General features: G+C 54.5%; 1 protein-coding gene across 2 annotated transcripts; it reads right to left on the bottom strand.

Annotated features, from left to right (window-relative positions):
• Nucleotides 1–15,894: 15,894 nt before the first annotated feature.
• SRC (SRC proto-oncogene, non-receptor tyrosine kinase) lies at nt 15,895–49,296 on the bottom strand (the record flags this gene model as incomplete). 2 transcript variants are annotated; one of them, XM_079719563.1, is made up of 13 exons in its annotated part: nt 15,895–16,103; nt 16,400–16,531; nt 16,692–16,845; nt 17,574–17,650; nt 18,570–18,749; nt 20,845–21,000; nt 22,527–22,676; nt 24,711–24,814; nt 24,989–25,087; nt 32,765–32,864; nt 34,610–34,887; nt 37,170–37,305; nt 49,263–49,296. In XM_079719563.1, the coding sequence occupies 11 exons, from the start codon at nt 34,881–34,883 to the stop codon at nt 15,895–15,897; spliced, it is 1,635 nt and encodes a 544-aa protein (XP_079575689.1). The 2 variants fall into 2 exon arrangements, with proteins under 2 accessions (XP_079575689.1, XP_079575688.1); XM_079719562.1 differs by lacking the exons at nt 37,170–37,305; nt 49,263–49,296 and adding an exon at nt 31,717–31,734 and having other exon boundaries at nt 34,610–34,883.
• Nucleotides 49,297–71,357: the final 22,061 nt, after the last annotated feature.

Below are 71,357 nucleotides of genomic sequence, written 5' to 3'. Positions count from 1 at the left end.
ACAGGAGGGCTTTTGAGACTCAAAAAGAGGCAAAGTGGACAAAGTGTGGTCTCTGCTTACAATTGAATATTATTCACCCATAAAAAGGAACAAAGTCCTGACACACGCGACTACGTGGATAAACCTCAAAAACATTATGCTAAGTGCAAGAAATCAGACTCAAAAGGTCACATATGGTAGGACTCTGTTTTCTGAAATGTCTGGAATAGACAAATCCACGGAGACAGAAAGCAGGTTGGTGGTTGCCAGGGACAGGAAGGGGGGAGGGGAAATGGGGAATAACTGCTTAACGGGTAGGGGGTTTTATTTGGGGTGATAAAAAAAAGTCTTGGGGGCTTCCCTGGTGGCGCAGTGGTTGAGAGTCCGCCTGCCGACGCAGGGGACACGGGTTCGTGCCCCGGTCCGGGAAGATCCCACATTCCGCGGAGCGGCTGGGCCCGTGAGCCATGGCCGCTGAGCCTGCGTGTCCGGAGCCTGTGCTCTGCAACGGGAGAGGCCACAGCAGTGAGAGGCCCACGTACCGCAAAAAAAAAAAAAAAAAAAAAAAGTCTTGGAACTAGAGGTCATACAACATTGTGAATGTACTAAATGCCACTAAATTGTTCACTTTGAAATGGTTAATTTTATATGCATTTCACCTCAATAAAAAATTTTTGTTTTATTAAAAACATAAAACCTAGTTCACCAAGCAGGCACGTGAGGAAAGGGATTTCCAGGTGGAGGGACCAGCACCTGCAGAGGCGGTAGCGACATGCAGGCACGTGGGCGGGTGGGAAGGGGTGTGGCAGGGGGAGGGGCTTGGAAGCATGAGGAGAGGAGATGGGAGGGGGTGTGCTTGAATACGTCTTGGAGGTGGGAGCCTTGAGGACCTATGAGGTGGGAGAGCTGTGACTGGTCCCCAAGTGGTGAAGGGGTCCCTAGGGTGAGATCAGAGACCGGAGACCGGAGAGGAGGCAGGTATCAGCCACTCAAGTGGGGGCTGGTGAGGTGTGAGCAGCGGGCGCTGGGGTTGAGGGGTGATGCAGCCAAGGTCTCGGGACTTCGGAACCAGTTAGGCACAGGCGAGAGCAGATTGAGCAGCGAGGCGGGAGCTGGGGATTGCCTCCCTGGGGACTGGGTGGGCAAGAAGAGGCACGTCCCTGCATCCTGGCCAGGCAGCGTTTAGAAATTAGGTTGTTCAGTCAGTCAGAGAACATGTACTGAGTACCTTCCACGGGCCGGGCAGTGTTCTTGGAGCTGGAGACACAGCACTGAACAGACACTCCACGCCCTCCTGGGGCCCACAGCACAGTGGCAGAGAGGATAGTGTGAGAGATGGAAAATAAACCAAGAAATCCACATATAAGATGATAGCTGGGGCACTTCCCTGGTGGCGCAGTGGTTAAGAATCCGCCTGCCAATGCAGGGGACACGGGTTTGAGCCCTGGTCCGGGAAGATCCCACATGCCGCAGGGCACCTGGGCCCGCGAGCCACAACCACTGAAGCTCATGTGCCTAGAGCCCGTGCACTGCAACAAGAGAAGCCACCACAATGAGAAGCCTACACACCTCAACGAAGAGTAGCCCCTGCTCGCCGCAACTAGGGAAAGCCCGTGCACAGCAACGAAGACCAAATGCAGCCATAAATAAGATAAATAATAAATTTATTTAAAAGAATAAGATGACAGCTGGCAGGGAAAAGTGCTTTGAAGACAAAGACAGCAGGAGCAGCACAGGGGTAAGGAGAGCTAAAACGGAGGCTGCTGTGTTAGACTAAGTCACCAGAGAGGCCTCTCTGAAGAGGGGGCTGTGGAGCGGAGACCTGAGGAGGTGGGCGGACACACAGATCTCAGGAGAGAGCTCCAGGCAGAGGGGACTGCACGTGCAAAGGCCCTGGGGTGGGAGCAGCACGTCTCATTCAAGGAGAGGCAAGGGCGGGGGGGGGATGGAGCAGAAGGGGTGGCAGGTGGGGGCTGGTGGTGAGGAGGGAGCAGCAGAGCCCTGCCGGGAGCCGAGGGCCTTCCGTGTGGGTGATGGTGAGTGCCTGGGTTCTGCAGGGGGTGCCCCTCAGGGAGATGGACCCTAATAAGGACAGGGGGACTAACAGAAGGACAAGGAGGACCTGTCTGGCCCAAGTGCTGCCCGCTCTGCCCCCCGCAGGGTTGGTTGATGGAGATTTGATTAAACCCTGAAAGCTTCCCCAACAAACTTACTCAGCAACCGAAAAGCAACAGGAGGGGCAAAAGAGTGAGGAGCTTTGGACAGACTTACACAGAGGCAGGCCTGACGCCTGAAGAAAGGAGAAGAAAGCTTGAGAGAGCCTCCAAGGGAGAGCGCGAGGGACGAGGGGAGAGCGGGAGCGGCGAGGCGAGGCCCCCATGCCGCCAGGGGCTAGGGATGACGCACACTCCCGACCCACGCGGGGCTCGTGGGGTGTGACACACCGCCGGCTCTCAGGCTGGTGAGGCTGCCAGGCGCAGACGGTGACGTGCGACCCCGACAAAGCCCCCAGGAGGGGGATGCAGAGAAGGAAGAGGAGGGGGAGGGAGACACGTGAGCCAGATGGGCAGGCGGTGGGGGGATCTGTGGCCAGACAGATAGACAAGGAGCCCTCAGAGGGAGAGGGAAGGACACACAGACAAAATCAGCCAGACAGATCCTTCCACTCAGAGAGACACAGCCAGTGACACAATGATCCTCACAACACGTGGAGACACAGCCAGGAGGGGCCTTCCCTGAGATACACGGACAGACATCCTGCATACACTCAACACTGCACACAGACAGGAGACAGAGACACACGCACACACAGACACACAGACAGACAGCTGCTGCACAGCAGAACACACACAGAGACCAGCAGACCCTCCCATTCACACGGGCAGAAACAATCAGAAACCCAGGTCAGGACACACAGACCGTCGGATAAACACACAAACATATCAACACAGAGAAACAGATACATACACACAAATACAGACAACAGACAGTCAAACTCACACACAAACGCATCCACGTACACACAGAGACTAGGACCAGATACTCACACGCACTGGTGCACAGGGACAAACAGACAGACCTCACATGGACAGAGACACACAGCCCCTCACCCTGAGTCAGACAGAAACACACACACTGACATGGGGGGAGAGACGGGCAGGACACCCACAAGGGCAAGACGGAAGGACAGGGAAGTTGATAGAAGTGGGAAGATGAAGATGAGGAGATGGTGTGAGGCCAGGTGCCCGCCCCCTCCCCCCACCGCTCACCAGGCTCGGGGTCTCCACTCCACACCAGGGTGCCCAGTCACGGATATGCTTTTGACTCTAAGGCCTGCCGCACAGCAGGGGATGTTTGTCCCCCTCATGGCCTCCCACCCTGCTATGGGGCAGCAACTATGTTTGTTGACTGAATGCACAACCAAATTTGCCTGATGTCAGAGGGTCACTCTGGGGGCCCAAGTGCAGGCCGGAGCACTGCAACAGGTGACAGATGACAGGGAAGCTGGTGCGGGGCAAGACATGGAGAAGGAGCCAGCAGGGGAGTAGGGGGAGTGTCAAGGGGACGGTGTCCCCAAGGTGCAGTGTCAGACCCCGGTTTGCTGGAAGGTGGGAGAGGCCATGGTGAGAGCCGTTTCAGGTGGTCAGGAACAAAATGCCACCAGACAGGGAGTGAGAGGGAGGAACCGACATGAGGGCAGCCCTAGGATGGGATGGGAAGACAGGTGGGGGCCTGGAGGGGGGGCTCTGCAGGGGGGGAGATGGACCACGGTGGGTGGACGGGTCTGGGGCTCAGCTTGGCTAGAGACCCCAATGGCAGCGGGTTGCCTGTGGACCACATAGAGTTTGCAAAGGGGGCTGGGGAGCTGCGAGGGGGAGGACCAGGCTGGCACACACACACACGCGCACACACACACACACACACACACACTGCCAGCCAGCGCCCACCCACCCTCAGAGACAGCAAGGGAAGAAAGGTGGAGAGAGAGAGAGAGAGAAATAGAGCCAGGCTCACCTGGAAAATTCTAGATGGAGCCCCCAGGAGCGGGAGAGGAGGAGAGGGAGGCAGAGGTGGGGGAAGCAGGAGTGAGGGGGAGGTAGTGGGCGAGCAGGACACACACAAACACACTCTCACACACACATACACCCCTGCAGTGACGCACAGAATGGAAGCAGAATTCAATAATGACTGGAAGACAGCGCAGAGCGGAGAGAGCGGGAGTGGAGCAGCGGGGGGCAGGAGGGGCGGAGGGAGAGAGCCAGACACACACAGCCCCGTCTCAGGAGGTACTCAGTAATTGTTGATCGAATGGAGGAACAAAGATGAGGGACTCTCAGAAGGGAAGCTGCGCCTAAGAAAGTTCCAAGACGGATAGACAGAATGTCACACATATATACAGTGAGAAAAAAAAAAATCCCGATCAACTTTTGGATTTAAAACAATGATAATAAACACTACTAGAGTCAGAATAACTGTTCCCTTGAGGGGTGGGCGTAGTCCTGAGCGAGAAGGAGGCTGCTGAGGGCTGGGATGGTCTGTTTCTTGCTCCGGGATGTGGATCCCCAGGTGTAGACATGGGTAAAATTCATCGAGGTTTTTCCCTTAAAATGTGTGCATGTTATGGTATGTAAGTGATACCTCAATTTTTTTTAATGAGAGAAAGAGGATAAGAAAGGGAAGGAAAGATGAATGTCAGGTGGCGAGAGAGGAACAGATGCACACACACACACATACACATGCACACACACACAAATGATGGAACAGTGTCCAGGTCAGAACAAACCCCGACAAAGTCTGACAAGAAAAGAAGTAAAAAGCTAATGCGACCAAGAGAGAAAGCCTGATGCCTAGACCCTCACATGGAAAGAGAGAGAGACCCCAGAGAGACCTGAATTGGGAGGGGGTTCCACAGGGCAGAAAGGAAGTCGCCAACATTGGCCCCTTGAGCCCGAGGCACCAAGGGTGGGGGCTCCTGGGGAAGGCGTCCACCACCAGCCGTGGAACGGCCTGGCCAGGGCGACCCGTTGGAGATGGGCGTGAAGCAGAAGGGGAGAACGGGGCTGGGAAGGTGCTGAGGCTGGGGTGGACTTCAGAGGTGCAGGGGCCGGGCTTGGTGAGGGGCCCGGGAGCAGCCACGTGCTCTGGTCTGGAGCTCATAACCCAGGGGCAGGGGGCGAGAGAGGTGGGCGTGGGCGCCGAGACGGCCCAGAGGGCAAGGATGACAGGGGACCCAGGAAAGGGGGTAGGAAGAGGGCCCAGAAATAACTCTCGGACAGACAGGCGGATGGCTAGATGGATGGAAGGATGCTCATCTGCAGAGCGAAAGCAAACGCTGGACAGAGCCTTGGAGATGGATGTGGAAGGAGAAAGAGAGCCTTAGAGGGAGGTGGGGAGAGAGACAGACTCCAGTGTGTGTGGAAAAATCAAAATGGAGCCGGAGAAAAGGAGGGCGAGCAGAGAGCAAGGGCTGAGAGGAGATTTGTCACACACACACACACACTCACACACAGACACACTCACAGGGGGTGTTCAATGTGTGCTGACCGAAAGAAAACACAAAGGAACTGCCCGCCAGAGTGCGAGCAGAGGATTTAGGTAAAGTGATCGAGTTGACACAGTGACAGACAGCTTGTCACACACAGATACACACACATGCACACACAACCTTTCTCTGTGAATCCAGGCGCACAGGGCCAGGGCCGCTTTCAGAACTGCCTTGGAGACAGGTGGCCACACACAATAACCCCCAGCACAGGAGAGGCTCAGGGAGTTGACTGAACATAGGGACAAATGCAAACGACTCAGAGAATGAGCACAATAGCCGAGGACCCCAAAGAGAGGGTGTCTGGGGAGGGGGCAACTGTGTCCCTGTTAGTCACTCTGTGTCCCCACACACACACACACACACCAGCTGGGGAAGGAGCAGCTGCTTCACAATGAGTGATCTAGGAAGAGCCGGGGGCGTGAAAGGAAACAAAGCCCCCAGCCGACGGCAGGCACCCCCCAGACTGGAGCGAGGGAGGCGGCGGCTGCCCACACTGGGAATTCGACAAGCCACAGGGACAGGAGAGCCGGAGCCTCAGGGGTCAGATGAGCCAGACCCCGGCTTGGCCACACGGAAACATGCACAAGCCTGAGGACCCTGCACAAGTGCTGGGTGGGGGGGGTAAGCGAATGGGGGGACATGTTGTGGGACACAGACACACACGCACACAGACAACTGTGCAGTCACATCTTGGCAGAAAAAACGAATTAATGCAGGTAACACGTAGAGTCAAGCTAAAACTGAGAGGCAGAGACGGAAAGAGACAAACAAAGAACAAAAAGAGACACAGACACAGAGACAAAGAAAGACAGGAAGACAGAGAGAGAGAAAAGGAGAAAGGCAGCGGAGCGGGGATGGAGAGATGACCGACAGAGACGAATGCAGGAAGGACACAGACGTCTACAACCAAAGGAGCGACCCTGAGAAGGGAGTTTGGAAGGAGAAAACAGGGATGGAGGCCAAATGACAGAGGGAGAGGAAGATCGGCAGAGGAAGAGAGAGAGGCACCCAGGCCACCCAGGGCTGCCTCTGAGGACGGCTAGATTGGGGTTTTAAGACACAGCAAGCAAAGGAATGAATGAAAGAAAGAAAGATGCCTGAATGGATGGGAGGGACCCTCAGCACAGCCCATGCTGGATTCAGGGAGCAGCCAGGGGGTCAGCAAGGGACCACATGCCATACACCACACACCACATGCACCACACGCACCACACGCACCACACGCACCACACGCACATACTACACACACACTACACCACACGCACACACCACGCACACACCACACACCACACACCACACCACACACACACACCATGCACACCACACACCCCACACACACACACCACACATACACACCACACACATCACACACAACACACACTACACACACAACACACGCACACCACGCACACACACAACACACACCATGCATGCACACACACCACGCACACCATGCACACCACACACACCACACCACACACCACATACACCACACACACCACACACACACCACACCACACACCACACAAACACCACGCACACAATACGCACACACACACCCCCCACACACACCACACCACACACCACACCACACACACACCACACACACCACGCACACCACACACACACACCATGTACACCACACACACCACACACACCACACACACCACGCACGCACACACCACACCAAACACACCATACCACACACACACCACACACACCACACGCACACACACTACACACACACACCACGCACACCACACACACCACACACACACACTAAGACACCACACACACTACACAAACACTACACACACACTACACACACACTACATACACACCACACACACCACACACACTACACACACACCACACACACATACCATGCACACCACACACCACACTCACACCACACACAGCACACACAGCACACACACCACGCACACCACACGACACACACACCACACACACCATGCACAACACACACACACCACATACACACACCACACACACTATACTACATGAACAACATATACATGGCCCATGCACGCCATATATACACAGCACAGGTGTGTGCATACATAAACAGTTGCAGGAAGCCCAGAGAAAAGATAAGGTTTCGAGAAGCCCCAGAGAGAAGGGGGAAGGAGCAAGCTGGAGAGAAGCAGGGAGAGCGGAGTTCCGTGCACCTCTCTCGCCCTCTCCCGGTGTTGGTCTGTAAGTCTGTCTGTCTCCCTCTCGCTCACTCCCCCGCACACAATCACACCCCCTAGAAAAGGGGAGAATGGGGGCTGGGCAGAGAAACAAGGGGATGTGATGACTCGATGGCTGTCCCACCCCAGCCCGCTGGCTCCCACCTCCTGGCCTTCGCATGGCTGTCCTGCTGCCTGGAGTGCTTCCCGCCCGGCCACAACCCTCCTCCCCGCCCCGCTTCTCCACCTGCTGCCCTCGGGCCTCACTGAGCCCACTCCTCAGGGAGCCCTCCCGGACGCTCTGTTCAAGCTCAGGACCCCGTCTCTACTCTACTGGGACCGTGGGCCTTTCTGCATCTGTTCTGCTCATCTGTCCTTCTGGACACTAGGTGCCTTGTCCACGGCTGCTCCCCAGCAGATTTGTCTCCCCCTTGACCCCCTAACCCCCAACCGGGGTCAGGCATACAGTAGGTGCCCACCGGAAACGTGTTCAATGAATGCTTACACACCTGAGTGAGAGCAAAGCTGGAAGGCATTTAGGATGAATGTGGAAGGAAAAGGCTGAGGAGGGAGGAGGGAGGGAGAGCCCTGGAGGGGACGGCAAGAGGGGGCAGGCACAGCTGGAATAATCTAGATGGAGGTATGGGGGTGGGGCAGATCCCTGGAAGCTGGTGGGTAGTCGCGGGGGGGCAGGGGGGGCGGTGATGCACTTCGCGGATACAGGCAAACACACACGTACACGCACACACGGCCGGGCAGGGGCAGCTGCTCCGTGATGAGTGCTTTATGAAGAGCCTGAAGAGCCCAGGGAATGAAAAGAAACACCCACCCCCAGCTCATGGCAAGGAGAGGGGGCTACAGGGAGAGAGCTCACATTGGAAATTCAACAAGCCCGAAGATCTGGGAGGGCAGAAGGCCTGAGAGAGTCAGGGAGCCAGATCCCTGCTCCCCGGCAGACACGTAGACACCAGGGCCACACATGTTTGTTGGGGGAATGAATGAATGAACAGGGGACCCCAGAGCAAGGGACAAACCTGTTAGAGTGAGAGAAATGGACAGAGAGGGACGGAGACTCAGGAGGCCGGGTGATACACGCATCATGTGGCTTTGATGCACTCACACGGAAGTCAAGGGCAGTCCACAGGGGCCAGAGTCGAGAGGAAGAGAGATTCAGAGAGGGTGGAATGTGCAGAACACACACAGCCTGCCCCCAACAGCCATTGCCCATGGTCAGCACAGAGAAGGCGCTCGGTAAACCTACAGCCCACCATACCTTCAGGTGACCGTGAAAAATGTTTTAACTTCTTTTAAAATCGGAAGGAAAATGAACTTTAACTCAAAGAAAATGTTTTCATATATAATGTTAATATATTCAACTTTATATCAATGTTGTCGTAAAATAGAATTTTTAAAAATATTTTTTATGGGGCTTCCCTGGTGGCGCAGTGGTTGAGAGTCCACCTGCCGATGCAGGGGACACGGGTTCGTGCCCCGGTCCGGGAAGATCCCACGTGCCGCGGAGCGGCTGGGCCCGAGCCATGGCCGCTGAGCCTGCGCGTCCGGAGCCTGTGCTCCGCAACGGGAGAGGCCACGACAGTGAGAGGCCCGCGTACTGCAAAAAATATATATATTTTTTTTATGGAGAAAGGGGTCCATGAAGGCAAAGCTGACTAGGGCCCATGAAAGTCATAACGGGGCCCTGGTTGGGTGCCCAGCCTGGGACTGCATAACACGAGGCCAAGGTTAGGAAGGACCCTACTGCAGGGAGTGCTGGAGCCAAGGGAAGCCAGGGAAGGGGCAATCAGGAGGCCTTCCCAGAGGAGGTGGATGTCCAGGCTGAAGGAAGGAAAGACGTGTCAGGCAGTCAGCGTGCCACGGGCAACTGGAGCCAGCCTGGCAAGGCCTGGAATGGCAGGTGAGGGAGATGGGGCTTCCTCCACCAGAGACAAAGGATTCTGAGCAGGGCCAGAGGTGGGAAGAAAAAAAGGAAGGCCATGGCAGAGGGAGGGTGAGTGATGGTGAGTGCGGCCCAGGGCTGGAGGCTGAATGGTGGGGCCCTCCCCAGAGCGGGCAGGAGAGGACAGGAGGTGAGTTGAGTTTGGACGGTCAAAGGTGAGGTGTCCAGGGGATAGTCGCCAGGGAGACTGTCCAGGAGGGAGGCCTTGAGGCAGAGGCTGGGGGGAGCATGGGGCTGAGTCTGGGGCCAGGATGGGGAGTGAGCAGAAAGCGACTCCAGAAGCCAAGTCCCAGGAATCCCGGGGAAGGGGAAAGGGAGTGGCCGAGAGGTTCATTCGCAGACATGCCCGTACACAGATGCACACACACCGAGAGGGCGGCAAGAAAGGGAAGAAGAAAGAGAAGGATATTTAATAAAATTGCAGGAAGTTGGAGGTGGGAGGTAGAGACAGACCCACTGGCACAGAGATCCAGCCACAGGCACACGCACACACATACACGCAGGACAATCAGATAAAGAGAAGGGCATTTAATGAGACCACAGCAAGGGGGAGGCGTGGCGGCAGAGGCAAACACACAGACGCTTGGACAGATGGACAGAAGGCAGAGCCCTGGATCCCACGGGACATACTCTGAGGGAAGCACAGCCCAGCACTGGGTGGGAAAAGCCCCAGGGAGGGAGGGCTGGGGAGACTGGGATGGACAGACAGATGGACAGAGCTCCATCTCCCGGCCTGATTCCCCCCACGCCCATGCCACGCCCCCATCTCCATCTCTATCTCCATGTTTCTGTCTCTGTCAGTCTCTCTTTTTCTCTCTGCAAACCACAGCTTTTTGGAGCCCCCAAGAGAAACATGGGAAAAGAAGACAGAGATGAGAGAAAAAGACGAGGGACCACGTGTGTGTGCGTGTGTGTGTGTGTGTGTGTCCAGCACAAGGTCTAGTTGGAATTTTAGGAGGGAGGGAGGAGATGAAAGCAGCAGAGGATGAGCAGAGACCAACAGCAGCAGCACGGAGCCGCAGCCTGGAAGGATCAGGAATACTCACGTGCCCCGAACACTGCACACATCACACACATTGCACACACTAGAAGTGCAGCTGGTGGAAGGGAGGTCAATGAAACCATGGGGAAAGGAAGGCAGGAAGGGGGCTGAGAAAGAGCCGGCACAGGGGGCCTGACACAGATCCACAGGCGAGCGCGTGCACTCACAGGGGCGAGCAGGGCTGCGGCAGGATGGGGCCCAAGGTTCACCTTTAATATAAGTTGTACATATGAATATCTGAAAGAATCGATAGGCCAGCAACCCAGAGTGGCAGCCAGTAACTATGGGCCAGAGGATGGAGAGACAGAGAAACACACTCAGAGAGAGACAGAGAGACAAGGAGACACTGAAGCCAGTGTGCAGAGGACAGGCGACAGGCCCAGATGGACACGCACCCAGAAACATGCCCTGTCCCTTCTAGGTGGGAGGGAGGGGATAGAGAGCACAAATTACCGTCTTCTTGTATGTGCTTTTCTGTATCTTTCCTACCCTACTATAAGGAATATTTTTTCCCATGGGGGCAAACATCATCTTACTTTTCTCAAAAAGAAAAAAAAAATGCATGTAGAATGAGAAAAACCACTGAAACCAGGAAGGGAAGGCGGAGGGGACGAGGGGGTCCCAGGGGGTCACTCCAATCGCCTGAAGTGGGCTGGAAACTGAACAGGGCAGCAGAAGCAGGAGCAGGCAGCGGGGCAGTGAGATGGTGGTCCCAGCAGAGTAGACGTCACTCGCCTTTTCGCTCTTTCTCTTGAAGAGTCGAGCAAAAGCAAACTGAACAGGGCTTCCCTGGTGGCGCAGTGGTTGAGAATCTGCCTGCTAATGCAGGGGACAGGGGTTCGAGCCCTGGTCTGGGAAGATCCCACATGCCGCGGAGCAACTAGGCCCATGTGCTACAATTACTGAGCCTGCGCGTCTGGAGCCTGTGCTCCACGACAAGAGAGGCTGAGACAGTGAGAGGCCCGCGCACCGCGATGAAGAGTGGCCCCCGCTCGCCACAACTAGAAAAGCCCTCACACAGAAAGGAAGGCCCAACACAGTCAAAAATAAATTAATTAATTAATAAACTCCTACCCCCAACATCTAAAAAAAAAAAAAAGGCCCAGAGTGGGGAAGTCAAAACCAGTGGAGCCAGAGACAATAGGTGGGAGAGAGAGAGCAAACTCCTGCCTCCCTTCTCTGATCAGACAGCACCCCAGTGGTGCATCAGCCAGAATTTCCCCAGCCCCTCAAGCTCTCATTTTAGGGGAGGAGCTGTGTGAACGGCCGTGACCACCCTTGCAAGTTCCAGGGGGTCAGGGAAAGCGCCCAGAGGTGGTCTGTGGCCTTTGAGATGTTTTGAAGGATGAAGAGGAGTTTGCCAGGTTGCAGGGAAGAAGGAAAGGGCACTCTAAGTCGTGGAAACAGCCTGGGCAAAGGCACGGAGGTGTGAGAGGGTCTGGAGGAGAACCAGAGCCGTACAGAGATTGATAAGGAAATAAAATCTGAGACAGAGACACAGAGAGAGACTAGAGAAATAGAGACGGCCACGAGGCACAGAGAAAAAGAGAAACTAGCAACAGTGAGAAACAGACACATACAGAAACGGAGACAGAAAATCAGAAGCACCCAGAGAAAGACCAATTAGTGCGGGGGGAGGGGGTTTAGGGAAGAGGAAAGAAACGCAAAAAATTGTGAAGACGAGAGCCAGGGCCAGAGAGCCAGAGAGAGAGCTGAAGAGGCACAGACAGACAGAGAGAGACAAAGACGGAGGAGGCAGAGAGAGACACACGCATTGAACCACTTGGTGAGACCGGCGAGAGACGGAGATAAAGGGGTCTCGGAGCTTCTTCCCCGGCTAGACCCGCGGCTCGCCGCCGCGCAGGCGCACTCCCGACCCGCCGCGGTAGCGCGGACGAGCGCTTTGTCCCCGCCGGGGCTGGGGCGCGTCCCCGGGCTGGGCTGCTCGCACGTGTCCTTGCGCCCCCCGGTGCATGTGGGCCCTGTCGGAGCGGCCGGCGCCCCGTGCACGCCCTGAGCCCACAATCATCCACGCGGACACACACACTGCCCCGAGCAGACAAGCAGAGCCCCACCACACACATCGGGGCCCGTGCCCCCGGGGGAGCCCACAGATTCAGACAGAACCACCTAGAGTGGTGTCCCCGCAGTACACACAAATCTCTGCACACAGGGCCAGGAAAAACCGGTTCACACATCTGGGCATCCAGACTCACAGGCCACCTGGACACGTGTCCACACACCAACACAGACACCCATGAGCAAACAGGGCCACACGCATACCCCAGTGAGCACAAAGGCACACACCCACGAGCGCACACTCACACCCATGCTCCTACCTCTGCTCCCAAGACACATGTACACCCATGGGGTCTCCAGGTGTCCATTCTGACCGGACATTGTGGTATTTGGCTTGTGAAAATAACAGTGAACAGAGAAACATCCTGATTTTGAAATCTGTCTTTAATTATACAGATTAAACAGTGTTACTACTACCAGAGGTAACTTACATGGATCGGTGTGTGATCTGATATAAAATAAATTTCTTCCTATAGACTGTTGCAAATGAACTTCCCAGATTGTGTGCCTTGGTGGAGGCGAGAAGGGAGGAGAGGAAGGGTCTTTGGATTTTTCTCCAGGGTGCCCAGGGCTTTTGCTAACCCAGTCTCACCACCCCCACACCCACCCAGCCCAGCACTCCTGGGAAACACACAGCATACACAGCCACATCTCCCTGTGAGGACATCCACAACTCCACAAGGGCCTGACAGCCCTGCGGGGCCCCCAGAGTGTCAACTGCCACCATCCACCCAGGGCAAAGAGTCTTCAACTGCTCACACTTCCTGCTCACAAGCCCTGGGCTTCGCCTGGTGCATCTCAGACACAAGCAAGGTTTCTGCCAGGCACAGTCACTCCCCAAACTCAGGGATGGATGTGCACACACAGCCGCATTCCAGAGATCTCCAATCTGATTATGTCCCTCTCTGGCCTCAAGCCCTCCAGCCACCAATGCTGCCTGCACAAAGACCCCTCTGACACAGCCTGTCCCCACATCCCACCCCCTCTCACTCTCCAGCACACAATAGATACTCAAGAAACCGCTGACCAAACTCTGAGGTCTGTTTGTGTTTAATCAGACAATATGCAAAGTATTTACAACCAATTCCAAATCCCCCCTCCCCCCACAGGCCTCGGCCGAGGAACGCAGGAACCCCAGGCCCTGCCCAGAGCCGGGGGTCCCCTAGGCCTCTGCATAGTCATCTGAAATCTACAAAACACTGTTTGTTTTTAAAAAAAAAAAAGACAGTATTAGGACACCTTATACAAAGGACACTGGGCAGTCAGAAGGGGATTTGGGAGCGCGCTGGGGTAAGTGAGTCCAGATTCGACTGGGACGGAGACAGGACAGGAGAAGACTTGGGTAATAAACATGTATGAAAGGAAAAGTTGAAATTTCATAGGCAGGCACCACTTGGCCTCCCTCCCCACTGGCAGGGCCTGGCTGGCTCGAGAACCCCTGGCAGCGGGAATGTTATTGCTATGATGAGGGGCTGTGGGTGAAATGTACAACAGGTCTGGGGGACAGAGCAGGGGGCGTTTTTACATGTTAAATATGAACACACACGGAGGAACATACATGTGCACACGCGCACGCACACACACACACACACACCCAGGGGCCCTTGGCAAGATGCCTACAAACTGTTGGCTGCCCCATTTAAGAAGGACACACTGAGGTCCAGGGAGAAGCCACCACATAGCCCAAGGGCCAAAACACGGTCTCCTGATGCCATGGGCTGAGCTCACCACGTGATGCCAGGCCACAGGGTCTGGACGGGAGTGGAGCAGTTGCAGAGGCCATGGCCACAAATGGAGGCAGACACTGCAGCCCAGAGAAGGAAGCAGGGGCTTCCCGAGGGCACACAGCCAGTCCTGGTGTGTGGCAATAGACACCCCAGTCCTCTCTCCTCACCCCAGTCTAGGCACTCCTTTCCGTACTCGTGAGTTAAGGGTGCCAACTTGGGGAGAAAAGCAGGGGCCAGGCATTGAAATGACACAGGACAAACTGGGGAAAGGAGGACCTGGGGTTCCTTCCTGAGGCCAGGGCCTCCCAATCATTTGGATCTTCTATTTCTGCTTGATTGCCTCCAGAGCCGGTGAGCTCACTTCCTTTCACGATTGGCTAGCTCCAAAGGTCAAATACCTCCCACCTTCTGATTGAAACCTGCCTCCCTACCCTTGTACCTTTCACTTCTAGCTCAGCCCCACATCTACCTCCACTCTCTCCCCCCACAATAGCCCACTGAGCAAACAGTGGCAGCAGGACTCTCTCTGCTATCTCTAACCCGTCCTCAGGCCCCTTGTCCCCTGGGCTGCCCCAGTCTGTCCACAGTGCCTCCAAGGACAATCTTGTTGGTTCCTGAGGAAGACAGAGGGAGCACCAGGTTCCAATCCCACCTCAACCCTGAACTGCTCTGTGGCCTTGGGCAAGTCACCTCCCCTCTCTGGACTCAGTTTCCCCATGGGTAGTATGGGGACAAGGAATTGAAGATCTCTAAGGATCCCTCAGGTCTAAGAAGGGCAGGGTTTGAGGGAGGTGTCCACCCCACCCACCAGCATCAAGTCAAGCTAGGCTTCACCAGCCTGGGAGCCACAGCAGAGGGGGCTGGACCCAGCAGCCTCCACCAACAGGCGTTTCAGAAATGGATGGCAAGGGGCAGGGTGGCAGGCAGGCCGAGGGCCAGTGGCCCATCACTCCTCTTTGGAAAGGCTCTTTGGCTAGCTCTGCAGACAGACCTGGGGTGGCGTGGAAGTGGGAAAGGGCCAGTGCGTGCAGTAGGTTGAGGCTAAGAAAAGGGTGCTCTCAGCCCAGCCCTTCTTCCCAGTTCCTCCTGCTGAGACGCGCGGAGCTCCAGGAGGGAACGCAGGGAGGAGGCGTGCGGCTGGCCAGGGGCTGGGGCACAGTCACTGCGCCAGTCTTGGACCCCGCCCCCAGGGCAGCCCCAGGCCCCAAGCCCTTCCATGCCACAAAAGAGGGAGGGGCCTCGTCACTGGCAATTCAGCCCCACAGAGAGGATCAACGGGGGGCGGGCAGGCAGAGGCAGGCAAGACCCCACGTCAGGGGCCACCCAGCTCAAGATCCAAGCCAAGAAGGCAGTCTGGCCCTGTAGCCCACGCCCTATAGGTTCTCTCCGGGCTGGTACTGGGGCTCGGTGGATGTGAAGTAGTCCTCCAGGAAGGCCTGCAGGTACTCGAAGGTGGGCCGTTCCTCTGGGTCCTTCCGCCAGCACTGGCACATGAGGTCATGCAGAGACTCGGGACACTCGGGCGGGCAGGGCATCCGGTAGCCCCTCTCCACCTGGTCCAGCACCTCGCGGTTCACCATCCCTGTGGGCAGAGGGAAGCATGAGTAGGCTGGCTCCACTGAGGAAAGTCGGGCAGAGGGGAGTTGATGGGGACAACAAGGAGGGCTTCCTGCCTAGGAGAGGGTGGCTGTGACTGTGGGTAAGGCCCTCCCCAAGGCTGGGAGCCCTGACAGAGCCTAAGATCAGATGGTCAACCTCTTTGTTATACAGGTGGGGAAGGCCCTGGACGGGGTTTGACTTGCCCAAGGTCACCTGAGCAGAGGGGTCACCAGGGCAGGGGCAGAAAGACCAAAGATGGGCTGTGGGGAGCCCTCTTACCGGGGTAGGGCACTCGTCCCTTTGTCGTGAGCTCTGTCAGCAGGATCCCAAAGGACCACACATCTGACTTGATGGTGAACCGGCCATAGAGGGCAGCTTCTGGAGCCGTCCACTTGATGGGGAATTTGGCACCTGCAGGACCAAGAAGGGTCGGGGGAGCTCAGGAGAACATCATGACCGCTCTGCCAGATAGGCACCATTCCTAGCCCCACTTGACAGAGGAGGAAACTGAGGCTCAGAGAAGGGGTGTGACTCCCCACGGCCACACGGCATCTGCCGGGAGCCTGCCTACCTTGCCGGGCTGTGTACTCATTGTCTTCAATGAGCCGAGCCAGCCCAAAGTCAGCCACTTTGCACACGAGGCTCTCTCCAACCAGGATGTTGGCAGCACGGAGGTCTCGGTGGACATAGTTCATCCGCTCCACGTACGCCATGCCTGAAGCGATCTGTAGGCAGAACCCAGGAGCCTGGTTCAGGGGCCACCCCTTGCCCTTCCCAGATCACACGGCACATGCCCAGGGGTGGTGTTATCCCCAGGAATGCCCCACCCTTCCCAGTTCCTCAGGCAATGAAGTCAATTTACAATAAATACTGTTGGCACAAAAAGCATGACCAGTGCCCAGCAGAAAGAGGTAGCATAGGGCAAAGGACAAAGGGGAGGCACGAGACAAGATGCAGCCAGGGAAGTGGGGTGACCATGCAAAAGAGGCCCCAGATGCTCCCAGAGACACAGATGAGTGTCAGGTCCTGCCTGTTGTCCCAAGTCCCCTCCCTGAGCCTCAGTTTTCTCATCTGTCAAATGGAATAGTAGCCATCTCTACCACCTGATTGTATTAAGGATTAAATTAAAAAGTAGTTGTTGAGCACTGCCTACAGCAAGCAAGTACTAATACATGTTTGATGAGTGACTGACGTTGACAGAGAAGAAAACTGAGGTCTGAGGTCCCATAGCAAGTCAGTGACTCCTGATGCCCAGGGAAGGGCTCTTTCCTCTGCCCGAACCACCACTCACAGCACCTGTAAGTGGTCCCAGTAATACATGGGATGAGATCAGTGAGTGTGGGGCAATCAAGACAAGTTCCTTGGAGGGGGCACTCAAGAGGCCAGACATGGCTGAGCCAGGTGGGTCAGAGAGCTCGAGGTCAGGTGTGGGAGCGGGGAGGGGCTGACTCACCTGAGCAGCCATGTCCACCAGCTGAGGCAGCCGCAGGTACTTGCCCGTCTCCCCCTTGAGAAAGTCCAGCAAACTCCCTGGAGAGAGAGAAAGCAGCTCTAGCCCCGGCCCTGTCCTCCCTGAGCCAGGAAGCAGTGATTTCCAGATCTTGTCCACCGGGGCAGGCTGGCCTCACTTTAACCACACAGCAGATTTTGTGCAAACCCATCTCTGAATAAAGTCTGTGTTTGTCACTCAAAAGGCAAGCAGGATGGGAAACAACCAAATGTCCACCTCTAGGCAAACAGAACTGTGGTACAGCTATACTACGGAATACTACTCAGCAACAAAAAGGAACAAACTACTGATACACACAACAAGAAGGAAAACCCTCGGATGTAAAAGATTTACCTATACGAAATTCTAGAAGAAACAACTCTATGAAGACAGAAAGCACATCAGCGGCCGTGTGGGTTTGGGGCTGGAGACTACTATCTGCAAAGGGGTACAAGGGTGCTTTCTGGGGTGATGGCGATCTATATCTCGATTGTGGTAAGAGATACACAGCATACCCATTTGTTAAAACTCACCAAACTGGACACTTAAAATGGGTGTATTTTATCACATGTAAATTATACCTCCAAAAAGTGGAATTTTGAAAAATAATTAATTTCAAAACTAAGTAAAAGTCAAGCCAGGAACTTGACCCAGATGTGGCTCAGCTTGGAGGATTCAGGGAGTTCTCCTTCCAGCCCCAGAATGGCAAATGGCTTTACAGAACCAGCAAACGGGGGGACATAGATGCATTGTGGGAAATCATTAAAAACAAAATGAACGGAGAAAGGCAACCTTTGGTTTAACTTTCCATTGACGTGGGAAGCTGATTCTTCCCATTCATTCCACCTTTAAAGGCATATGCTCTAGATGTGGTGGGAGGTGAAGCACATCCCACCTGCCCTTTTGGGAGGACCCCAGACAGGGGCCACCCATGTGTCCGCGCCATCACGCAGGCCTCACCCTTGCTCATGTACTCCGTGACGATGTAGATGGGCTCCTCAGACACCACCGCATACAGCTGCACCAGCTTCTCATGCCTCAGTTTCTTCATGACCTGGGCCTCCTGAAGGAAGGCCTCCGGAGACATCGTGCCGGGCTTCAGAGTTTTGATGGCCACCCTGGTGGTGCCATTCCAGGTCCCTGCGTGGAAAGGGGTGCAGGCTGCCTCAGGGGAGGACCCCCATTCCCACCCCACAGGGACCAGGATCTGCCTGCCTGGGTACCAATTTCAGCTCTGGCCTCCCAGGCCACGTGACAAGCCCAGCCAAGGCCCAGCCCCTTTCTGGACCTCAGTGTCCCCATCTGCAAATGGGCAGGACGCTCCTCACACAGGGCACGCTCCAGAAACAAGAGCTGTTGTTCGGACGCTGATTATTAGAAATGTCCCCCAAAGCAGCACACTCATCTGAGAGTTGGGGGACCATGGTTCCAACTCAACCGCCCCCTCCTGGGTAGTCATGTTCCTTCTGGGTGGCCCAGGTGTTAGCAGATGGAGCATGTACTCGTGGGGGCGGGGGGCTAGGCAGAGCCGGCCACAGAACAAGGCCACCAGCACAAGAGCTTGTCTCAAGCCACACTCCCCAAACAGCAAGGCATCACACTAAGTAGAAGGGCTCGGAGGTCAGTCTGGCAGGAGTTTGGCTCCCACCTCTGCCTCCTCCCACCAGTGAGACCATAGGTGAGTCAGTTCCCCTCTCTGAGCCTCAATTTTCTCATCCGGAAAATGGGGATGCTATAGTATCCACCTGTGGGCTGTTTGAGGATTAAATGAGATTTTAGCCACTGGGCCAAGCCCACTGTGAGGACAGAGTTAATAATAGCTGCAGCTGTCATTTTATTATTATCTGGTTTTTAAATTGTGAGGCCTCAGGGGAAGCTGTGTTCTAAACCAGTGTGTTTAATCTGAGTTTTGTCCCAGCCGGGCCTGAGGCGCTTTGGACCCATTCCTGCCCATCTCTGGGCCTCCAGTGCGAGTTGGGGCTCGGGCCCCTGTCTGTGGCCTTCCCAGCACACGCCCTCTGAGCATGCGTACCAGGCACTTCGTGAGTCTACCTGGATCATCCAGGGAGGAACGGGAGCCTCCCCCACTGACTGTTCACTGCACGCCCAAGCCAGGAATGAGTTTTGCAGCCACCGGAATGGCTGACGCCATGGATTTTTCAGGTTTTGCTCTTATCCTCTTTTAGGGCCTGTGCCTGGGAGCTGGCTTCTCATCCCCCTCCCCTCTCCCCAGCTCAAAGCCTCCCCTTTCCTGGCTTGGCCTGACCTCCAGCCTGCAGGCCTCTGTCCCTGCAGTGCTGCCACCCAGGAACCCCCTCTGCTCTCCTCCATCGTCTCTTCCTCTGAAGGGAGGGAACTGGTGGCAGTGACGCCAAGTGAATACTGAGGCTCAGATGAAACCACCTTGAAAACAGCACACGGCCATGCACCCCCCACACACACCCCCACCTCGCTGGACACGCAGGCTCACGACAGCCAGGTCTGCCTCACCGCTGCCTCCGCCACTCCTGTGTCAGCAGAAACCAAAGCAGAAGGGGGCCTGGGTTTTGTCAGGGCTGCGCGGCATTTGTTTTCAAGGACGGTTTGGCCGTCGCTCCAGGGTTAGACAGGAGATCATCAACAGGCCTGGAACACGCCAGACCCTGTATTCCTTCTGTGAGCGGGGGGCTTCTCTTCCCACAGCTGAAGCTAACGTGTGGACCCACACGGGGCCAGCGCTCTCTCAACCCCACCAGGGGGTCCTATTATCACCAGCCCCATTTTACAGTTGGGAAGATCGAGGCTCTGTCCACGAGTGACAGAGGAGAGCTGTGCATGCAACAGCAGGTGGGCTGGGTGGCATCCTGGAAGGCGTCCCAGAGGAAGCGGCACCTGAGCTTGGATCCGCAGGAGGGTGAGTGGTTGACTCGGGAAAATAGCCCTCCAGAGTGAAGCCACCCAGCCCAGGCCACATGGCACATCACTGGGGAGTCACGATGCCCAGCCCTGAGCAGTTCTGGGTAAACAGGTACCACGGTGTGCGGAGGTGTGGTGGTCTATACCCCAACTTGCTGTCAGCCACCACTGGGGGAGCTCCATGTTGAAAGTAGGGCCTACTGTTCAGCAGAGGTGATGGGACTCGTGGAGGCAAAGGCTGGGGGACTCATGGGGCCTTGAGCTGCCACTTTGGACAGACATCTGCCTGGTTCGCAGGTGGGCACATGGCGGGGTGTGCGGGGCCGGGGCAAGGCCTTACCCATCCACACCTCTCCGAAGCAGCCCTGGCCCAGCTTGACCTCCAGCCGCAGCGACTCCCGGGGGATCTCCCAGGCGTCCTTGGCCAGGCCCTGAGTCTGTGGCTTGGACGTGGGGCACACAGTGGTGAGGCGGTGGCACAGGCCGTCAGCGTGTTCTGAAGACAGAGGCAGGGAGGTGGAGCTCAGGCCCGGTGTCCGTGCTGGGGTCTCCGTGTCCCGCGGTGTGTGTGTGTGTAGACTTACACACTGTATGCACACAGGCTTCGGGGAGGCACAGGACACCCCCAAGGCCAGGCATCCATACCTGTGTGTACACAACCGGCCCCGACACAGGCCCACACCGCCTCATGCATCTGCTCCCTGAGTCATTCATTCATTCATCAGACTTTAAGCGGGGGCTACCTAGGCAGGTGCCGGGGACCCAGTGGAACCCTGCCCTCAGGGACTGCATAGTCCAGGATGACACCCAACATCCCTTAATCACCTCCCACGACCACGAGTGTGACAGAGGAGAGCTGTGCATGCAATAGCAGGTGGGCTGGGTGGCATCCTGGAAGGCTTCCCAGAGGAAGCGGCACCTGAGCTTGGCTCCGCAGGAGGGTGAGTGGTTGACTCGGGAAAATAGCCCTCCAGGCGGAGGGTACCCTGCCTCATGCATGTGCAAAGGCCCTGAGGGAGAAATAAGCCCCTGGGTTGGAGGAACTGAAAGGAGGCCAGGGGGCTGCTGGAGAGTGACTGGGGGAAGGAGGGCCCCAGGTAAGGCAGGGAGGCCAGCCAGGTTTAGACCACCCAAGGCCTCAGAGGCCACATGGGGGTCTTTATCCTAAAATTCCAAGGTAACCCCTGGAGGGTTTTGATGTGGGGGAACGGGGTTCAGAATGAACCCTACAGTGGAGGCCAAGGGGACAGAGCGCGGTGGCAGATCCTAGAGGGAGTCGGGAGGCCAACAGAGGAGGAGGAGCGTGCGCTCTCAGGAAAGGCCACACGTGCACGCCCAGGCCACGGCCACAGGCCACAGGCCCACAGACACCCACAGAGAGCTGTCCACATGGGAGCACCCAGGCCATGACGCCTCAGTCCAGCCGGGCAGCCCTGAACATCCAGATGGATCGGCCACACTCCTGCACACTCGTCCTGGCCCGCTCCCACGACCTGCGCACGTGAGCTCCCCGCCTGCGATCTCTCTCCCGCTCTCTGCTACAATCCAGTCGCTCTCTGCTACAAGCCAATCGATAGAGCCGCCCCCTCCTTGTCTCCCGGTAACCAGTTCTAACCGGTCCTAAGGCTGCAGGGACAAATGACACCGGCCTATGCCCCCTCCTTCCCAGCTCACCCCTCCAGGCAGCCCCCTCCTCACCAGGCAGCTGCGGAGGAGGAGAGAGGATAGAGGGGCAGGTTGGGGTGGGGGGAGGGAAGAGGGGAAACAGGGAAGAGAGGGCACAGGGAGGAGAGAAGGAAAAAAGAGGGGGTGGGGGGGAGGAGGGAGAAAGGAGAAAGGGAGGGGGGTGGGGAACGGGAGCCCGCATCCTCAGGGCGACAGAAGTCCTGGCCCTTCTTGGCCCCAAAGCCCCCCTCCTCAGGGTCTGCAGCTCATAGGATAGGCGGAGACCCCCCCATGCTCTCCGAGGGCCACTCTCCCCTGTGCCCAGCTGGCCGCCCGGGAGGCCTGCCCGGCACTCACTGGAGTAGTAGGCCACGAGCTGCTGCAGGCTGTTGAACTGGGTGCGGGAGGTGATGTAGAAGCCGCCGCTGTCCAGCTTGCGGATCTTGTAGTGCTTCACGTTGAGGCCCTTGGCGTTGTCGAAGTCAGACACTGAGAGGCAGTAGGCGCCTGCAGGGCAGGCCGAAGAGGAGCCGTGACCACCATGCCGGCCCACCCAGGGGCCACGGCACGGAGCACACCTACCCAACACGGGACGGAAGGGAGGCACGGGCAGAGACCCAGTTCTGGGGCGGCCACTGGGGCAGAGCCAAATGACAAAGGGGCACCTGACCGGAGAGCCTTTCCATGAGCGCCTGGCCCTAGCAAGACCTCTGAAGCCCGGGTGTGCATCCCAACTGTGTGACCTGAGCAAGTGGCTAGCCCTCTCTGGGCCTCGGTTTCCTCCGCTGCACAATGGGGCTACTTCCCGAGCTGCTGGGGAGATTCAATGAGACTACATATAAGAGGGCCTGGGGACTTCCCTGGTGGCGCAGTGGATAAGACTCTGCGCTCCCAATGCAGGGGGCCTGGGTTCAATCCCTGGTCAGGGAACTAGATCCCACATGCATGCTGCAATTAAGACCCGGCACAACCAAATAAACAAATAAATATTTAAAAAAAAAAAAAAAAAGAGGGCCTGGCACGCAGTAGGTGCTCGATAAATGTTGGCAGGGAGCCTAACAGGAATGGTCCCAAGTGGCTGCGTGTCCCTGGCCTAACTGCCTTCCCTCTGTGGGTCTGCCCACGGGCACACTGTCCAGGCCCTGCCTCTTCCTGAAGACTCCAGGCTCAGGCAGCAGCCAGTGGTTGGCTGAAGCTGGGGCGATCCTGGGCAGAAGACCACGTACCGGGTGTGGCCTGAAGGCTGCCAAAGCTAAGCTGGGCCAATCCCGCTGGCCCCCTCCCTGTTTCCCTTGAGCCTGGAAGAGCTCTGGGCTGGAAAAGTTTCTTTCTGCCCAACAGGCCTGGCTAGGCCTGTTAACCTGAGCCTAGAAGATGCCTGGGGTGGCATCAGGGAACAAGGCTGAGCCCCAGGGGTAGGGGAGGAGGCTCCAGTGGCCAGAGAAAGCCTTTCTCGGGAAGCAGCACACAGGCATCATACTAGAAGCCCAGTCCCCACAGCCCACAAAACCTCTGGACAATCCTCAGGTGGGGGTTATAATCTCCAGTGTAAAGAAGGGAAAATGAGGCCCAGAGAGGGAAAGCAGCTAGCCTCAGGTCACCCAGCAAGTCAGGCACAGAGCTGGGACTTGAACCCATACCTGGGTCTCTAAAGCCTGCATTGGACAACCATGACTTCCTACAGATGGCCAGGCCACGTGCGTGTAGAAGCCACAGGCCTGAGTCTAAGGCCAAGCCCTGACCACACGTGCACACACGCGGGCATGCCTGTGTCCAGTGGCTGCATGATCACACAGGTCCACACTCCGTAGGCCCTTGGGCACAAGGACAAACCCATAAAAATTCACTCCCACACAGCAACCCACAGACAATTCCACCCCCACGTGTGCACACACATGCCCGGACCCACACACGGCATGCAGTCACATGACCTCTCATAAATGCACACACATGACACGGATGCTCTGCTTTCCCATCTCCCACTGAGCCCCAGACCCACAGGAAGCAGGAGCTTCGTAGCTATGGTGATGGAGAGTCTGCAAACCACGTGCGGAGGGGCTGGAGAGAAAGGGGTGATGATTCTCTGGTTGTGGGGGGAGGGACAGGAGAGGAAGAGAGGCCAGGACTGTTGGCGGAAGGGCAAAGCCAGGTCCCAGCACCCAGTCTAGCCCCTGAGGCCCCTGGAGAAGGGGAAGGAGAGGGGCCCATTGCATCAGCACCCTCCCTGGGAACAGCCTTTTGCTCTGTGACCCTCAGACTCCCTGACAACCTGTGCCCATTCCTCACCTGAGGAACCAGAGTCCAGAGAGGCTGGCCTCTTTTGCTGCACCTGTTGCATCATCTTTTGCTGCATCTCTGGTCAACCCAGAGTGACTCAGTGTTCCTCAAATGGACCTCCCTGCCTTTGATCCTGTCTTTTTCTCTAGCTAGAGGGCTCTTCCCACCCCACGCCATATGCCAAACTCCTATTCATTCCACAGTACCCAGCTCAAATAACCCACAAAAGGCTCAGTTCCCACTGGTCAGCAGAAGCACTCATACCTTTCGTGGTCTCGCTTTCTCGCACTAGGAAGGTCCCTCTTGGGTTCTCCGCATTGAGCAGTAACCGCTCTGACTCCCGTCTGGTGATCTTGCCAAAGTACCACCTGGGGCAGGAGGGAGGAGGGTGGTGCTGGTGGTCCAGCTTCCGCCCACCCACAGTGCCTCTTCCTGGGATGTGGCTGGGGCCCTGGGCAGCCAGACCTCCCACTCTAGCCCAGGAGAGAAGCTCTGAACTGGCAGCGATGGTAAGCAAGCAGGAGGCCAGAGTCAATACTCACTCCTCGGCCTGGATGGAGTCGGAGGGTGCGACGTAGTTGCTGGGGATATAGCCCGTCTGTCCTGTGCTGAGTGAGTGGGCCAGCCACCAGTCTCCCTCTCTGAGCATGGGGAGAGGGAGGGAGCAAAGGAGAAGGGAACCATCAGCAATGGACCCCGATGCCTGCAATCTTTATAGGTGCTGTGCTGGGGGCTCTTGAGGCTGAGTGAGGTGCAGGGAACAGTGAGATCAGGTCTCTCACAGCTGCCAGGCCGAGGTGGCCCGGGACTCTTCCCCTCCCTACCCCACATGCCTCTTGGCCAAAGCTGACTCAGATGACAAGGCCCGAATTCACAGGAAGTGATCTGCTTTCCTTCAGATAGACCAAGCAGTCTCAAGATGCCAAGAGCCGCCTTGGGATTGAGGGAGGGAGTTCCCTGTCCCTGGGGAGCAAGCAAGTTGTAACAGGAGAAGATTCCTCCTGAGATGGACGTCAAATCAGACCTTCAAAGCCTCCCCAAGTCCTGAGATTTGGAAGCCCAAGCCTGGGAGCTGGTAAGACCTGAGTGGAGGCAAGGGGTGGCTCTTTGGGGACTTGGTGACAATCCAGGCGCCAACCCTGCAAACTAGAGCAATGCTTGCCTTTGTCACAGATCATGGGTCACACCCACAGGGCTCCTTGACTGAAAACTACAGGCCTCCTCCTGCAGCCTACCCATCTATGGGGGAAACTGAGGCCAGAGGGGGCTGGGACTTGCCCAAAGTCACACAGCGAGTCGTGTCAGAGGGAGCTGAGGTGGCAGAACCCCAGTACCCAGGGCCCTTCTACACTAATTGCCCCATGAGGAGGAGGAGGAGGAGGTGATGGGGACAGGGGGATGGGCAGGAAGAGCCCCCGGCAGGGAGGGTCCCCTGGGTCTGGGTGGGAGTGGGGAAGGGGCAGAAATACCTTTGCAGCCATCTGAATGTGAACCAGGTCTGGCTGGAGCGGGGGTCCAGAGACACAGAGGAGGGAGGAGAAAGCGAGAGCCCAACAGGAAAGAAGAGGCAGAAATGGGGGTGGTGAGAGAGAGAGAGGCAGAAAGAGCAGGGAGAGAGCTGAGCGCCGGGCGGTGCTGGGGACGGGGGAGGGGGGACAAGGCGGGGCAGCCACCGGGGCCTCGCATCCAAAGCAATCAAAGGGGACAGGGAGAGGGTCCATGGGGAGGGAGGAGAGGCCAATGGGAAGGGCTGCCTGGGAAATAGGGTCCAGCCCCCTCCCATTCCCACTGTGCAGATGGGAAGACTGAGGCTAGAGAAGCAAAGGCCTCTGCTCAAGGCCACGTCACGCTGCCAGGCCCAGGTTCCTAACTCCCAGATGAGAAGGAAGCCTGCCCTACAGGGTGCAGCGGGGCTTGATACCCTGCTGAGCTTCTCAATCCAAGGCTGCCTTTGATTTCATCACAACCCTGAGGAGACACACAGCAAGCAGGATGTGCTCCCCCACTCCCCATCACCGGGACACAAAGAGAGAAAGGCCTTGCCCACAGCCACAGTCTGGACTTGAACCTGGATCCCTGGCTCCTGGTTTTTCTGAGCTGCCTCTGACCCATATTCTTCAGCCCATTTTGAAGATGGAGAAGTTGAGGCCGGGAGAGAGTGGGGCTGGGGGAGCTCTCTGAGAACAGGTGAGTACAGGTGAGCATCCCAGAGCCAGGGGCCCAGCCAGGTGGGCCGAGGCTCAACCAGAGAGTGTGGGTCCCTTCTGGATGGAGTGAGGCGAAGAGAGAGAGACTGGGGCTGTGCGGTCTGACTTGGCTGTGAGATCACCGCACGCATGCTCAGGCAGGGGCACAAGCTCACATGGGGGTCTCTGCGGGAGAGGGAGGGCCCTGGAGTAAGAGGGCGAGGCCCGCCTCAAGGAAAGAGCCTAAAGGTGCCCAGGCCCTCCATCTACCTCTCTGTGTGCACCCACATGGGGTGGGGGATCCACACTTGTCTGTCCCATTTGACCCTCAAGGCCACCCTGCTAAGAAGGAAGGCAGGCCTCAGCCCCCCAGATGATGAAACTATGGCTCAGAGATGTCTAGGGACCAGCCCAAGGACACACAGCAACCAGGCTGGAGTAACCCAGCACTTTCTTTGTAGAGTTGGGGAAACTGAGGCACAGAGCAGGGCAGAGACTTCCCAAGGCTACACAGCAAGGACTCAAATCACAGGGAAGAGCTGAGATCTTCCAGTCCCAAGTCTTCATTTCACCAAGGGGGAAAATAAGGCCCAAAGCCACACAGCAAATCAACAGCAGAGCAAGGGTGAGAACCAGGGCCCCTGTGTGCCCACAGCCAGACACAGCAGGCCTCCTGGACCCCTGCACCTTTCCCAGGCCTCTCAGAGGCTCAGAGACCCTCAGGGAAACCAGGGGAAGATGGAGGAGGAGGCAGCAGGACTGGGCCGAGGTCTAGGTCAGAGACTACAAAATGAGGCAGGTTGACAAAGCCCGAGTGTGCAAGCTGGCTGGCCTCTGGGAAGGCCCCAGCCACCCGCTCGCAGTGGAAGGCCGGCAGGAGCATGTGCCCAGGGGCCAACCAAGCAGGGCCCCAGAAGCAAGGGTGAGGGTTCAGCTCTGCTGACACCACCCAGACTTCTGACTAACATCACCTGCCTAACATCAGCCCATGTGTGAGTTTGGGCTCACAGTCCAGTTTGGGGGTTTTATTTCACAAGGGCAGGGATGGAGGTGCACTGCAATCTCACTAAGGATCCAAGGTCCACCTTCAGCCTGGCCCCAGCTTGAGAGGTACCTCAGAGGCTGAGCACCAGAATCAGAGCATCCTGGCGTCAGCCCAGCTCACCACTTGCAGGCTGCATTACCTTGGCCCTGCAGGACCTTGGTCCTCATCTGCAGGAAGGGGATACTCATGCCTCCCTCTGAGGATGTAAAATACCGGCACAGGGCCTGGCACATAGTAGGTGCTCAGCGTGCATGAGCTGTTAGTATCTTGATTTGGCTAAAAAAAGAAAAACAATTAAATCTGCAACTCTGTGGTACTCCTCCCCACTCTCCAAAATGTTTTTAAAAACTAAAGCAGCGGGCTTCCCTGGTGGCGCAGTGGTTGAGAGTCCGCCTGACGATGCAGGGGACATGGGTTCGTGCCCCGGTCCGGGAAGATCCCACATGCCGTGGAGCGGCTTGGGCCCGTGAGCCATGGCCACTGAGCCCGTGCGTCCAGAGCCTGTGCTCCTCAAGGGGAGAGGCCACAACAGTGAGAGGCCCGCGTACCCCAGAAAAAAAAACAAAAAAACAAAACTAAAGCAGCTCAGTTCCAGTCTCTGATAAGGATTTGCTGTGTGACCTTGGGCAAGTACCCTATCCTCTCTGGGTCTTACTGTAAAAAGGAGATAATATTCACAAAATCTCCCTTGCGGGCAAAGTGTGTAAATCAGTCAGCATCAAGCCAGGCTCTGGGTAAGCTGATTACTGTGATCATCATCTGAGCCTCAGTTTGCCCACGTGTGAAATGGAGATATCAAGCCCCATCTTCCCATGCCAATGGTCTGGGAGGCTCAAACCTGCCTCAGGTGGCTGTGAGCTGTCTCAGCCAAGGACCAGGGACTGCCCTCACAATGAGGGGCCCCATAGCCTCCTAGATCAGTCCAGCCTGGTGGGGATACCGATCTGCGCCCGGCTCAGAAGTAACAGCGGTGTAAACCTAACAGGTTGAGCAGATGTACTGCATCTGGCACCTTCCCTGGGGCCTGGTTCCTATCAGATAGGCAGGAAGAGGGAAGGAAGGGAGTCACACATTCCCTGCCTGACCCCTCACCTTCCCACATGTGGCAAGAGGAGAAAGCACTGGACCAGGAGTCCCCAAGCAACAATTTTACATCCCAACTGCTGTCACTAGCTGTGTGACTTCACGCCACTGACCTCACCTCTCTGAGCCTCAGGATCCTCTTTTTGGAGCCTAATCCTTGTGGCTAATTCAGGCTGGCGTGTGGATTGGGAGTGTGGCAGCTTTGGAACCTGGGACGTTATGCCAGTTTGGGTCCTTCTATTTAACTCATTTGGGCTGTTGGGACTGGCCAGAGGAGCCGTTTGGGGATTACAGGCAAGCCAGGGCAGCTGGGTACGGCCCAGGTAGTCAAGTTTCCGAGCCCTAAGGCCTGGACCCATGGTTGGTGGGGAGAGAGCAGGGTGAGGCCAAGGCAAGTCGTGTGAGGAGGGCAGGAAGGGGTCCCTCACCCCATGGCGGGAAGTAGAACTGGAGTGCCCAGGGCAAGGGGACGGAAGTCAGTGCCTGCTGGAGCACTCCCCCAGAGAAGCTGCTGGAATAATCTGGGTAGGAGGAAAGGGCAATTTAGGAAGCATCCCAGAGTCAGACCCAGAGGGGCTCTGACTCGTGGTGACTTAGACACCGGGGCAGGGGCTCAGGGCAGTCACACCTCAGACCCCAGTGGCTTCCTCGGACCCAAGACCGCATAGCACCCAGGATTCTAGGAGCAGAACCATTTGGCATGGAGATCCAGGGAGTGCGGGCTCCAGGCTGCTACTGTGAAGACCCCAACCCAGCCAGCCCTGGCCAAACCCCAACAGACAGGCTCAGCCTTAAGCTCTCCCTCCCCAACTCCCAGCCCAGTCACAGGCTAGACTCAGAAAGTCCCTCATTCCTACAGGGAGGGGGGTTGGAGCAGGGGGTTCACAATAATAGACCTTAAGCAGTGACAGTGGAAGGACATGCAGGGTGGTCCCTGGGTGAGGTATGAGACTTGAGCACCTCAAATGTGGGTGGCCCATCTTCCACTAAGCCTCTCCCCCACATCCCATTATCCCTCTTCCTTCTCTAATGCCAGCCCCCAACTCTCCCAGAGGACCAGCTGAGCTTTGCGATGTGAGGAAGGGCTCCCCCTCCACTCCCACCCTCCCCCACCCTCCAATCGGGGTGCCTCACTGCCACCCAAGGGCTTCCCACGGATGGGACTCCATCACTTCCCGGCAGCCCCCAGCCCATCATGGAAGGCAGGAAGAAGGAAGGGAAGGGGCTGGACAAAGGAAGAAGTGAGGGCTGCCCTCTGACTCTGAGTGAAAGAGGCGGAATCAAAGTTTTGAGAGCTTTGCTCAAGCCGTGACCCCCTGAGACACTCTTCCCATCGCTGCTGGTTGAGATCCTCCAGTACGTCCAAGCCTCTAACCTGAGGCATCCTCCCCAGCTCGGGCCCCTCCCTCCTCCTGGCGCCTCTGCACCTCCACGGAGCTCCTCTTCCAAGGGCTTGGGGTCAGGCCTACCCCTCCCAGCTCTGCCACTACTAGCTGTGTGACCTTGAGCAAGTCACTTCACCTCTCTGGGCCTCAGTTTCCTCATCTGTAAAATGGAGCAAGTAGGCATTTCCACTTTTCCAGGGCTGTGGTGCTGTATAAATAAAACAACGCGACTGCTCCGCACGAGAACAGGCCCACACTCGAGGCACGAGAGACGGTGGCTATTTTATGACTGTTCACTCATCTCGTGCAAAATCACCACCCGGGCACCCATAGTGCGCTGAGCAACAGGTGATGGGGGACCCAGAAATGTGGCAGGCCCCAGAGCAGCCCTCAAGGAGTTCCCAGTTTGAGGGGAGGGAGATACAAACAGCCGGAACCATAAGAGAACTGGAGCGGCATTGGGACTCAGACAGAAGGGGGTGGGGGGAGCTGGGAAAGCCCCCTCCCCCCGGGAGAGCAGCTTAAGGAAGGGAGACAGCTGCTGCCCAAGTTCCAATCCTGGCTTTGCTACTTGGTAGCTGTGTGACCTTGGACAAAGGCCTTCACATCTCTGAGCCTCAGTTTCCTCATTTGCAAAATGGAGATGGCCCCTCCCCCATCACTACAGCCCTGGTGGGAGGGCAGCAGAGCAAATACAAGGACATGGGTAGAAATGCCTGCTACCTCTTTTCCCCTTTGCCTCACAAAGGGGGCAGTTCTGAACTGGATCTTGAGGGATGAATAGGAGTTTGCCAGACAGAGATGGGAGAAAGGGCGCTTTAGGCAGCGAGAACGACATGCACAAAGGGCAGGGAGGCATGAAGAAGCAGGAAATGCTTGGAGACGGCGGTGACGTCCAGCCTCCTTAGCCAGGCCTTCGAGGATGCTCATGGATGATTCTACTCTACCCTCTAGAACCTTCTCGCCCTTCCGCAGCCCTGAAGGCCACCAGCCCCCTGCAGCGCTGCACCCTCCCACGAGCTGCCTTCCTGTGAGGGGGACCGCCTTCTTCCACTCCCTCCATCCCCTCGACTTCACTGTGCTTCCTTCAGGGTCCTGCTTGAAATTCCCAGCCCCTGTGGTCACCATCAGAGGGGGGAGCACACAGCAGGGGCCCTAAGGCCTGAGCCGACCCCGGCCCCGCCCTCTGCCTGCCACTTGGCCTGGACTGGGGCTGCATCCCGGCCACACTCTGGCTCCAGGAGGGCATGGCCTTCTCCACCCAGGCCTCACTGGGCCCAGCAGTGGACCCTGCATGCAGCTGGCACTCAGTGTGGGCTGAACAGGGAGGGGATGGGTTCGCATGAGGTGGACGGGGAGTGACAGGGGTGATGGGAGGACCCTCCCCATTCGCAGCCTGGGATTAAGGTAGGGATCTGGTCAAACTATTGGGGGTGAGGACAGAAGCTGGGGAAGCCGGAAAGGGTGCAACCAAGGGAGCCAGAGACCAGATGAAGCACATGCCGGCGGCAGCCCACCCCCACCAGTGAGGCGCCCCTACCCAGCCCGCCGCCCACAGAGTGTGTACACACCTGACATCCACCTTCCTCCTAGGGCCAGCGAGAGAGAAGCAGAGAGGGAGAAGCTGAGAGAGAGAGCTGGAGGGAGGAAGCACAGGCCAGGAATGGGGAGGGGGTTCGCCGAGGCTGTTGGGGGGATGGGAGGTGGCGGAGAGGGGACCGCAGGCCCTCCAAAGGCAGGAATGCAGCAGGCGTGGAGCTGTAGCCCGCCCTCTGTCGGCAGCTCCGCCCCAGTGTGATCACCCCAGCTGTGACCACCCCTGGGCGCATGACCCAAAGCCTGCACCCCCCATCCGCCATGACAGGTGTTGCACCCCACCTCACTGCACTCTAGGCAAGGAAAGGAGGGAAGTGGGGAGGAGCGGAAGGACGCCACCCCATGGCCAGAGCCTCACCCACCCCTCGCCAGTTCACTATCCCTGCTCACAGGGGCCCCCGAGCCTGGCAGCGGCCCCCATCCCCCCCATCCGCCAACTTGGCCCTAGGATGCCCCACCCCAAGGCTGGAGTCCCTGGAGGTGAAGCAGAGATGCCCACCAGGGTGCCCCGCCCTCCACATCCTATCCCACCATCTCACCCCCATGCCCTATCCTGACCCCTCTCACACTGGGTCCCCAGGATGGGTCCCCCAACCCTCCCAATGAGGGCCCTCCCTCTACAGCTGCAGACTCTGGCTTTATTCATTGCCCAGGCTCTCCAGCACCTCTGTGGGCACAGCCTCCAGCTCCACAGGCCCTGCTTTTTGTAGTCCTGGGTCCCCGGCCCAGTCCTGCACTGATCACACGCCCCTGTGCGGGTTCTGGGATCTGGAGTGCTGTGCCCTGCTGTCCAGTTACTGCACCCAGATCCCTGTCCCTGGAGCCGTCCCAGACCCCCGACCACCGGCGCCTGCCTCATCACCCCCAGAGGCCCCAGGACAGTTCCCTGCACCTCAGCTGCCTGGACACCCAGCTCTGCCTGCTGCCCATCAAGCTGGCCTTGGGACGCTCAGAAGTGGCTCTGTCCCAAGACCAGGCCCAGGGTTGGGGTCCTGAGGGGCGGTGGGGTAGGGAGGCACTCACGTGTTGTTGACAATCTGGAGCCGCTCCCCTTTCTTGAAAGACAGGTCAGTCTCTGTCCGCGACTCATAGTCATAGAGGGCCACAAAGGTGGTCACTCCGCCTGCACAGAAGGTGGGGCGTGTCAGAACGGCCAGAACCATGGCTGGGGGGTGAGGTGGACAAGAGAGCCCTGCACCCTGGGCGGGGGTGGGGTTGCTCTCCCACCGCCAGCCCAGAGGCCAGGTCCCATTCACTGGGGGTGGGCCTCTACGCATGTCCCCCTGTGTCTGTGTGTCCCGCACGCTTGTGAGGGCATGTAGGAAGCACATGCATCTCTCCACCTCTGAGTGTGCCCACTGGGCTTGAGGGGATGCTGGGTGTTGGCTTCTCTGTTTGCTATCTGTCTTCCCCACAGCACCAGAAGTTCCCAATAACAGACATCTTTGTCTTGTTCCTAGAGCCTGGTGTATAGTACGTGCTCAAGAAACAACCATTAGATGAATGAAGCAGTGAATGAAGGAAACTGCACCTGGGGATGTGGCTCTGTTCTGGGGAGGTATGACTCTGGATGCTTCTGTGTGTCAGGGAAGACCTCGGCTGCAGGTAACTGTCCCCTCCGAAGCCCTCTCTGTCCCCCCATGTGAAGTTACAACCTCCAGCCACACATCCACCAACACCACTCTCTGCCCGTTTTGCCCTTTCACAGCAGTTACCACCCACTAACACCCTGCACGGTTTACACACCTTGCCCTTTGCTTCTTTCCCCCACAGGGGTTTTGTCTGTTTTACACGTTGCTGTGACCCCAGCACCAGAAGAGACCTGGCACACAGAAGGGGCGCCACAACTATCTCTTGAACAAATGAATGGGTATGTTTGTGGGTCTGTCTCACTTGGGTGTGTGTCTGTGCCTGTGTGTTCTCACTGCACCTATGTGCATCTGTGCATCTGTGAGTCTGCGGATCTCTGGGATGGCATTTCTAGCTGGGCATGTGTGTGCTTTTGAAGGGCTTCTGACCACATGTGTCTGTCTCCATCTGGGAGTATGAGGTTTTTTGCAAATGTGTGTTTGTATCTGTGTACATTTGCGTTGGGTGTGTGTCTGTGCCTGCAGGGTGCACATCCATGTGTCATCCCTGAGTGTGTCTCTATGTGCATGGTGTGTCTGTTTATGAAAGTGTCTCTAGCTCAGCACGTGTAAATGTCCTGTATGGGTGTCTCTGAATGAGTTGCTGACTGTGTGTGAGTGTGTGTATGTGGGGGGGGGGGGCTCTGTGTGAGGGTGTCCGGGTAAGAATGCACGTGTTTGTTTGAGGGTCTTATGTCTGTGTGTCTCCAGGACCACATCTGCATCTCTAAGCATCCTTTGCCTGGCGCTGCTATACCCTCAAAGCGCCAGCAGAGGGTGCAGGGGCGCATCTCGGCATTGGGCCGGGCCTCTGAAGACCCCAGTTAGCTTTCTCCCTTCTAACCCGCCCCGCCCCCTTGGCCACTCACCGCCTCCTGTCCTGATCCATCTCTGGGCTGACCAGAGCAAAAAGCAATGCCTCAGACCCGTCCCCGTGCTTCCGAGAAAGCCCCCGGCCCTCTGGGCCTGTTTCCGCCTACAGTCCTGTATCTCTAGGGCCCTTTATACGCTACATCGGATTCACCCCTAAAGGCAATGGAGTGTGCACCACACTTTCCAGTTTATAAAGCCTCCAGGAAACTCCCAATGGTCCCTAAAGCCAAGTAACCCCCAGACTCCTCCCTGTCACTGAGCGGAAGAAACAGCAGCCCAGAGAGGGGGCGTCGCTCCCCCAGGGCACACAGCCCTCCTGGGGGAGGGGCCAGGGCCACCCGGCTCCCACACTCCCAGGCGCACTGACCAGCCAGGGGCCCCGCCCTCTGCGGGGAGGTGACTGTGTCGGAGGAATTGAAACCTCCGAACAGCTTGGGCTCGGCGGCTGCAGGGGCGAAGGCCGTGCTGGGGCCCCGGTGGCCATCAGCGGAGGCCGGCTTGCTGGGGGTCTGTAAGGTGGGGAAGGCACCCCCGCCGCCGCCGAGGCCGCCGCCGCCACCGCCGCCATGGGTGTTATCAGCAGGTTCCAGGCTGCGGCGCCGCTGGCTGGCATCCTTGGGCTTGCTCTTGTTGCTGCCCATGGTCCTGCTGGAGACGAGAGAGGACCCTGGGTGAAGGGCTCTGGGAGCCGGCAGGGCTGCCTAGGCCCCTTAGCCTGCACTCCCATCCATTCTACAGATGGGGAAACTGAGGCCCAAAGAGGCCTCTTTGGGTAAGTTACCTTTCAGAACCTCAGTTTCTCCATCTGTAAAATGGGAATAGTGATGGCAACCATAAAGGGCTTCCTGGGTACAGGGCTAAGCACAGAAGAAACACCTCATAATCAGAAGCTCTAACCTTCCCCACCTTCCTCTGAGTCACTGTTTCTGTCCCTCGTGGGTAGGGATAGTATCTTGAGTTATGTCTATGTCCCAGGCATATAGGAGAAGGCTGAGGGTTTGCTGAGTGAATACATGACTGACTGAAATTGTCTAACACCAGGGGGAAAGGTGCTAAAAGTTGCAACTAGGGCAACTAAGGAAAGATGGTTGGGCGCTCACTCCAGGCCCAGGGCCTTTGCACATGCTGTTCCCTCTGCCTGAATGCTTTTCCCTGACCATTTGAGCAGAGTAACTCATGCCTCCTTCAGTTCTCAGCCCAAATGTTGCCTCCTTGGCAGCATGTGGGGGGTGGGAGGGAAATGTTTAGGTGTGATGGATCATCTTGACTGTGCCGATGGTTTCATGAGTGCATCCACGTGTCAAAACTTATCCAACTGCACACCTTAAACATGTGCAGTTTATGGTATGTCAATTATACCTCAATAAAGCTCTTAAGGAAAAAAAAGTCACCTCCCTGGGAAGTGTTCCCCAACTTCTTTCATTGGTTTAAGTCCCCTTGCCTTTTGTGCCTCTCCTTGATAACATGTGGCCCAGTTTTGTGTGTGTGTGTGTGTGTGTGTGTGATTACATGATTATCGCCATGGGCTTTTGTCTGTCTAGTTCACTGCTGTGCTCCCAGTACCCAGCACAGGGTATGGCACACAGTAGGTGCTCAATAAACAGCTGAATGAATGAGTGTGACTGTGTGACTATTCAATAGTTAAGAGAGTTCTGAGCCAGGAATCTGGGAGGGCTAGAGATCGGGAAACACAGAGAAACCCAAGTTGCAAACTCCCCAGTGACGCCCATAGCCCTGCCACCCCCCTTTGCTCCCCACGTTGCCATCCGCAGGTCCTCATGGAGCCTAGCCAGGGTCTCCCCAAACACCATGGCCGCCCCTCCCAGCTCCCTCATCTTGGCAGCCCTGATGGGTCATCACCTCACCTGGTGCAAGGCAGGGGCTATCCCAGAGGACCTGGGAAGCAGCCTGAGGTCTCAGCACGAACACCAGGTGTAGAGTCGGCGGTCTCGGACTAGAGGCCCTGCTCTACCTCTCCCCGCTGTGTGACCCTAGGCAAGTCACTTCCCCTCTCTGGGCCTCAGCGTCCTCATCTGCAAAGGAGGGATAAAACAGATTTCTCAGAACTGTTGGGAGGATATGACTAGAAAGAGAAATCATCAAGGTTCTGTCTCTTGGGTCATGATTTATCAGGCTCTGACTCTGGCAGGCCCGATACTAAGAGCTTCCCAGACCTGAAATATCCTTCACTCCCCCAAAAGTAAGAGTGAGAGTGAGGCCGTGTATGGCATGGCAGTTAAAGGTGGGCTCTGAAGCCAGACTCCCCAGACTCAGATCTTGGCTTTGCTCCTAATCGGCTGTGTGACCTCAGGCAAGTGACTTAACTTCTCTCTGTGACCCACTTCTTCATCTGGAAATGACTGTGACAACTGAAGGAGGCAAGGCAGAGTGCTGGGAACACAGTAGGTCACCCTGCCACATCAGCTATACTGTGATTCTGGACACACTGGCGATGTGAGCTCTGATTATTCTCCAGGGGATGCTGCAGGCCCTGAAATCAGTCCAGAACTTCCTCTGGGGACCCGTGAATGGGCAAAAGTCCCCTTGACTGGCTGGGGCCTCAGGCAAGACTGTTTGCCCTGAGCGCCAAGGCCAGCTCTGTGACACCCCTCCCTATGTGAACCTTAGCCAGTCCCTGTAACCCTCTGGGCCTCAGGCTGCCCATCTGCACAATGGGGGCGTGGCCTGCATGCTCCCTGGGGGCCATCCAGCTCAGAGAATGTGGGGCTGGGGAGGCCCTGGGGAGACCTGCTCAAGGGATATGCCAACGGGCCTGGGAAGGCCAATTTCTACGGCAACCCAATCCGTTGAGGTCACGATGCCCATCAGCGCTCATACAGTTGGTGTCCTGTGGGATCTACTAACCCGGTTACCCACAGCCCCAGGCTCGATGGAGGCTGAGCCCCAACCACCACATCCCCACCCACCTGCTCCCTGGTATAGTATTCACAGCACCAACTGTACAGCAAGCCCTCTGCCAGTCACCACAGGGGGACACAGAGATGAACTGGCCAGGTCCTGCCTCAGAGGGTGCATGCTCTAACAGGGGACTTGTTTGTGGGACTTTGAGAGGAAATAAAAGTTATAAAAACACATTAAAAATATTTTTTAAATTTTAATGAAGAACTTTCTAAGAGCCCAAACTTTCTTTAGAATGAACTAAATGATGAAGAGTGAGCCCCCTGTCACTGGAGGTGATCAAGGACAAGAGAAAGTATACTTGGCTGATGTGCCATGGAGGGGGAGGGAAAGCCAGGGCTGGAACTTGAAGGCCCTTCCAGCACCAAGAGGATGCATGTGCCCACTTGGGAGGGGGCAAAGAAAAAAGCTCTTGACCCCTAAGCTCTTACACTAACCCAGAAGACCACTCCCCACTGAGACACTCAGAAAAACATAAGAGGTCCTTCAAGAACAGACTAAGGTGGCCCAGGGCCTCTGCTTGCAATGTTTGTTGGTTTGTGGGGTTTGGGTTTTTGTTTGGGGTTTTTTGGGTGTTTTTTGTCCCTGTGGTTGACTCTGATTATACAAGTACCACCTGTTTGTGGAGAGGTGGGCGGGTCGAGGTTAAGGGCCAGAGTACCAGAGCAGACTACCTGTGTGTGAATCCCAGCCCTACAAGCCCAGTGTGGGACCCTGTGCCTCAGTTTCCTTCTCTGTCAACTGAGGATAACAACAGTACCCACGTCATAGGGCTGCTGGGAGAATCCATGAGGAAGTACACAGAACATGCTTGGGGTGCTGTGGCACGCTGGCAACCTGCCTCCAGAGAACAAGCCCCTGGGCATGGCGGTACATTTCCTTCCGGCATCATATGAACATAGGACTGTATATTGGGATCCATCTAGTGCCCTTGACTCTAAGCTCCCTGCGGGAAGGACCGGGTCGGACCCATCTCCATTTCCCTACTAGGTGCTCTGAAATATTTGCAGAACAGACAAAAGACTAAATGAGCACAGACATGATTTGCATCCTGCTTTGTTCCTGAAATGCCATGTTGTAGAGACCAAGTATCATTCTGCAATAATCAAACACTCCCAGAGCCTGGACCTTGTACTGGGCCCTGCTCTAAGCACTTTGCAAATATTGACTCATCAAATCCCCATGATAATCTAGGAAGCAGATACTAATAGTGTCCCTATTTTACTGATGAGGAAGCAGAAGCACAGAAAGGGTGAGGCACCTGCCTGAGATAACACAGCGAGGGTGAGAATGAAAAGAAGTGGGGACATGAAACCACACTGGGCGGCAGGAATCAGGGGCTGCTCACAGGGTCCACCTCCTGCCCTCCGGACCTCTCTTTTACAAGAACAGCAAGATGGGGTGTGAGTGGATAAGGCAGCCTAGCCCCATGCCTAGAGAAAGCCCAAGATTTCAAGCTTTGACATAGCAGAGTGTGCTACAGGAGGGACAGCACATTTAGGGTGGGGTCTAGTCCCTGCAGGGCTGCCGCAGTGCTGTGTGACCTTGAGAGAGACCGCCCTTCCGGACCGTGGTCTCCTTTCTTGAGGCAGGACCCTGTCTCAGAGCCCAAACGCTAAGTCACCATGAGCTGCCCATTTGAGAAGGGACAACTCCCCACATCTTTTCCGCCACTTGCTCACTCCAAGGCAGAGATAGATCCTTGGGGTCCAAGAGGAAGTGGGGGGGCTCCATCCTTGGGGTGTCTGAGGCTCCCAGAGGAAGGTAGCCCCTTTCCTCTGGGGAGCTGCTGCTGACCACAGGCTCCAGACAGAGGACCTGCACTATCGCTACCCTGAGAGGTACTGGGATGCCCTATAGCACCTCCCCATCAGTGCCCCCAGCGCTTCGTGCTCAGCGGGTCCCAAACTAACTTGGCATCTCCCTCTACGACTATCCCTCACCCCATATCTCCATCTCAGGGCTGGTTTGCCTATCCTCCCCGCCAATCTTCCTCAAATGCATCCCTCCCCACACCCCATCTCCACTCCCTCAGGCCAGGTCCCTGTCGTCCTGACCTGGGACAGCAGTGGGGGCCCCTCCAGGGCGCCCTCATCCAGCAACCAGAGGCATCTCTGTAACGCACACAAACAAATAGGGCCCCTGCTCAACACTGTCCACGGAAAACTGGAAAAGACCTAAATGTTTATCAGAGGGGGACTGGACAAATAAATGATGGTCTGTTCATCAAGTGGATAGCTGTGCAGATAAACAAACAGAATGAGAGCTCAGTGTGGCCTGGGAAGATGCTCACAACACACTATTAAGTGAAGAGGAAGATGGCAGTGTAGAATGTCCTCTGGGTCACTCGGGGCCACAGTTTCCTCATCTAGAAAATGGGGGCAATAGTGCTACCTATGTCAAAGGGTTGGTGGGAGGATTAAAGAGAATGCAGACAAGGCCTTAGTGGGGTGCCTCGCACGTAGTACACATGAACTACAATTATTTCTGTAAATAAAATTAGCATGTGAATGTGTATGTGTGTGCATGTGCAGACGTGCACACACATGTGCCGTAAGGTTTAGAGAAAGTTCTGGAAGGAGTCCAAATTCTTCACAATATTTAATCCAAAAGGTGTGAAAGAGGGAAAGGAAAATCCCTTCTTTACTTTACATGTTGTGTCACTTGACATTTAGAAATTACTTTTGGGCTGCCCTGGTGGTGCAGTGGTTGAGAATCTGCCTGCTAATGCAGGGGACACAGGTTCGAGCCCTGGTCTGGGAGGATCCCACATGCCGTGGAGCGGCTAGGCCCGTGAGCCACAAGTACTGAGCCTGCGCGTCTGGAGCCTGTGCTCCGCAACAAGAGAGGCTGCGACGGTGAAAGGCCCGCGCACCGCAATGAAGAGTGGCCCCCGCTTGCCACAACGAGAGAAAGCCCTCGCACAGAAACGAAGACCCAACACAGCAAAAAAATAAATTAATTAATTCATAAACTCCTACCCCCAACATCTTCTTAAAAAAAAAAAAAGAAAAGAAAAGAAATTACTTTGTCATGATTTTTTTTTCAATGAGACTTAAAAAAACATTCAAGAGCTTCCCATCATCCCCCTCTGGATGAGGCCTAAACCCTTCAGCTGGGTCCACGCGGCCCTGTGGAACTGGGGCTGTGGCCTCCTCCCGTGGGCCCCATACAGGAGGGCACCACACTCTCTCACCTCCTGGCCTTTGCCTAGGCTGTGCCCCTAGGCACAGATACTAACAACATCCAGAAGAGTCCAGAAAAAACTGTAGTTCAGTCAGGTCATACCCGCTCCTTCCCTCCTGACTCTGAAGAAGGTCACTTCCACCTCTTCTAAGAGTGGAGGGGAGGCCAGGAGCTTAGGGGTTTGGAGTGAGGACTCCAGTCAGACCTGGGTTCAAATCCTGGCTCCACTACTTACTACCTAAATCTTCTTGGGCAAGTCACTTCACCTCTCAGTTTCCTTATCTTTAAAATGGGTGTAATAAAAAGGAATGAAATTGAGTTATTTGTAGTGAGGTGGATGGAGCTAGAGTCTGTCATACAGAGTGAAGTAGGTCAGAAAGAGAAAAACAAATATCGTATGCTAACACATATATATGGAATCTAAAAAAAAAAAAAAAAGGGTTCTGATGAACCTAGGGGCAGGACAGGAATAAAGACACAGACGTAGAGAATGGACTTGAGGACACAGTGGGGGAAGGGGAGGCTGGGACGTAGTGAGAGAGAAGCATTGACATATATACACTACTGAATGTAAAAGAGATAGCTAGTGGGAAGCAGCTGCATAGCACAGGGAGATCAGCTCAGTGCTTTGTGTCCACCTAGAGGGGTGGGATAGGAAGGGTGGGAGAGAGGCTCAAGAGGGAGGGGATATAGGGATATATGTATATGTATAGCTGATTCACTTTGTTATACAGCAGAAACTAACACAACATTGTAAAGCAATTATACTCCAATAAAGATGTATTAAAAAATGACAAATAATAAACAGATAAAAAAATAAAAAATAAAATGGGGGTAATAATAAACTTAACATCTGAGAATTAAATGAGAGTCCATGTGCCAGGCAGAGAATAAGTGCTTGATAAACAGCGCTCACTGTTGTTTGCTGTTATTACTGTTACAGGTGACAAGAGGAGCAATGCAAGAGGAAGCAAGAGTTAGTGGCAGGGCCTTGAATGCCAAGCACAGAACTGAGCATGTTGCATGCAGTTGATACTCAATTGTCCCCACAGCACAGTGAAGCAGGGACTATAACTACATCCACTTTACAGATGGGACCAAATTTCAGAGAAGCCAAAACCTTGCCTAAGGCCATACAGCAAGCGAGTGTAGCAGAGTTGGGATGCTTGAGGGTCAGGAAAGTACAGTCAGAAGGCACCTCTGGTGCCCTGCCCACTGTGCTGATACCCTCCCTGCCCCAGGCACCCCCACCATTCCACCATCTCCACCTCCCTAACACAGAGGCAACACAGGTCAGAGGTCAACCTCCGACATCACCATCCATATCTCTGGACCCTCCAAGGAAAAAGAAGCATCATGGAAAGCCTGGAGCCAGAATGCCAGGTTCAGATGCCAACTTGCCATTTCCTGGTCATGCAGCCTCCAGGGGGCCTCAGTTTACCCCTTATCAAAAATGGGAATCTGTGTAATTGCTCCTATATGATTGGGCTTGAGGGGAAAACATGAGGTAATACTGATAAAGTGCCTGGAACATAGGAAGTGCTCAATAAATACTAGCTATTATTATCATCACTGTGGAAGACCTCTCTTCAGATCCTTGCTCTCTTTTCTAACCACTCTTACAATTAGGCAAAGACTTCCAAAATTCCAACTGTGTGTAAAATCCTGTGCATGGCCCTGGAGAGACTGTCTGGTAGAGTTGATTGGAACCAAGCCCTACAAAAGCCACTTCACAGGGAAAGAGTCCAGAAAAGACAAGCATGTCCACTAGTTAACCTTGCTCTAAGATGCTTGCCAGTGCGATGAGCTAAGAAAAGGAAATGGATGGAATTGGAAAACAGAAGATGAGTATCATCACTTGCAGCTGTTATCAATATAAGTCTGAGAAATCCAAGAGAATCTTCTATAAAACTATTGAACAAAAAGTGAATTAAGTAAAGCAGAAGGAAATTAAATATAATATCCAAAAATCAATAATGTAGCTATATACCAACAGCAATCAGGAAATAAAATGAAAGAAAGCTTAGCATGGGAATTCCCTGGCATTCTAGTGGTTGGGACTCTGAGCTCTCACTGCCAAGGGCCCGGGTTTGATCCCTGGTCGGGGAACTGGGGTCCTGCAAGCTGTGCGGCATGGCCGGAAAGAAAAAGAAAGCTAAGCATTGCAAAAATATCGATTCTTCCTAAGTAAATCTACAAATTGAATGTGATCCCCATAAAACCCCAACAGGATTTTTTTTCTAACTAAGCAGGTCAATTTTCAAGTTTATGAGTAAATGTATAAGAATAGCCAGGAATGGGACTCCCCTGGTGGCACAGTGGTTGAATCCACCTGCCAATGCAGGGGACACGGGTTCAAGTCCTGGTTTGGGAAGATCCCACATGCCGCAGAGCAACTAAGCCCACACTCCACAACTACGGAGCCTGCACTCTAGAGCCCACGAGCCACAACTACTGAGCCCATGTGTCACAACTACTGAAGCCCACATGCCTAGAGCCTATGCTCCGCAACAAGAGAAGCCTCCACGATGAGAAGCTGGTGAACCGCAACAAAGAGTAGCCCCCACTCACCACAACTAGAGAAAGCCCACGCACAGCAATGAAGACCCAACACAGCAAAAAAATAATTAATTAAAAAATTTTTTTAAAAAGAAAGAATAGCCAAGAAAACCTTAAAAAGAAGAGTAATGAAGAGAAAATAGTCCAATCAGGTAGTAAAACTTACTATAAAGTCACAATAATTAAAACTATGTGATATCACTACAAAAATATATAAATTAATGGAGCAGAAAAGAAGGTCCAAAAATTGTCCCCAAACATATGGAAATTTAATATATTATGAAAGTAGCATTTCATAACAGTGAGAAAAAGGTAGACTATTTTTAAGACAGAGTTGGGACCAATGATCTGCCACCAGGAAACAAAGCTGTATCTCGATCTCACTCGACATGCCTATAAATTCCAGATCAATCCTATTTAAACCACACAAAAATAAAACCATAAAGCTCTAAAATAAGGTGGGAGAATAAGTTTTCTAATCTCAGAATGGGAAAAGCATTTCTAAACATGACAAAAAAACCTAAAAATCATTTAAAAAATAATAAATCAGTCTACATAAAAATCTAAAATGTCTGCATGGCTTGATAAACATCATAAGTTCACAAGACAAACCAAAAACTAGGAAAACATTTGTAACTCATAGATAGACAAAGTTTTTTTTCCCTTAATATATAATGAGCTCCCATAAAATAAGAAAAATAACCACAGATAGTTTACAGCAAATGAAATGGTACTTAAACATATGAGAAGATGCTCCATCTCACTTAGAAGATAAATCACATTAAAAGTACACAAGCCACCCAGCAACAGCAGAATACACATTCTTCTCAAGTGCACATGGAATATTCTCCAGGATAGACCATATGCTAAGCCATAAAACAAGCCTCAATAAATTTAAAAGGAGTGAAATCATACAAAGTATGTTTCTGATCACAATGAAATGAATTAAGAAATCAGTAACAGAAATAAATTTGGGAAATTACAAATATGTGAAAATTAATACACCTAATAACCAATGAGTCAAAGAAGAAACCACCCAAAAAAGTAGAAAATACTTTGAGATGAATGAAAATGAAGACACAACTTATCAAAATGTATGGGATGCAGTAAAGTAGAACTTAAAGGGAAATGTATAGCTGTAAATGCCTATATTAAAAAAGAAGAAAGATCTTGAATCAGTAACCTAAACTTCCACCTTAAGACACTAGCAAAAAAAGAAGAAGAAGAAGAGCAAACTAATCCTGAAGCAAGTGAAAGGAAGGAAATAAAGATTACAGCAGAAATTAATGAAATAGAAAATAAAAAACAATAGAGAAAAATCAACAAAACCAAAAGTTTGTTCTTTGAAAAGATTAACAAAATTGACAAACAAGAAAATTGTTCTGAACAAGAAAAAAAGGGAGAAGACTCAAATTACTAAGACCAGGAATGAAAGAGAGGACAACTACAAATCTTACAGAAATAAAGAAGATTTTAAGGAAATGCTATGAACAATGCCATGCCATGCCAACAAATTAGATATCTTGGATAAAATGGACAAATACCTAAGAAAACACGAACTACTGAAACTAAGAAGAAATAGGAAATTTAAATAAAGCTAAAACAAGTAAAGGGATTGAATTCGTAATTTTAAAACATGTCACAAAGAAAAACTCAGGCCCAGGTGGCTTCACTGGTGAATTCTACCAAACATATAAATAAGAATTAATACAAATTCTTCACTTGGGAACACTTCCCAACTCATTCTATGAAGCCAGTATTACCCTAACACCAAAGCCAAACAAAGACATCATAAGAAAAGAAAACTGCAGACCATTATCTCTTATGAATATAAGATGTAAAAATCTTCAACCAAATACTAGCAAACTGGATCCAGCAACATATAAAAAGAATTATACATCATGACCAAGTGAGATTTACCCCAAGCATACAAGGTTGTTTTAACTTCTGAAAATCAGTCAATGTAATACACCAAATAAAATAAAGGACAAAAACTATACAATAATCTCAGTAGATACAGAAAAAGTATTTGGCAAAATCCAACACCCTTTCATTATAAAAAACACCCACCAAACTAGGAATAGAAGGGAATTTCTTCAACCTGACAAAGGACATCTATGAAAAAGCCATATCTAACAACATACTTAATGGGGAAAGACTGAATGCTTTCCCCCTCAGAAACAAGACAAGGATGTCTGCTCTCACCAGTTCTATTCAACATTGTACTGGAGGTTCCTACCAGGGCAATAAAGGAAGAATGAAATAAAAGACATTCAGATTGGAAAGAAAGAAGTAAAATTTTCTTTATTTGTAGAGGACATAACCTTTTATATAAAAATTCCTAAGGATTCCACTAAAAAAATTATGAGAATAAACAAGTTCAGCAACTTGCAAGGTACAAGATTAGTATATAAAAATAAATTGTATTTCTATACACTAGCAATAAACAATCCAAAAATAAGATTAAGAAAATAAATTACAATATCAAAAGAAGACTTAGGGATAAGATTAACAAAAGAAGTGCAAAACATATACTCTGAAAACAACAAAAATTGTTGAAAGAAATTAAAGAACTAAATAAATGGAAAGACATCCCATGTTCATGGATTAGAAGACTATGCATTATTACGATGGCAATAGTCCCCAAACGAATCTAGAGAGTCAACACAATCCCAAACAAAATCCCAGCTAGCTTCTTTGCAAAAATTGACAAACTGGGCTTCCCTGGTGGCGCAGTGGTTGAGAGTCCGCCTGCCAATGCAGGGGACACGGGTTCGTGCCCCGGTCCGGGAAGATCCCACATGCCGTGGTGCGGCTGGGCCCGTGAGCCATGGACGCTGAGCCTGCGCGTCCGGAGCCTGTGCTCCGCAACGGGAGAGGCCACAACAGTGAGAGGCCCGCATACCGCAAAAAAAAAAAAATTGACAAACTGACCCTAAAATTCATATGGACAGTCAAGGGACCCAGAATAGAAAAAACAATCTTGAAAAACAGAAACAAAGCCTGAGGGTTCACACTTCTCAATATCAGAACTTGCTGCAAAGCTCTGGAAATCAAGACAGTGTGGTACTGGTATGAGGATAGACTTCTAAATCAATGGGAGAGAATTGAGAGTCCAGCAATAAACACTCACATTTATGGTCAACTGATTTTGACAAGGGTGCCAATATAATTAAATGGAGAAAGAAGAATCTTTTCAATGAATGCTGAAGGAATAACTGGATACACTCAGGCAAAAGAAGGAAGCTGGACACCTTCCTCAAACCCTACACAAAAATTAACTCACAGTGGATCACAAATCTAAATGTACAAGGTAAAACTTTAAAAATCTTATAAGAAAATACAGGCACAAATTTCCCCACTTTGGATCACAATAGTTTCTTAGTCATGACACAAGCAACAAAAGAAAAAATAGATAAACTGAACTTCATCAAAATTAAAAAACGTTTGGAATTGCCTGGTGGCGCAGTGGTTAAGAATCCACCTGCCAACACAGAGGACACGAGTTTGAGCCCTGGTCTGGGGAGATCCCACATGCCGCGGAGCAACTAAGCCCGTGCACCACAACTACTGAGCCCGTGTGCCACAACTACTGAATCCCACATGCCTAGAGCCCGTGCTCTGCAACAAGAGAAGCCACGGCAATGAGAAGCCCACACACTGCAACAAAGAGTAGCCCCCGCTTGCCACAACTAGAGAAAGCCCGTGCACAGCAACGAAAACTCAACGTAGCCAAAAATAAATAAATAAAATAAATAAATTTACAAAACAAAAAATTAAAAACGTTTGTGTGTCAAAGGACACCATCAAGAAGGTAAAAAGAATCCACCAAATGGGAGAAAATATTTGCAAACCATATATCTGATAAGGGACTTGTATCTAGAATATATAAAGATCTTTTACAACTCAACAAACAAAAAGAGAAATGACCCAACTTAAAAATGGGCAAAAGATCTGAATAGACATTTCTCCAAAGAAAATATATGGCTAGTAACTGCATGAAAAGATGTTCAACATTAATAGTCATCAGGAAAATGCAAATCAAAACCACAATGTGGGGCTTCCCTGGTGGCGCAGTGGTTGAGAGTCTGCCTGCTGATGCAGGGGACACGGGTTCGTGCCCCGGTCTGGGAAGATCCCACATGCCGCGGAGCAACTGGGCCCGTGAGCCAAAATTACTGAGCCTGCGCGTCTGGAGCCTGTGCTCCGCAACAAGAGAGGCCGCGATAGTGAGAGGCCCGCGCACCGCGATGAAGAGTGGCCCCCGCCCTCCACAACTAGAGAAAGCCCTCGCACAGAAACGAAGACCCAACACAGCCAAAAATAAATAAATAAATAAAGCAAACTGTCAACAAGTAAAAATAAACACTATAAAAAAAAAAAAAAAAAAAAAAAACCACAATGTGATACCACTTCACACCCACTAGGATGGCTGTAATTAAAAAGATAGAAAACAACAAGTTGTTGGCAAGGATGTAGAGAAATTGGAAACTTCATACATTACTGGTGGGAATGTGAAATGGTATAGCTGTTTTGAAAAAACAGTCTGGCAGTCCCTCAAAAGGTTAAATATAGAGTTACCATATGACCCAGAAGTCCCACTCCTAGATATAGACCCAAGAGAAAAGAAAACATATCCACATAAAAATTTGAACATGAGTGTTCACAGAAGCATTATTCATAATAGCCAAAAAGTGGAAACAACCATATGTCCATCAATTGATGAATGGGTAAATAAATGTGGTATATCCATATAACAGAATATTATTTGGCAAGAAAAAGGAATGGAGTACTGATACATGCTACAACATGAGTGAACCTCGAAAACATGCTAAGTGAAAGAAGCCAGACACAAAAGACTAGGTATTGTATGATTCCATTTACATGAAAGTTCCAGAATAAGTAAATCTATAGAAACATAAAGTAAACTAGTTGTCACCTGGGGCTGGGGGAGGAAGGTTTGAGGGGCAGTGGAGACTGACTAAATGGGTTACACAGTTTCTTTTTGGGGGTGATGAAATTGTTCTAAAATTGATTGTGGTGATGGTTGTACAACTCTGTGACTACACTAAAAACCATTAAATTGTACCCTTTGGGGGAGGGATAAATTGGGAGGTTGGGATTGACATATACACACTACTATATATAAAATAGATAACTAATAAGGACCTACTGTATAGCACAGGGAACTCTATTCAATACTCTAATGACCTATATGGGAAAAGAAGCTAAAAAAAAAGTTTATATATGTATAACTGATTCATTTTGCTGTACAGCAGAAACTAACACAACATTGTTAATCAACTGTACTCCAATAAAAATTCAAATAAATAAATAAATACATACATAGATACATACATAATAAATAAATTGTACACTTTAAATGGGTGAATTGCCTGGTATGTGAATTCTATCTCAATAAAGCTGTGTTTAAAAAAAAAAAAAAAAAACACTACACCAGAGGCCACTGTTCATCTATTAGATTGGCAGATCCCCAAATTCTAGATCAACCTGTGCTGGTGAGAGCAAGGGGAAGAAGAGGATGTGGTGTGAAGGTACATCAGTGCCACCTCCGTGAAGGACCATCTGGCCATATCTAACAAAATTACAACTGCACACGTTCTCGGACACTGCAATTTGGGATTAATCCTAGAGGTCTCCTCACACATGAACACTAAGCACACGATGGAAGATATGCATTGCAGAATGGTCTGCAATAAGCAAAAGGCTGGAAACAACCAAAAGTAGTCTTCTCTAATTAAACAAAGCGTGGTCTCCATCCACACAATGAATACTACGCAATCAGGAAAAGGAAAGAAGCAGCACAAAATGATCTCCAAGGCACACTGTCAAGAGCAAACAGTCACATGTAGAGCTGAGTATACCATGCATGATCACTTGAGGTTTTTAAATTATTTTTTCTAATATCCATGCTTACATATGCCTGGACTCCCTGGAAGAACACGCCAGAAACTCCTCCCGTGGCTGCCTCTAGCAAGGAGACCTGGGTGCCAGAGAGGTTTACTTTTCCCTGCCTTCTTTTGTACTGTTTGAATTCTTTTTTACTGTGTGTGTTAATGCTTTTTCTTTCCTTTTTAAGAAAAAAGTTGACATATACACACTACTATATATAAAATAGATAACTAATAAGAATCTACTGTATAGCACAGGGAACTCTACTCAATACTCTGTAATGATCTGTATGGGAAAAGAATCTAAAAAAGAGTGCGTATATATATATATGTATAACTGATTCACTTTGCTGTACAGCAGAAACTAAAACAACATTGTAAATCAACTATACTCCAATAAAAACTAATTTAAAAAAAAGAAAGAAAGAAAAAAGACAGGTTTACCTGGTATCAGATCCTGGCGCTCTCTCTCGTAGCTGGGAAGTCACTTCACTTCTCTGAGCCTCTGTGCTCTGCAAAGAGAGGGATAATAATAGTATCTGCCTTGCAAAGTTGTTGTGAAGGATTAAATAAGACAAGGCCCCGCACGCACATACGCACAGGGCTCCCCACCGTGTCTGTCTGGCTCCTAGCGGTAGGTGCATGGTCCTAGTCCATGTGGTAGGTGCATGGTTCATGCTGGTTATTAATATGTTACTACGTACACCAAGGTGGATTGTTAACAAGTGCCACCAGAGAGGCTTGGACCAAGTGTTCAGAGCATCAGCAATCCCCTCCAACTGGGAGGAACTGGGAAAGGATTCCTGGGGGAGGCAGCATTTGAGAAGGGCTTCAAGGTCGAGAAGGAGGTCCACAAATAGAGATAACTGGGGGCTGTGCCTCTGGCAGAGGGAGCTGTGCAGGCAAAGCCCTGGAGGTAGGAAAGCCCTGGGTATTCGCTCAGTCGTTCATTCACTGGCTCCTTCAACAAGGCTCAGCTGAGCACCGACTATGCGCCAGACACTCTCATAGGAAAGACAGACAAAGCCAAGTAGCTGGACCATCGAAGGGAGGAATTACAGAGAGTGTGAAGACAACAAGGGGCTGGGGCAGAGCCTCACCCAGGTCCAAGTGTTCATAGAGCAGACCAGGAAAAGGAGGCTCAGAGAGGGAGAGAGGCTGCCTAAGGTCACACAGCACCTTCTCAACTTCTGGAAAGGTCCTCTCCCAGCTCCACCCTTCCCATGTCCCACGAGCCTGGAGAAGAGAAAGCCCACAAGGGCCATCCCAATGTGCACTCATCAGAAGGTGCATAAAGATGCCGTCTAAACTGGGGGCCCCAACAAAGAGGAGGGACAACTGGTTCTCAGATGATAACAGCACCTGGTTGATGGGTAGAGAGGCTCCTGTGTGCCAGGCACCAGCTGAGAAGTGCACTACACCTACGAGCCCAGGTGAACCCTCTGCAGTCCTATGTGGTCAGCCCCATTTTGCAGATGAGGGAACTGAGGTCCAGAGAGGTCAAGTTACTTGCCTAAGGTCACACGGCTCATAAGAGACAGCAGCGGCAGGCAGACTCGGATTGTCTGGGCTCCGTAGCCTCAGGTCCCAGGGCCCATCCCCCAAGGGAGCCACTGCCAGGGCCTGTATCAGCAGTCACATCCCTTCTCAAAAGCACCCAAGGTGGGGCTTCCCTGGTGGCGCAGTGGTTGAGAGTCCGCCTGCCGATGCAGTGGACGTGGGTTCGTGCCCCAGTCCAGGAAGATCCCACGTGCCGCGGAGCGGCTGGGCCCGTGAGCCATGGCCGCTGAGCCTGCGCGTCCGGAGCCTGTGCTCCGCAACGGGAGAGGCCACAGCAGTGAGAGGCCCGCGTACCGCAAAAAAAAAAAAAAAAAAAAGCACCCAAGGTGGAAACTGTTCTCAGCCAGTCCGGGAATGTCTCCTGATAACAGTGGCCCAACCGGGGGTGGGAGGAGTGGGTGGTGGTGGTTGTGTGGGGAATGGTGGGGGAGGCGGCAGGAGGGACAGAGCCCATTTGAGTCCATCTGTCCTGCCTCTGGAGAGGAGGAAGCAAAAAGGCCCCATCAGGCACCCATCAGAGTCAGGCGGGTTGCAGCATCCTGGTTAAGGGGGCTCCTGCTGTGGCCCTGGGAGAACTCTGGGCAAGTCAACCAAAGCCTCCTTCAGTACCATGGAGACACCCATAATCACCCCAGACAGTTGCAAGAGCAAATGAGCTAACCACGTGTGCCCTGGGCATGCAGGCCATGCTGGATAAAGGGGGGCGCGACCAGCACTGCTACCTTATTATTTCCATGGTTATTGTTCAGCTCTCCAGTTCCCACCAGGACCCTGCTTCACAGGGACGATCAGCCCCCATCTCCCAGAGAAGGCAACAGAGAGAGGCTCAGAAAAGCCAAGTCAGGTGCCCAGGCCACCATCCAAGACAGCAGAGGACCAGCTGGGGATCCTGGCTCTCCTGGCCCCAGGCCACTTTGGCCCCTCTCCCCAAGGGCACCAGTCCCAGCTGGGCTCTCGCAGGGAGTTATTACACCAGGGACTAAGCAGGGCCCTCAGCCAGTCCATTTTCTACTAGGGTAATGGAGGCCAAGATAGGGGGAGTGGCTGGCCCAAGGCCACACAGCCCAAGAAGGACCACTTACGGAATGAACCTGTCACCCTGTGAACCTCCAAGGCTGGGTCCCCAGCTGATGCCCCGCCCTCCTCGTAACAGCCCTAGGGGGTAGGTACCACCAGCACTGGCCTGTGTCCACAGGGGAGGAAGCTGAGGCTGGAGGAGCACGGGAGAGGGTGCCGGTCCATCACGGCCATCCCAAAAGTGGGGGCTGTGACCCTTTCCTGCCTCCCCTGGAGCCTCCCACACGTAGGCAGGAATCTTCTGATTCCCTTTCTTCCTTCAGACTTTCAAAAGAATGACGTGCTCAACTGAGGTGTTTTTCTACAAGTGGTTTCGGAATATAGAAGAGAGTCCTGCTTCAGAGCACGGGAATATGAATAATGACAGTAGTAAGATTAACAGCAGTAGCAACAGCTAATATTCATTTAGCGCTTTTTTTTTTTTTTTTTTTTTGGCCGCACCGTGTGGCATGCAGGATCTTAGTTCCCCGACCAAGGATCAAACCCGCACTCCCTGCAAGGGAAGCGCAAAGTCTTAACCACTGGACCGCCAGGGAAGTCCCTATGTGCCATTCTTATCACCCCATTTTACAGCCAAGAGGAAACGGAAACACAGACAGGCTAAATGATGTGATTAAAATCCCGCCTCTTAGCAGCTAAGTGACAAGTTCCTCCCTCTCTGAGCTTCTCCCTGAAGGGGGGCTGCCACCCCTTGGGCCACTGGGAAGGACCCAAGGAAGAAGCCAGGGCCACGGCCAGCTCAGCCCCCTCCCCAGAACTCAACACCATCGTGCAGGCTGGTGGGGTGGAATGGGGCGTGCTGATGGTGGTGTGGAGACCACACCTTTCCCCCTCATGCCCTCCCACCTGGGGTTCACACTACCCCTTCCATGCTTCCAACAGCCCTGGAACAAGCTATGGCCACAGTCATTTTACACATGAGCACACAGGGCTCCAGGAAGCTGCCCCAGCCAGGAAGTGGAGTGCAAAGGCCCTGAGGCAGGAAGGTCAGATGTGCAGGTCTGGACTGAGTGGGTTCCAGCTTAACTGGGCTGCAGGCTTTTGGCCCAGGCACGAGGAGGTCGGAGGGAGGCCCTGAGAGGGAGCCGTCCAGCAATTTAGGTCAGAAAGACCTGAAAATTTGAGAGAGAAGCCCATGAAGATGTTCTCAGGCCCCTGAGTGTGCTGGGAGGGACGGGGTGGGGAGGTTACTGAGGCTTCATCCCACAGTGATCCTATCAGAGCACAGTGATCAGCTTCAGAGGAGACACCTAAACCATGGTGGACTTCCCAGAGGAGAGGACATCTCAGCTGAGGTCCAAAGGCTGAGCAGTTTGTGAAAAGAGGAAGGGGAAGCATGATCCAGGCAGAAGGGATTACTTGGCCAAAGGCCCAGAGGTGGGACCATTTAGAGAAAGGCAAAGAGCCAGGTCAGTTTAAGTCATGTAGCCTCAGTTTCTCCAGCAGCAAAATGGGGGGAAAGACAGGCACACAGTGGGTGCCTCCATCTCCCCCACAACCACTATCTCCCTTCTCCAAGGCCCCCACCCAAGAGGAAGGGCACTGAGAAGTTGGCTGCTGGGTCCTCCTGCCATGGAGCATCTTTGGGGCTGGTGAGGTTGGCAGGGTTGGGAGGTTTCACTGACCACCACCCCCCCGACACCCTCTACCCCAGAGTCCAGGCCAGGCAGCCTGGCAGGTGGATGGGGAGGGCAGCTCACAGGCCAGGAGGCCACAGCCCTGATCCCAGAGAGCTTTGTGAGGTCTCCCCCTTCACAGATGTGGAAGTGGAGGCTCAGAGAGGGGAGCACTAAGCCTCAGGTCACACAGCAAGGTGGAGGCCAGCTCTTGAATGAGGGTGTGGGACTGGGACCCAGACTGAAGATAAGATTCTTGGGGCACCAGGCCCAGGAGCGCTGGGCTGAGGAGGAGCTAGAAGAGGAGATGCTGGCCCCAAAGGACCACAGACCAGGCAAGTCCCAGGGATCCAGAAAGGTACCACCTGGCCCAGCCAGATGAGGGCTGGCCACCATGTGGCTAAGTGGAAGGCCTCCATCAGAATCTCCATGTGACCTCGGCAAGTCACGCCCCCTCTTGGGCCTCAGCATCTGCACCTGGACAAAGGCCCTGGCATGCCAAGGATTCCTTAACAGACCCCCAGCATCAGTGGTGACCACAGGGAACATTGAGGTGACACGTTTTGCTCTCTCCCAGCCTCTCCAAGGTCATGTTTCCCAGGCCCCGCCCCTGTGGTTCCACCCCCGCTGGCTGATGGCTGACAGGCCTTGGGGGGACAGATGCCAGCCGGCCCCTGCCCACGGTGCCCGCTATTCCTGCCAGCAGCTCTGGCTGCTTCCCTGCTCTGGGAACACAGAGTGCCCCCTCGTCCCCGCCCCTGCCCCCACCCACACCCACGCAGGAGCTCCGTCCAGGGACACGGGTGGGCAGAAGCACCTGGCGGCCAGGCCCCTCCACACTGCCGGCCCTGTGCTCAACCCCCCACACTCAAAGCTCACAGGTGCCACCCTGGACGTGTGACCTCGGGAGGGTCCAGGCCTTCCTTTATTCATCCATGAAATGGGGGCTCTGGCAGGTCTCTGAGGGAGAAGGCATCCGAGCCTGAGGTTGAGAACAGTGGTCAGCAAGAGAGCCGAAACCCTTAATGCTCCTACGGGCTGTTCATGGGATCAAGGCCAAGGGGGGAGGGGAGTCTGCTGCACACTCCCTCCTCCCCACCACTTAACTGTCCCTGGACTCGTAATCACCCTCTAGCCTCCAGCCCTTTGCACATGCTGTTTCCTCTCCTGAGGCTTCACCACCCACCTCCCCATGCCCCCCATGAACTCCAGGGCCCCCTATGGGCCTGACCACAGGTCATACTTGACCTTGCCTACCCTCCAACTGAGAGAGGTACCTCTCTTTTTCTGGGCTCACATAGCCTCCATCACATGAGGACTAAGAGTTGTACTGCTTGGGGACGTCCCTGGCAGTCCAGTGGTTAGGACTCAGTGCTTTCACTGTGATAGCCTGGGTTCAATCCCTGGTCTGGGAACTGTGACCTGAAAGCTGTGTGGTGCAGCCAAAAAAAAAAAAAAAAAAAAAAAAGAGTTGTACTGTCTGGGTTCAAAACCCAGCTCTGACCCTTCCTAGCTGTGTGACCTTGGAAAAGTTACTCTACCTCTCTGTGCCTCCGTTTCCTCACTTATAAAATAGGGATAAAAATAATAATTACCTCCAAGGATTGTTGTGAGGATTAAATGAAGTCATATTTGTAGGGCTTAGAACAGAGCCCAGACCTTAGCAAATGTGCTGTAAGTATTTGCCATTAACCAATAAGAGTAGCAGCTGATACCTGTTGAGCACCTACTGTATGCCAGGCCCGGTGCTCAGTATTTTACCTGGATTATCTCACAACAGCCTGGGAGGAGGGGCCGTTATGAACCTCGCTTTAAAACGGCAAAGACAGGGAGGCCCGGAGGCATCAGCTTCACCTCAAAATATATCTGGGGACGAAGGGGATTTTGCGGATATTAAGAAACTATTGTGCATTTCTTTCAGGTAGATTATGGTTTTGTGGCTACTTTCTTAACATGAGTCTTATCTTTTAGAGATACATACTGAAAGATTTACACGTGAACGAAGACATGCGTGCGGGATTTGCTTTAAAATGACACAGGAAGGGGGTGGGACGGAACAGGTGCGGAGGGGACAGGCCAGGCCATGGGTCGTGCTTGGGGCTCAGTGACAGTTTCATGAGGTTTGTTATGCTAATATGCTTCCATAACAAAGAGTTTAAAAAGGAAGATGAGGGCTTCCCTGGTGGCGCAGTGGTTGAGAGTCCGCCTGCCGATGCAGGGGACACGGGTTCGTGCCCCGGTCCGGGAGGATCCCACATGCCGTGGAGCGGCTGGGCCCGTGAGCCATGGCCGCTGGGCCTGTGCGTCCGGAGACTGTGCTCCGCAACGGGAGAGGCCACAACAGTGAGAGGCCCGTGTACCACAAAAAAAAAAGGAAGATGAAATAAAATAATGCAAAACAATGTTTGACCCCCTGCTGCCCCACCAACTGCCCCAGCCTGGGCCAACCACTGTCACCCCTTCCCCTCGCTGGACCAATGCAGTCGTCCCTCTGGTCCGCCTGTCTCCACGCTCAGCCCCCAGTCTGCTCGCCACAACAGCAGCCAGATGCTCTCAGAAAGTCTCCTGCGGCCCCCGCCTCACTGGGAGGTAAGAGCCAACATCAGAAGGGTCCAGAGGCCCTCCCCGGACACCCCCGCATCTTTCGGCCCTTTCCTCCTGTCATTCTCCCCGCGCTTGCTCTGTTCCCCTGGACTCCTCGCTGTTCCTCCAACACTCCACCCTGCCACTACCTTCCGATCTTTGCACTGGCTGTTCCCTCTACCTGGGATCTCTTGCCCCAGGGAGCTACATGGCTCCTCCCACCCCTCCTGGGAGGTGAGCTTCTGGGAGAGGTCTCCACTCCCACCCCCCCACCCTCAGGCCCGCCATCCTATCTAATCACAACCCATTCTGTACAACCCAGCCAGTCTTCCCAGCTTTACATTTGACCCATGACACCTATCACATTCTAACAGACCACGTGCATATTTTCCTTATTGGTTGTGTTTTTGTCTCCCCCACTAGAATGTCAGCTCTGTGAGAGCACAGATTTTTGTCTGGTTGGTTCTTTGCTGTATCTCCAGCCTCTAGAACATTGTCTGGCACATAGTAGCGCTCAGTAAATATTTGTGGGAGGGAGGGGTAGATGGAGGGAGGGATGAAGGGAGGGATGGAGGGATGGAAGGAGAGAGGGAGGGAGAAAAGGATGGTGGGATGGATAGAGGGAGGGAGGGAGGAGTGGAGGGAGGGATGGAGGGAGGAGTGGAGGGATGGATGAAGGGAGGGATGGAGGGATGGAAGGAGAGAGGGAGGGAGAAAAGGATGGTGGGATGGATAGAGGGAGGGAGGGAGGAGTGGAGGGAGGGATGAAAGGAGGGAGGAAGGGATGGAAGGAGAGAGGGAGGGAGAAAAGGATGGTGGGATGGATAGAGGGAGGGAGGGAGGAGTGGAGGGAGGGATGAAGGGAGGGATGGAGGGATGAATGGGTCCTACCCAGGGCCCCAGGAGATAAAGAGATACAGGCCTCAGCCCCAGGTCTGCCCAGCCCCACAGCCTATGCCCCGACCACTGCACTCTCCTGCCACTGCCTGGCATGCCCCCGTGGCAGAGCCTCTGACCACCCTGGTTACATGGGACAGTGTGCAAGTCTGAGACAGCTGTAGACCCCGAGCCTCACCTGGCACGGCCTCAGGCATGGCATGGGTACCGGGGATGCCTGCTGCATGAGCCAGGAGTGAGTGAAGCGTGAGCCAGGGCCCGTCCGTGGGCCAGGGCATCCGGAACGTGTCTGGTCCCGTGTTCCCGGTGCGAACACACTCAGGGCTGGCAGGCCTCAAACCGGCTCTGCCAGTGCGGCCAGGGCGGGGCGGGTGCTGCAGGCTCAGGCTGGCACGGCGGGCAGATGGAGGGGTGCTGCCGGAGCCGGGACCTGCCACTCAGAGAGGGAGAAAGCTAAGCGAGCGGACGGTGCTGCTCCCACTAATCCCGGCCCCGTGGAGACAGAACTGTTCCAGCCCGAGCGGCTCTTGGGTTTCTTCCTGGGCAGTAGGGGAATCCCTTTCCAGACCCCAGGCCCTGACCTGCTCTGTAAAGGGCAGGATCCCTTCCCGCTAGGACCCGTCCACAGCCTAGAAGCCCGAGACAGAAGGGCAAGGCCGGGAAGTGGTCGGCGCCGGAGCAGGACGAGGCAGCAGGGAACCTGGTGTAAAGCCTGGCTCTGCCCCACGGTGCTGCACAGCCCTGAGCCAATCGTGGCCCTTTCAGGACCATTTCCCCAGGTGGAAAGCAGTGCTGGGCATGGATTCCAGGGACCCTCCATCCCAAGGTGCCAATTTATCTAGAAGAGGCCACCTCGGCGACTCCAGCCCTGCCCCCAAAGCCCACCTCTGAGGATAGACATGGCCAGAGCCCGGACTCACACACGTCCTTACTCCCCACAGAAACAACAATGATAAAATATACCTGCTGAGGGCTTCCCTGGTGGCGCAGTGGTTGAGAATCCGCCTGCCAATGCAGGGGACACGGGTTCAAGCCCTGGTCCGGGAAGATCCCACATGCCGTGGAGCAACTAAGCCCGTGCACCACAACTTCTGAGCCTGTGCTCTAGAGCCCGTGAGCCACAACTACTGAGTCTGCGTGCTGCAACTACTGAAGCCTGAACACCTAGAGCCCGTGCTCCGCAGCAAGAGAAGCCACCGCAATGAGAAGCCCACACACTGCAACGAAGAGTAGCTCCCGCTCTCCACAACTAGAGAAAGCCCACGCGCAGCAATGAAGACCCAACACAGCCAAAAATAAATAAAATAAATTTAAAAAATAAGTTAAAAAAAATACGTGCTGATCACTGAACACTTAACTCTATGCCTGGCATCCAGCTTTACATGCACTGTTTCACCCGGTCCTCCCAACAACACTGTGAGATGGGGACTGTTACTGTGCCCATTTCCCAGCAGAGGAAACTGAGGCCTAGTTGAGGCAAGTTGGAGTTCAGGCCCCCCACCCCACCCCTGGGCAGCCTCTATCTCCCCAAGACAGTTCAGGGTAGGAAAGAAATCTCAGGTACCCCCTGAAATGGCAGGGTCCATATTCCCCAAATCCATTGATCCTCCTGAGTCTTTAGAGGCCAAGCCCCAACCCTGCCCCCACCGTGTAACCCAGGCCATGGGTGTACCACTCGGAGCCTCAGTTCTCTCATCTGTAAAATGGGTAGGATCCTGCCAGGTTTGCCTAAGGGATACCGCTATTTAAAGCCGTGGGAACTGGAAGACTCAGTCCAACCCTCAGGACAAGGTGGAGAAGCTGCTGGGCCTACGGGCCTCCAGATGGATTAGGGGGAGGGAGAGTGAACATGAACCAGAAGCCCAGTGGTCTGTGACAGAGGCTCAGCCCCTCATCACCAGCAGCCCAAGAGAGGAAGGATGATTCTTCCTGTGCCCCATGTAATCCAGTTCCAAGCCCTGTCAGTCTCACCTCCAAACACATCCTGAATCCACCTCCTTCCCTCCCACGATGGTCACCCCCTCGTCCAGCCCTCCAGGCTGGCCAATTGTAGGCAGAGAGCCTTTTTGAAATGTCCATCTGAACCCATCCCTCCTGCTTACACCCCTCACAGCCCACACTCCAAGACAAAAGACAAAGTCCTCGCGGGGGGCCTCCAAGGTCCTGCGGTGGACACTACCAGCCCCACCCCCTTCACTCCTGCTCCACCCACACTGGCCACTTCCCCTTTCCCTGAGAACCCAATACACATCTGTCTCGGAGCCTTTGCACTTAGCTGTTCCCTCCACCCAGAGCATACTTCCTCCAGACAAATGCCTGACTCCCTCACTTCCTTCAGGTGCTTTACTCAAATGTCTCCTGCTCAGAGAGGCCTTTCCTGACCACCGTTTTAAATAGCAACACGCCCAGCCAATTCCACTCTCTCTTTGAGTCTCATTTCAAAAGCTACCTCCTCACGGGAGGCCTCTCTGACCTCCCCCAGCCCAAGTGAGAACCTTCAACTTCTCCTTCCCAGCATGTACCATGGCTCTGATGACATAACATACCGTATGACTACATGTCTGATGAGGACAGGGGCCACTTCTGCCTCACTCACGGCTGAATACTCTGCAGTGGGTGTAATATTCAAAATAGTTAACAGCTGGGATGCTGCGGCGCCATCTGGTCAGAATAGACACTGGCCCAAAGTACAGGGCCTAGCATGGAGTGGGTACTTGGTAATTACTGAATGAATGAACAAATGAACAAAAGGATGAATGGAGGGATGGATGGATGGATGATAGATGGATAAGATGGATGGATAGATGGATGGATGGGTAAGTGAACAGAGCACACACGGTGGGCCTGGGACTTACCAGGGATGCCCGGGGCTCTGCAAAGGTGGCCCGGAGAAGGGAAGGGTGCATCCAAGCTCACCAGCCAGGCTCTGCAACTGCAGCCTCTCCTCCTACACAGCCCGACTTTCATTTCCCATCCTCTCTGTCTGAGGAAGCTCCTTCCCCCAGGGGAACTGGGTGAGAAGGCGGGGCCGATGGCCCCCTGGTCCCAAAGAGGGGGGGCTCCCAGACTCCATCTGTCCCACCACAAAGGAGCTTTGTCCTCGGTGCTGAGAGCCCGGGGCAGACCGGAAGCTGCCCCTCAGCCTCCCAACAGGTCCCGGCACCCCCCCATCAGCTGGGCCAACAGCTCCAAAGCCAGATCCCAGGGACTGACACAGTACTGGGCACAGCCTTCTAAAATCTCATTAATCCTCCCTAGGAGCCCTAGGAGGGAGGTTCTAGGACGACCCGAATTTTTAGATATAGAAACTGAGGCAAAGTTATCTGGCCAAGGTCTCCCAGCCAGCAAAGAGCAAAGCTGGGATTCAAACCCAGGCCCACCTGGCACCAGAGTCTTCAGCCACAGCTCTCAACTCACCATGTCTGGAGTATAGACCCTCTGGGTTCAGCAGGGTGGAGGGGCCTTTTGAAGGTACAAGTGGGCAACCATGCCTGGTCCTTCACGCTACCAGGAGACTACTCCCCTGGCGAGGTTTACCCAACAAGGGAGGGAGGTCGGGCCCTGAACCCCGGAGCCCTCGCCCCACGCCCAGCCCATGCCCCAGGTGCCTTTGGAGTCTGCCGGCCCCAACACGTCTCCACCGCTTCCTGCCAGGCAGGTGTGCACAGGGAAAGGCTGTGTGGGCAGGCAGACCAGGGGGCAGACATCCCCCACCCCTCACCCGCCGCTCCGCTGTCGGTCCCATACCTGCCACCTGCCTGGCCGCCACCCACCCTCTCTCCAGGCCCATCTGCTCTCAGGGCAGTCACCAGAGCCACTTCACCAAAGCCACACTGCTGACGGGACACCTACCCTCAGCCGGGCACTACCCACAGCACCAGACAAATCAGTTCTGCACCGCCTCCTCCGCGCCTCTCCTCGCTGCCCGAGGGCAGTGTGTGGTCTCCCCAGGCAGGTACTCCCAGCCCTCCATTGATTGGCACCAGCCACCTCTCAGGGCCAAACTCTACCGCTCCTCTGAGCTCCAACAAGAGCAACTATTCACACTGCATCTTCAGGCCTTTCTCAAGCTCCACCTGCTCCCAGAGAACCATTCCATTCTTCCAGGTATGTCATATGTACCGCTTCCTCCAGGAAGTCTTCCCTGACCCACTCCCTCCAAGACCCCAGACCAGCCCCTACCTTCTGTCCCAGGTAGGGGCTCTTGATTCTTATCTTGAACCCCAGCCTCTGTGGGCTATACCTTCACTTGGCAACAGTAACTGAGCACCTGAGCCCGGCCTGATCCTTCTCTCTGTCCTCCCTTTACACCTTCAGCAGGAGGCCTGCCCTGCTCCCAGCAGCCCCAGGCCAGAGCCTTGCCTGATCAACTCGGTCATCATCTAAATACCTTGTACTTGACCTGCCGCTCCCCACCTCCCCAGGCTACATGGACACACATCAGGCTCTTTCCCACCTCCAGATCTCTGCTCATGCTGTCTCTTCTTCCTGGGAGGCCCTCACCCTTCTTTTCCCCTCATGAGCTCCTGCTCACCCTTTAAGCTTCAGGCCAGGTTATCACCTCCTCTGCAAAGCCCTTCTGGCATCATAAAAGCTGCCCCAGTTCTTATGGTGCCTACCTCATGGTAGGGCAATGATCAGGGTCTGTGTCTGGCTCCCCCAGGTTGTAGGCTGCTCCCAGAGTGAATCTTTGGGGTCCCCAGCACCCAGCACAAGGCCCAGACCTCACCAGCAGGTAATCAAAAGTCCAGCTGCCGACTCCCTGCCTGGAGAGCCCAGGGGCAGAAGCCAGGAGCAGCTCCCAAAGGCAGTACTGGGTCTGATTTTGCCCACACTGCCCACAGATCTAAGGTAGGGGCGGAGTGGGGGAGAGGGCTTTCCACCAACGGCCAACTGGTAACCAAACCCACGTCGTTTCTGAAACTAGGGCACAGGAGAGAAACGGGAACAGCAGAATTGTCCCCAAATAGAACTGTGGCTCATCTGGTTCCAGGGCCTCCGGGAACACCTGGCAGGGGTGGGGGTGGGGAGGGCAGGTGGCTGCTCCCAAAGCTGTGAAAGGAAATCTAAAGTTTGGAGGGTGGGGAGGTCGACACCACCGCAGTCGGCACTGACACCCCGCCCACCTCCCTCAGGGCTGGTCCAAATCCTGGAAGGTGGGGGGTCCTCTCCCACTTTCCCCCGCCCACCCATGGGGTGCTCCCTAAACCATCCCACCCCCCAGCCTATGCTCAGCCGGGTCCTCTGCCTGGAATGCTGCTCCCCTTGCTGCTAGTCAGAATCCTGCCAATCCTTGTAACCGTAGCCACGGACTGGGCACTTTCTATAAGCCCGACATGGGCAGGCATCTGGGGGGAATGAGCTTATCACATCTTCCCAACAGTCCTATGAGGAAAAGACTCCTGCCCCCATCTCACAGATAAGGAAATTGAGGCTCAAAAAGAGAAGCCATTTGCCCAGGACACAGAGCAGAGGAGGCAGGTGGACCAGGTGATGTGGTGGGACCTGGGTGGCGACAGCCAGAGGGCACCCAGAAAGCTTGGCAGGGCCTGGTTCAGCTTCCTACACAGGCCCAGCCTTGGGGACTTGGCATAACTCAGGGCCAGAGAACACAGGGCACAGGGGACAGAACAAGAGCCCCTACATCCCTCTGACCCCCACCCTAGGGTGGCTGAGGACTGAGGAGCCACATTGCTACAAAGTGATGGAACTATCTCCCCTCAAATATGCACAGACCCACTGCACAGATGAGAAAACTGAGTCCTGGGAGGGGACAGTTTCCCCATCTGGAAAGTGAGATGTGCCACAGGAACCTTCTGGCTGTGACATCCCCCTGTGGCCTGGTGGATGCTATTTCCGTTCTCTGGGTCTCAGTTTTCCTATCTGGAGAATGGGGCTGTGATTCCCTTCCTCCCCAGGTTGAAACAAATTATAAAACAGCTAACATTTATTGAGCGTTTACTACATGCTGGCATTGCTCAGAGCATCACGCATAGTGCCACACTCGATCCTTAGAACAAGTCTGTGATGTGGATACTGCCATCAGGCCTGTTTTTCAAATGGGGAAACTGAGGCAGAGAGAGGTGAGCTGACTCACCAAAGTCACACAGCTAATATGGAGGTAGAGGAGAAACCCGTGGGGCTAGGGGCGGGGTGGCTTCCCAGAGGAGGCTCCTGGCCTTCACGCTGCCCAGAGAGGAGCAGCGGGAGGGGCTGGAGGAGGGGTCAGGGGTCAGGCAGAGTGGGGCTCAGCCCAGAGGAGGCAGGGAAAGCCTGCAGTGCTGAGGAGGCCCTGGGTCCAAATCCATGCACTGGGTGGCTTGGGCAAGCCTTTTTGCTCCTCTGAGCCTCAGTTTCCTCTTTGGTAAAATGGGGCCAGAACTGCTGCGTCGCAGGGATGCTGTGGGGACCAGACACAGCTATTCACCTGGCACTGGGCAAGGGCTCAACTATGTGCTCAAGGAACAGATGACAATGGAAGGAATCCTCAGGGCTGGGCCACTGGGCTCACTGTTCCTTTAGGATCCGGGTGGTATCTGACTCTCCACTCCGAAGGGCCGGGAAGGGGGGCACAACCTGCCTCTTCTCTAACTCCTAGATGGAACCCTCCCAGCTCTACCAGCTTTCCAGGCTGTGTGACCTCAGACAAATCACTTCACCTCTCTGAACTTCTGGATCTTCCTTTTGATAATAAGTCGAGGCTTTCACAGGGCTCTGAAAGAGGAGTTCCTCACTGGAAAGACTAAGGGCTTATGCGGGGAGGGTGGTTCAGTTCCACCTGCCCAAGCAGAGACAGTAGTGTCTGGCATGACCCCGTCTTGAGGCCTCAGTTTCTTCATCTGACAAATGAAGATTTTTTTTTTTTTTTTTTTTTTTTTTTTTGCGGTACGCAGGCCTCTCACTGTTGTGGCCTCTCCCGTTGCTCCGGACGTGCAGGCTCAGCGGCCATGGCTCACGGGCCCAGCCGCTCCGCGGCATGTGGGATCTTCCCGGACCGGGGCATGAACCCGTGTCCCCTGCATCAGCAGACAGACTCTCAACCACTGCGCCACCAGGGAAGCCTTTTTTTTTTTTTTTGCCATGCTGCGTGGCTTACAGGATCTTAGTTCCCCGACCAGGGATCGAACCCGCACCCCCTACAATGGAAGCGCAGAGTCCTAACCACTGGACCGCCAGGGAATTCCCCAAATGAAGATTTTTTTATGATGGTCTGTCTCCCTCCCAGCCCTGCTGGGGATGGCCAGAGGCGATTGAGGAAAGTGCTTTGTAAACTGTAAAGTGTGGCACCCTTGGGAGTGATGACTATCACCGTACTCCCTTAGAGGCAAAAAGAATCCTATGACTTGCCATCTAAGGCAGAATGTGCTAGAGCCATGAGGGAGGGCAGAGAATGGACAAGGCAGGTGCAGAGGAGGGGAGCATGGAAAGTATGGACTTGGGTTGGGGCAGAGAGGATGGTCAGCAAAAGCTTTCGGGAGGCAGAGGCATCTTAGCCATGATGCGTGTGGAGAGGGAGGGCACACCAGGCAGCAGGACCCACAGGGTAAAGCATGGACGCTGGAAAACCCGGGGCCAGCAGGAAGGCAGCTGATGGTTCAGAAAGGCTAACAGGTCCCCTGAGTGAAAGGGAAGTGTGGGAGGTGACAGGGTGAAGCAGAGGGAAGAGCTCAGCCCAGACCACCAGCACCTCCAGGGGCCCTTGCTGGGGACCTTCCCCAAACCACAAGAGCAGTAACAGCCCCTGCCTCCAGGCCACGTGGGCAAAGACGCAAAGCACCCAGTGCTCAAATGGCAGCCAGCTTCAGAGAGATGGACCCATTCAGTGAGGGGGCCTTGAATGCCAGGGCTCAGGGCACTGGGAGGCCTTGACAAGCCACAGGAGGGCAAGGGCTGAGGCGGGAGGTGGGCTCAGAGAGGCTGGCTGCAGCTGGCGGCTTCCAGTAGGTCCAGCCACCAAATTTGTCTGTCTCTAGTTAACCGCCCCCCCAGCCCCACCCCATAGGACTAGCCTGGACACAGGCGTCCAGTCTCAGCCCTAGCGTTCCTGGATCAATTGACCTGCAGAGACCCAGAATTCCCGCCTCGTCAGGGAATTACCTTCATAATCACAGACACTCAGAAGTCGTAAACACTTATTGTGTGGGGGCCCTGCGCCGGAGCAGACACAAATTCACTCACCTGACCCTCACGCCACCTTGTCAAAGCTGTACTGGCATTGTCGTCCCCACTTCAGAGATGGGGAGACTCAGGCTCAGAGCAACCATTTTCCCACAATCACACATAGCAAACAAGTGGCAGAGCCAGGACTCGAACCAGAACCAATTTGTTCCAAAGGTCTGGCTACTTCCACTCCCTTTAGTCCGTGAGCATCCATGGAGCACCCATTATGTGCCAATCCTGGAAGCTGGGGGATCCCTGCAAGATCCCAGTCCTCCAGATCTGAGTGGAGATCCACCAGCCAGAGGTGGAAGCCCAGAAAGTCAGGATCACCTGCCCGCCCAGAAACACATCCACCCTCTACCCAGGGAAAGAGCTCAGCCAAGCTGAGCGCACACCCTGTGGGACTCAGATGCCTCACATCAACCAGAAGCCAGAAGTCTGGGCTCACATCTCACTCCGCTGGGTGATTGTGGCCCCAGCCCTTGGCCTCTCTGAGCCTCATTTCCCTCTTCTGTGTAATAGAAACAAAAATTCCACCCACCCCAGGGATGGGACAAAGAATAGAATAAGTCACCTTGCTATGACCTGGCCGGAGAGGGCACAAGTGAGGACCTCGACATCAGACAGAGTAAAAGTCAAGGCCACAAATTTGGATAAAGCAGCGGGAGAAAAGATAATCAGACCTTGACAGGGAGGCTGAGCTTCCCGACACCACCCTAACCCCAACTTCCATCCCCCCGCCGGGAGACCACCTGTGCCGGCCTCACAGCCCAGCAGGTCTGAGGACTCCAAGGACCCATCCCCACAGTCTCTCAACAGCCCCCCACAGCCCCGCTGACATCGCCAGGCTCACACGTCATCAAAGAGGACTCAGCCGGGCCAGCCCCCTGGAGAACCCCGGCTAGGATCCCTGTCGCAGAGCCTCAGGAGGGAAGATTCCATGCCGGACAGATGAAGAAACTGAAGACCAGAGGAGGAAAGGACCTGGGCAAGATCACCTGGCTTCTTCTCCTCTCTTGCTTCTCATTTTATTCTGGAACTTCTCTGGGTAGTTTCAAGGGGAGGGGAGGTACTGGGGTTCAGGTTGGAGGGGAAGTCACTTGCTCAAGGTCCCACAGAAAGGGGTAGGGAAATCAGGGTTCTGGCTTCCACCTCTGGGATCTTCCCCCATCATCTACTCCTTGACTCAGCCCCCCATCCCCTGCACTGTATTGTGGGAAGGAACAGGCTGGCTGGGTGGGGAGAGCCCTGGATGAAAAGATAGGAGATGTGCATTTTTCTCCCTGCTTGGACAATATATCCTGGGTCTTTCTGGCCTCAATTCCATCTGTGAAAAGAGAAGGTCAGAATAGATCAGGAATGACAAACTCATGGCACACATACAGTGATGTCTAATCCTCTGCCTGGGGCAGACATTACTAATCTATCAGAGCACTCTTTCCCATGAAGCCAAGACTGGATCTCAGAAGGTTTTTCAACACAGCAATCTAGGTCTGGGTTAGGCCTAACCCTAATCCGAACCCTAACCTTAACCCTAACCCTAACCCTAACCCTAACCCTGGGCCATCCCTAGACTGGGTAATATGTGAGTCCCCGCAAGGGAGGGGAAGGGGGAAAGAAAGACGTAACATTTACTGGGCATCCAATAGTTTCAAGCTGCTGGGAGACATTCTCTGATTTAATCCTCACAAGGGAGGTGTGCAGAAGCTGAGGTTCAGAGAGGCTGAGTGATTTGCCTTTGGACAGACAGCTGGGAACAGGGCCTTGAACACAGGGGAGGTACCTACTGGGTCACCCACCCCAGGAACAGTGATGCAGAGCCAGCTACCAGGTGACAGCCTAAGGTACAGCTTCACCCCATCCTCCTTTTGGCCGTACTAAGTGCAACCTCCATGCCCATTTTGCAGCTTCAGAAACTGAGTCACAGGAAGGGGGTGTCAGCTGCCAGAAAGCAATGGACTCGAGCAGGTGTCTGGCTGTTCCCCACCCCTATCTATCGAGCTAATGTGTCCTAAACGCTTTACTTCAGTCCCCTTGGGATATCCTGGGAGCCATGACTCATACTACCCCCACTTCATAGATGAGGAAACTGAGATGCCCCCAAAGGAAGGGGCCCCCACCCCTCTAGGGGCTCGAGTGGAAACCAGAGTGGTTTACCATGGAGATAAGGTGGTAGGAGCAATGGAGGGGAAGTAAAGGGCTGGGGAAACCCAAAGGGAGATAGAGGCTCAGGGGCCACACAACTCAGGCAGGAAATGAGGCTCTGGTCAAAAAGCCCAGGGCAGGGGGGTGGAGGCCTTTGAAGGGGCTGTAAGGCCTGCAGAGACACGGGAGGCCCAGCCCTGGACTAGGAGCCCAGGGTCCCACAGCCTAGGTGCGGCCCTGTCACTTGGCAACTGGGAGACCCTAACAAGTGTCTTCCCCTCTGGGTCTTAGAATTTACATGTGGAAAATGGGGCTAATCTCACCAAAGGCAAGCTTTCAAGAAGCTGGGATGGGCTACACCAGCAGAACTCTCCCAGCTCAGCCTCCTCACACACAGAGGGCAAGGCAGGACTCAAGTCACCCAGTATACAGGTGGCCTTGGACGCCAGCATCCTTTCCTAGACCAGCACCTTCAGAATCAGTGGGAATCATCTACTCAAAGCCTTCACCGGACAGCTGGGGAGGCCAGACCTATTGGATGAACTGACCCGCACAGTGTCACACCATACAAGGCAGGTCCCATTTCCTGAGCACCTGCTGGCTCCAGGCACTGGGCATATGGCCCTCCTTTAACCCTCACCTGATAGGAAGATATTTACTGTTCCCATTTGCAAGACAAGGAAGCTAAGTCTCAGAAAGATAGAATGAATGACCCAAAGACACACAGCAGGCGGGCACGGTCAGACCTTGAACGCAAGCCTGTCTGAGTCCTGAGCCCTTACCCTAGCTTTGTCTCCATCTCCCCAGCCGACCCCTCCCTGCTCCCCACCTCACTCCCAGGCTCCAGCCACCCTACGTGGCACTGCCCCAACCCCTGGCTCTCACCCTCTCCTGCCTTCCAGCTACCGAGCTCCTACTCTGCTTTCAAAGCCCAGCCTCAAATGCCTCCTCCTCTTGATATCTGACCTAGGCCCTCACAGAATACCTGGAGTCCAGCCCACAGATTTTTTCCACCAAGTGCCTTGGTCACCTCTGCACCCCTGGTCCCCAACATGGGGCTGTTAACACCGGGGACACCAATCAGCCCCCTGTGGGAAGATGAAGGCCAAGCTCCGCCTCAAGGCCCATATGGCCCCACATGGCTCAGTCCTGCTGACAACACCCCCTCACTCACCTCTCACCCACTCCCCTTAATTTTCTACGCTCCAGACTCACAGGCTTTCTCATTGTTTCTCCATAACAGCACACGCTTCCCCACCTCAGGACATTTGCATGTGGAGTTCCCTCTGCCCGGTAAGCCCTACCCCTAGCTCCATGCCTGGACAACTCCTCCACGCTTCCTCCGAGATTCCTCTGCACCCCACGCCTCTCCCTCTGAGCCCTTATCACATCTGTGATTATATATTAATTTATTTGGCAACCTGTTTGCTACTTGGCTCACCCTCTAGACTTAAATTTCTGGGCAGCCAGGGACCTGTTCACAATTCCCCAGCAAGGACGCACCCAGGCTGACCGCTCCCCACAACCCCAGGGGCCCTGGGGCACATCTGAGCTGAAGGGAAGAAATAGCGCTCCACCCTTCTTCATTGAGGGAACTGCTGCCCACTCCTGTCACCACCTCCTGGAAGCCTCCTGAGGCCTCCTACAGCTCCCACTGCTAACCCATCACCACACTGCTCAGCCCAAGTTCAAAGCCCCTAGAACATTGTAGGCGCTCAATACAGGGCCATGGATGCTTGTATCTCGGCAGGTTTGGGGAAACGGGGTCAGTTGAGGACCAGGGGATGGGCGGTCTGTCAACAGGCCACTGAGCCATCTCCTCCCTAGCTCCTGGGGCTTTGGGGGAGCTAGACAAGCCCCCCTCCCCACCCCGCCAACCCCAGGTCACAATCAGGGAAGAAGCCAAAGCAGGAACTAGCTATGAGCTGGGGATATTTCATGCTGTGGCAAGAAGCTAGGGGAGGAGAGGAGAGAGCTGGGGGGCCTTCCTGGGAGAGGTGAGTCTTAAGCTAAGCCTTAAGGAGCAAGAGCAGACAAGCAGCTCTTAGAGGAAAGGGCACTCCCAGCGGGGACACCTTCAGGATCAAAGGCCCAGGGGCCGCACAGGAGGGCCTAGGCAGGCAGTCAGCTGAAAGAGGTGACACACTGTAAATCATTCCCCTGGGTGGAAAGACCACATCACCACATCACCAAAAGGGCCTCGTGGCTTCCACCCAATCACTCACTCATCAGTAGAGTCTTTTCCAACACTGCCTCGTGCCTGGTCCCATACTGGGAAACCCTAGTTCCCCCACCACTGGAAGGGTGCAAGGGCAGCCAGACCAGGGACTCTGAGGTCTAGGCTTTCATTCCAGCTTCAAACTGTGTGGCTTGGTCAAGTCACTTCCCCTCTCTGAGCCTCAGTTTCACCAGCAAAATGGAGATACACAAGAGTCCCTGCCTCATAGGAGGTGCTCAGTAGATGTTAGCAGCTATCATTATCATGGGCCCATTTTATACTTAACAAAACTGAGGCCAGAGGGAGTAGTGAGTTGTCTCAGGTCACACAGCTGCTGGGTGGCAAGACTGTGCCGGGGCTGTTTCTTTCTCGAGGGTTAGGAGGTGGCTTTTGGGGCACCAATCCACCCCCCTAGGACCAGCCATCTCACCTCCCACCCATCTTTTTTAGGTAATTCATTCAGTGAAGTGCTCATTTATTGAACACCTACCACATGCTAAGCCCCTCCCTGCAGAAGTGCCTACAGTCTTCCCCTGAGGATCCCCACTGCACACATGTGGACTCAGAGGGGTGGTCCCTTGGGCCAGGTCACCGAGTGAGACGAGAACCCTAGGTCTTGTCTCCCCAGTCAGGAGGCCAAGATGAGGGTCAGCAACAGGACCAGCCTGGTCCATTCTTGGAATCGTCTGGTCTCAGCTGCACTATGGCTGGGCCTGGACTCACCCCAGGTGACCCAGAGAGCACTGTCCCAATTGGACAGAGTCCCTGAAGCCCGGGAAGCTTCACCCAGGGCCACGCACGGGCTCCGTCCACTCTCAAGTCTGCCCGAAGGCCCCAGAGGCTGAACTGCTACCCCACAGGTGAACCCCTTCTGTTCACCCCATCCTTCCACCAGCCCAGTAAGCCCAGCCAGACCCACAGCGGGGCCTGATGAGGACCCCTAGCTCAGAGAGGGCAGGCAGTTGTTTGAGGACACACAGCAGGGCAAGTAAGTGGTGGCCCCTGTCAGGACTCAAACCCACCACCAAGCCCAGCCCAGGCGGACAAATGGACCCAGCCTGGTGGCGAAATCCCAAAACTTTTGCCAACTTCTGAGCAGACAGGCAGCTGGGCCTGTCGAGAGGCGAGGCTGGGGGCTGTGGGCAGCACGGACCAAGCACAGTTTGGCCAGTCCCTTCCAGGCCGGCAGCACCAGGCCCTACCCGAGGCCCCACGAGGACAGGCAGATCCTGGTGCCCCGGCCCGGCACCCCCAACCCGGCGCCCCCAGGCCCACCCTGCCCGCCCTCTCTCCACCCCCCATCCAGGGCTGGGGGCGCCAGGCCGGGCAGCCGCGGCCAGAGGCGGCGCCGACTGGCTCAGATTTCAGATTTGGCCTAGACCTGGCCCGGGGGCTCAGGCCCGGCTCGCTGCTTGCTCTCAGGGGGCCCGTAGAGGGACGGTGAGCCGGAGGGGGTCCCCGCGCGGACCGGACCCCTACGCACCCCCCCACCCAGCCCCCTCCCCCCGCGGCATCACAACAAAAGGCCGCGCCAGACAAGTCCCGGTGCGCCCGCCCTGCGCTCCCGGATCGCTGCTCGGCCCGGGGGGGTGGGGGTTGGAGGGGGGACCAGGAGCCCCCGCGGCCCGGCGATCCGACGCCAGGGTGGTCCCCGGGCGGGGGCTCCCTCACGCGGGCCAGGACTGGGGGCCGGCGGAGGGCCGGGGGGCGCTCACCTGGGCCGGCGGGCAGGCGGACGCACCGGCAGACAGACGCACCGGAGGACCGACCGCCGGACGGCCAGGGGTTCGGGCACACGGCGGCCTGGCCGCTCCGGCTCCCAGGCCGGAATGGATTCCGGGCCGGGAGAGACAGATCGAGAGAGAAAGGGAGGAGGAGGAGGAGGCGGCGGCGGCCTGGGGAGGGGAAGAGGAGGGAGGGAGCGCGCGAGCAGGGAGGAGGGGCCCGGCAAGCCGCCGGGAGGAGGAGGAAGGAGGAAGCGCGCCGGGACAGTTCCCCGCCGGTGACCTGGGAGAGACCCGTGCGCGGCCTCCCCACGCCAAGGGTCCCGGCGGGCCGGGGAGTGGGGGGCGGAGGCACCGCGCACAGAAGCCCCGCCCCCACCCCGCCCTGAGAGCGCTCCCTACCCTTCGGGGCACCCATCAGCCCTCAAGCCAAAATGCCCTCCCTAACTCCCCCCGAGCCCACCCACCCCATTTACCCCAAATCTACCTCTCCCGAAATTATTAGTAATAATCAACAGCAGCACTGATGGAGCGCTCACTTCTTGCCAGGTACCAGGCT

The sequence above is a fragment of the Hyperoodon ampullatus genome (assembly GCF_949752795.1).
Source record: "Hyperoodon ampullatus genome assembly, chromosome: 14".
In the NCBI taxonomy this organism is placed as follows: Eukaryota; Metazoa; Chordata; class Mammalia; order Artiodactyla; family Ziphiidae; genus Hyperoodon; species Hyperoodon ampullatus.
This window is presented reverse-complemented; position numbering and strand designations above follow the sequence as displayed.